The following is a 72,089-nucleotide window of genomic DNA, read 5'->3' on the forward strand; positions in this document are numbered from 1 at the left end:
AATCAAACTTGATGTTGCAGCGAACAAAAAAAGTATGACCGAGAATACACGGGAAATAGAAACAATCAAAACTAATGTTGCAACGAACAAGAATAATATAGACGCGAATTTGCGGAGAATAGAAATAATCAAAACTGATGTTGAAGCGATTAAAGACGGACTACCGAGAATAACAGAGCAACTCGAAACTAATATTGAAGCGAACAAAAAAAATGTAGACGCGTATGGAGGGGAAATAAAAACAATCAAAACTGATGTTGAAGCGATTAAGGACAGACTACCTAGAATGACAGAGCAACTCGAAAAAATGAAAACACCTCATGGGATCATCGGCAGTGGCGTATACACGGTTCAATACGGATCATTCGATTGGACTCCTACGCGTAATGCAATAGATGTCACCGCAATTGTTAAGGGTATTTATCGATTGACATTGATTTCGGCGATGCAGTTCAGTATATCATCGCCGAGTTCATCCGGGTTTAACAATACAATATCAACAATCATCGACAAGGATACAATCGAACGCTTTATAATTAAAGCCGTTGATAGCAGTCTATTTAGGGCAAACATCACATGGTATGCGGAATTTGTAGTGGATCTAAGTAATTAAAAACACTAGCTCTTTTAAAATAAAAATGACCACCAAGGTAATTGAATCAGAGGTATCACCGACGTCACATCAATATCGATTCGATACCGCAAAAGAATTCTCCGCGAACTTAAAAACGCTTTCCGAACAATACCGTGCAAAAATAAAAAAATACCGTCGTAAAATAACCGCCATCGACGCGATCGTGTACTCGGTGACAGGTATAGTAGCTGGCACCGGTGTTATTTTATCCACGGTAACCACGATAGCCCCGATCGCTGTTCCAATCGCTATCTCCGCGATGACAACAATTGCTGGAGTCGCCAACGCAATCACTAAAAAGATATCATCGTGTTTTCAGAAAAAACTCAACGAGTATACAGTAAAACATCAAATAGTATCCGACGCGTACTCGAAATTATCCGGGTTGATCTCATTATCGATTGATAATTTGTTCGTATCCGATGTTGAATTCTCCGCGATGGTCCAGTTATATAGCTCCGCGATGTCAAAAATCGAGGATTTTTAACTGGAAGCCGGAACCACCTGGTTGTTGAAATTAGACACTAAAAACAACGAATAATAATAATGTCGCTGAACCCCGAAGGGTTTCAATTACTTCAGCGGATCGCGGAGAATACCACTCCGGTACAAACAAATATGATATCGATAACGTCAACGAAACCCGAATTCAGTGTGAACTTCCCGTCGCCGGTTCCAGTGAAGGAAATAGCGCTGGCAAAATTGCGAATATATCACAGTTGGCCTAATATTCGAGCGGACGCATTTAACGGACAACAACCTAATAACTCGCTGGTTTTTGCGTGGACAAATAAGCCCGATGGGACCCCAGACTGGAATGAGGTTACAATACCAACTGGATCATACCAAATAGAACAAATCAATGGAGAATTTCAGCGCAGGATAAAATCGATCACAGGAAAGGAATCAAAAATCGCTATTACGGTTCATGAACCAACGTTATCGTCGACGATTGAAATAAGCACACCGGGGTATATGGTTGATATTTATAACAGTTCAATAAGAACCATACTAGGATGGCCTAAGAATCCACCTCATGAAATCCCCGCGGGCAAGCAATCGTATCATGAGATTAATCCCACTTATCGAATTGATTTGTCTATCATAAAAGGCGCGTTATTACCCAGCAGGTTTGTATTTCAAGACAGGAATAACATGCAATGGCATTTTTCGTATAAGCAAACTCCTAAATTATCCGCCGCGGCCAGAGTTAGTTTAAATGATATCACTGGTATGTTTGCCGAGATTAATCATTATTACCAATTACAACTAGAACAGCTACGGGAAACAAAAGAACGAAAACACGTTGAGGTGTTAAATCAACTTATATCAGACATGGAATATATCAATGAACGAATCGTTAAAACAATATCCGATAGCAGCGATGATAATAAACAAAAATTCCTAACCGAGTATAATATCGCAGAAGCCGATTTATCCGATTTCAAGTTTCCAGGATACAACGCGCCAGAACTAAGAAAGTCTCTTAATGATTTTCTCGGTCCATCAACTCATATCCTCAGACACGATAACGGAGATGGTGGTAGGCATATTGCTCCATACAACGTAAATATCGCATCGGTGATAGCAATTAATCTAGTGTGTGATGTTATCGAAGGGAGTTACCAGGTGCATACCAAGCAATCAAATCAGGCTCAACAGGGGTACATCCTTTATTCATTTTCACCAACAGCCCCTCCGGGATTTTTAATCGTTGAGAGTCCAATTAATCCGGTCTATATGCGATGCCATAATCGGTTTTTAACAAGAATTAATTTCAGACTTATCGATCAGTCAAATAACCTAATTGATCTGCAAGAGGAGGAGTTAGTGATCACTCTGTTTGTAAGATCATAGCAGCAGGGGGGGGGGCGATGACATCGACGCGGTCGTCGATGTGCTTACCGGACGCTGACGACGCTGGGATCGGCGCGCAGAAGGTATTAATTAAACCAAATGACGTTCCGGACAATTGTCGATTTGGCCCCTCGACGATGACAACGACGACGACGTCGTTTTTTTTTTACCAGGCGCTGACGACACCGGATCCGCTGAGTGCAGAAAGTACTAATTAAGCCAAATGACGTTTGGACAAAATGTCGGATTCGCCCCCCCTGCTGCTACTTGGGCCAATCTGATCTATAAATTGGCAACAACAATTGCCATCTTGAGAATCTAATTACTGCTACTTCTCCTTGATGGCTTCTAACATCAACCTTAGGCTTTCACCAGACAACATCTAATGATGTTTTTCGGTCCTAATTGGAATGGTATGGTTACGAAAATATGTCTTGAAAATCTATCTGTTGCCACTGACACATCAAAAGATTCCTAATATCTGCTTGGTCTGAAATGAAAATGGTGCCAATCTGCCATCTAGCTCCCATTCCACAGCAGGTAATTGTTTTTTTATCGCTTTGAATATCAGCATTGGGATCAGATATAAATTTGTTCATTAAGTAATAATAGTAATAACAGTTATAAAATAAATAATAAGAATAGAACTTAGTACAGCACCAAATCTTTAGGAATTCTAAGTGATCTAAAATATTAGGTATAATATGAAACATTTACAACGATGATTACAAAAACAAAATTTATAAAAGAAAGTTCTCGGACATACCATAACATCATTTGCACTATCATAAAGCACATTTGTGTGCAATGGATATATTCCATATGGTGTTCACATATTGCCAGGATGTACGACAGCTGCAAGTATGTTGGAATTAGTGAAATAGACTTTTTTATCCACTGGTGGCTGCGATATTGTCAGCATCAAAGTTTTGTGTTAAAGCTTTTGCTAATTAACTACTGGGTGATACATTATTCTATGTACCAGGTCCTTCCTAGACTTGTATTTTAGGCCAAAGTGACCTCTTTTTTATCCCTGATAAATAAGATGTTGGTGGGAATGCAGGGAGTGGTGAGTATAGAGCGGTCAGGATTTATAGTGCTCAAACGTGTCATCTAAAACGTTTTCCTTAATCTTTGAGACCAATAAAAGAACACATATATTAACCTTTATGAAGCTGTTACGATTTGTTTAAGCTTAATTAATTAGCAGAATTTGTGTATGAATTTGTTTATGCAAGAGACAGCAACATCAAAAATAGGTAAGTATTGAAAATGTGTGACATGTTGAGGTATTAATTGTTAAATGTGTCTGGATGCTTTTATAACAAATCAATATAAGAATTTAGGGACACAGTAGTTTATTTGGACTGGCAATAAGTCTAAAATACAGAATATGTTGTATACCTTGACTGGTTGGGCTACAGATGCATGTAATTTCTCTTTCCTTCATGCTTCATTTAGAATTGTATGCCACAGAAATAATCAGAGGCATATGCGCATTACCTTTAGACTGTTTACATTGATATATGAACAAAACAAATACACAAGTGTTGATATGGTATTAGGACTATAAAGGTATTATGTTGCCAATGGGGAATAGGTTGTGAAGACATCAGCTCAAAGAAGAATTAAGACAGCATTGTTTTCTCTGGACCCTTTGTGAATGCCTGTGTCTACAAATCTGTTTATTCCAACAGCTTGAACAAAAAATAGGCTATTATGACTAGGTTAAACTCCAGTAGAGTCAGTAGGCAATAATAATAGCATACCTGTTTTCTTGTCTAGCATTGCTTGCATCTGTTCTCTAATAAATGGGCATAACTAAACTAGGCCATTGAGACTAGAACATAATGGAATATTATAATAAATTCATTTGCTATCAGGGTTTCTCTCACTTTTATTTTTAACTCATTATTTATGCCTTTATTTCATTGGTTTCATCTTTCATTGGAAACACTCTTCTGAATAGAAATGTTAAGTCTTAAGTGCCAGGTGTTAGTGGAGTTGTACTTTAAAAAAGTATGTTACCTCGTTCAGGTTGTTAGTTTGTTTCCTTGTGCATATGATAGAATCTGATTTGTCCACGTTTTTCTATCTCATATAACAACCAACATTTAAGACAAAGTGTATGTCATGGTATAAAATTATATGGGTTGTGTTGAATATGAATATTTATAAAATCGTATTAATCACTGCATCATCTGATAAGTCAGAATGAATGTTACAGCTGCATAAATTGTCATGATCAAGGAATGAATGAACAAAAATTGGAATCTTTGTTGTTTTAATAATCCTTAAAACCAAACATTGCCTACACATAGCTATATGATGTTGCATACAATGTGCTGGTGTCATGACTGCTTAGCATGATGAACCATATCATAATCAATATATTTACAGTTATGCATTAAACCATATTGAAATTAATATAGTTACAATCATGCAGTAAACCTCGTCAGAGCTGATAATACAAATAATTTTTTAATATTTATAAGAAATATATGATGTGTATTTTTGGACATATTAATAAAAAATTAAACAACTCTTATCTTTACAGTTTCTTAACAGGAATTATATCTCGTGATTTTGACACCAATGAGATTTACAGTGATGCAGTTCTGATGATCATTCATTTGATGCAACATCGTACTTCCATGTTAAACAGTAGGTCAGGACAAATATAAGGATCAGAGAGAGAGAGAGAGAGAGAGAGAGAGAGAGAGAGAGAGAAATCTCCTGCATTATTATAATAACATGGCTTTCTGAAAAGTTTCTGTACTGGTTATATTTTTATGATTACTGTTGTATTTATTTAGAAGTTAGCTATCAAAGTTAGAGTATTCCATGAATACAACCCAGGTTATCCACCGCCCAGTAAGATTTGTTTTTAATATTTGGTAAAATATATTAACAGATATGTTTGCAGAAAGACGATTATAGAGATCACATATTATATGCCATTTGTTATGGCATACGTTTTGACATTTACAGAAAGAGTTGTATCAATTTCAGCATGAAGCTATGTGATATTTGAAAGTGTTTGCTGTTATTCCCAGAGATATTTAGTTATTAAAATTGCCCTAAATTTTCATAGCAAGAGTTTTTCTTAAAATATGTTGGATGACCCAAGAAGTGGAACACAGTTTAAATGTTTTACTCGTCTAAATCTGTTATATGCCCAATTAAAAAAATTGTTTGTGTTATTGAGATAACTATTACAAGAAAAACTAATGCAGTTTTTATCGTATTCATTTGTAATGAATGCGCATTTGTTTGTAAACATAAATGATTTTTTCTTTCCTCTTTCAAATAAAGTTTACATGGTAGTGTTAATATCAGTGCAGATATAATGTATACAGCCACTGTTATTGTTAAACTTGACTCTATTCTTGGAAGTGTTTATAAAAACATTAACAGAAAGTTCAGATCATGGTTTTCAATAGATGAAAACTTTCAGTTTACCTGAACCTTATCTACGTTAATACGACTTTGTAATTTTTAAAGTGTTTGAAATAAGGGTATGAAAAGTGGAGGAAGACATTTTATTTATATATTTTATTATACAATTACTCTGAATTACACTAAATTATACAAATAATGCTGTGTGGAATTTATTGTGGATGTTGATGGCTATATTTTAGCAAATAATTGGTGAACCACATATTCAAATAACCATATGTTTGAATTGGTTAGAACCAATGATGTCATCAATGGTATAATTATGATGAATGTTAAAATAATTAATAGGCATGAAAGTATATTTCTCACATAAAACTATTATTTTACAAATAGTATTTGAACAAAGATGATCATGTATATTGATGATTGCTAATGTTCTTAAAATTTTCTTCTGTACATGTACTGTCAACTTGTTGGCATCGTGAAAGGTTCTGTCGATGCTGCCAATATTTCATCATTTGCAGGATCAGGTAGTTGTAAATATATAGAATGTGACAAAATAAAAAAGACTACAAAAAACAAGGTGATGTTATATTAAAAAATTATATGTGTTTAGTGACAGTAAAAAGAAAATAATTACAGGAAACTATGATAGGTTACTATAGTTACTATATTATACATATCGGCAGAAACAGGCTCTATATTTCTGAGTGGCAACAGTGGTAAATAACGGAGAAGGTAGATATGGTGGCTCTGTGCTCAACATGATGAATTCTCAACCAAATTACATAGGGTTTCAATCCTTACCATCAAGACCAGCCCAAAGTGGTTAATGTGGTGTTTCAAAGTAAACATTACTCAAACACATGATTGTGCATTGTCGGATCTATGTTAATTTATTAAAAGAATTTTTATTTGAATTTCATTTTTTATTTGACATATGTTTTGAGGAGTTTCAATGAATTTATTTGGCAAAAATCTCAAAGTTTTCTACTTGCTTTGAATAAAAATTCTGCTTGCAGATTAGAAGAGCTGTGAACTGATTCTATGTATCCATGTCAACTAAGCACAGACATCTGCATGCACGATACAAATGTACAAGTTGTAACCAGAAATTAAAGGAATGGTGAGCAATTAGAGATTAGTGGAATGGTGAGTAAAGGAAACTAGAGAAATGGTGAGCATTTGGAAACTAGAGGAATGATGAGTAAATTGAAACTAGAAGAATTATGAGCAATTTTCTCAATGTTAGAGATAAATCTGTAATTATAATTAAACACAAACAAACAAGCAAATTTAAAATAGTTGTGGAGATAGTGTGAGCAGAATGATTGGCCAGCAGGCATATCTGATGACGACAGACATAAAATGTTCTACATTTCACAGCAATCTTCTAAAAACTACAATAATAGCAGCTGCATTCACAGAATTCTTTGCATCAAGGTCAAAAGGGCAATATCAGAAAATTCAATCTGCCAAATACATTTCTCAGTATGTGAATCATGCACAAGGTTTTAGAGCAGTCAGTTAAAAGCTACAAGGCAAAATGAATTTGCATGATTCTGTCCTAACCTACATTCAGCCGCAAAAGACAGTAATCTGACACATTGGGAGAAGAGTGATTCCCCATAACATGTACAAAGTGTCGAGGCAATCAGTTGAAACTATCTAGATGTGTTCACAATTTTTGTACTCTGTATCAGGTTCCAAGGCAAACAAAACACTAACAAAATAGGAGCACAAATATTAGGCAATATGAACACTTTTGCAGGATAGCTATAACATTGCCCATCAATTTTACATTTTTTGCATTTGTTTTTTCAACTTCATCTTCGTATGTTTTATCAAACATAACTCTACAAAATGTCAGGTCCATGAAGATCTCATTATGCTGACTTAAAATGGATAACAGAATTATATATATAATAATAATAATGAGGACTTTGTATAGCGCCTAATCTTTAGAAGCTCTAAGCGCTTTACATTATTAGACAACACCTATAAGACAAAAAAAACATAATAATATTATTACAAAAACAAACACCATAAAATTAGAAAATCATTAAAAAATAAAAAAAAAACATGCTGAGAATATTTCAGGTAGGAAACATTATTAGGTCTTTAAGTTTGTTCTTGCAGTCGAAATAAGTGAGTTTTGAGAGCCCTCTTGAATGTGATCACTGTGTCTTTGTGTCTAAGTTCAGTGGGCAATTCATTCCACGTTTCTGGGCCCTGGTATGCAAAAGAATGCTGTCCATATGACTTTGTTTTCATAGTGAGAATAATGAGTATATGATTCTCAGAAGAGGAGTGTAAGTATCTTGCTGGTGTGTACAAATGGGTGAGATCGAATCGATATGTTGGACTAGAGTCCGACAGTGAAATGTAGCACAGAGAACTAATTTTGTGTTTGATTCTGGATCGAATGGATAGCTAGTGTAGGGAGGGTAAAGAGCAGCGCGGAGGTGTGCTCTGATCGTGGTAATTTAAGTATGATCCGAGCAGCTGTGTTTTGAACTGTTTGAAGTTTCTTGAGTAGATATTGACATGAACCAGACAGAATTGAGTTACAATAGTCCAGTCTTGAAAATACTAATGAACACACAAGTGTTTTAATGGCATAAAGTGAAAGATATTTGCGAATATGTTTAACTTATGAACAACATTTTCAAAATTTTTATCCTTGCAGGCAGGTTACTTTGGAACAAAGATGTTCCTGTTTGAAAGAAATACTCGATTGCAACTATGATAAATAAAACTATCCTGTATCCTAAGTTACTTTATTAATTGGCGCTAATTTATAGAAAGAAATATGGGCGTTGTTTATCGCAAAATCGCCGTTGGTGCTGTGGCTTCTTAAATAGTTTTCTGTTGCCCGACATGAGGATGATAGTATATGTCAAGATGCCTCTTCTCATCTAGATGTTCAACCGTCTTTGCCATGGTGCTTTTAGCACTTCTCATACTGCGCTGTAATGTCTGCATGCCACTGGGTTGACCATTAAGAGAAGATTGGGATGACTTATCGTTTACACTGTACTTGTCAGAAAAAAATTTTTCCAGTTTTTCTAAAATGGTTACTTCCGACTTGACATCTGTTACATCATCTTCGAGGACATCCATTCTCATCAGATGCCTTTTCATGATCCTATACTTATTTCTAGACCTGTCGTATGTACTAACTTCAACCTCCCTGGATACCCTTTTGGCATACTGGTGGGTACACTTGTTCGGTAAAAGCCCCTCAAAGAAAAGGATGACCGCTAGTTGCTGTAGATGGAGGTGCATGTCAGGAGTAAAGTTTTGAAGAAGGTCTGTACACGTGGAGGAAAGAATGGCGATTAGTGCATTAAGCATGAGAATGGTAGTCATAATTATGAAAGCAACAAACACTATTGAGAGCCACACAGGCTGACTGGAATCGGAAATTGGAATATCAGCAACGCCTAGAAAACTTTTAAAGGTCAGCATAAGCATTCCCTCCCAGCTGCTATAACTATCAGTAGTCTGACTGTTAGGGTTATGAAGGAGCATAAACATTGCTGTCGAAAAGGCCACTATTTGGAGAGCTATAATAAGTGCAAAGCGTGTCATATCTTGTAACAATATTCTTTGAATCAAGGAGGTGAAAAAGCAGAAAAAGCTGTTGGCTCGAAGAAAGAAAAGCAACAGATACCAGCCCAAAACCACTGCAGTAATCAAAAGCATATTGTTATAATGAGTAGACCATGTTGCGCCAAAGTCAGATATAATGCAAAGTGCAAATAGAAAGAAAAGAGCGTGAAAGATTGCATTTGCATATGGGTTTAAAAATGGTTTGTGAGTAAATTCAAATTGTCCCCTGCAAATCTGCACAATCCTAAAGCACCCTACCCATAGGTACAGAGGCGAAATTATTATCATGATGATGGCATATATAGCAGGGAACCATGCACCCATGCCTTGATTGATGGTTACCGTTCCCTGACTCTTCACCCTCTCCACAGCTGCAGCAGTTAATAAACCTATTAATGCAAGGTGGATCAGCAAACCAATGTAGAGGAATTTACGATAGAGTCTCCATTTCCTGATGATCATCCACTGTATTGGTCGTATCTGCATGAATCTCAGTGATGTTTTATATGAATGATGAAAAATCAAATCAAAAACCGATGGGGCACTAATTTTCTTTTGAGTAGGTGGTGCTTTTATAGCGCTGTCTTTCAAATGCTCATTTATTTTTTCGTTATCTTTTTGCCTGTCGTGTTCGTTCAGCTGATGATCTATATCCGTCATGTCGTAAAGCTTCACGTCAAAAAGCCCTGACGAGTCATCCGAAGTGCAATATCCCTGTAGAAAAGAAGATTAATGTATTTTAGAGCAAAGTTGGCAGAAATGTCGGGATGAGAAAAGCATGAGTGGATCTGTCGAATCACTCATTATAGCACGAGTGAGCGGATTTATATATGTTTGTGTGTGTATGTGTGTGTGTGTGTAACATTTAAAACAATTATTTTCACATATTAGGTTGCATATTTCTTTCAGTTTGTCAAATTTATATTATGTTACAAAAAGTTTACCTATTTATTTTAAACTCTCAATGAACAAGATATCATATAAGGTTCAACAATCCCCATCTATTCTCATGACTGAAGTACTATCCTTAAGTGGTAGTAGCGGAAACACAAAGGTAAGCAATTTTTATAGTGGTTTTTGTTGTTGTTGTTGTTGTTGTTGTTGTTGAATGATTGCATAAGTAGCACGTGCAGAGAAAAAATACTTGTCTCTGTACTCTTTACATATAGGAAACAATATATTACAAAAATTACAAAAGGCTGTATGTTATGACAATATATGTATATATATACTGTAGCTAATGTGTTATTCGGCAGTTTCTTGTTTGTGTTTAAATTAAGTTACTTAGATGGCAAGAAAATTACTCAGACTATGTGGGATTTTTATTTTTACCTCGTCCATAATGTACTCGAAAAGTTCAACCTGTCCATTTTTAGCAGCAAGTATAAGCGGTGTTTCTTTATTTTCATTCACCATCAATAGCAACCTTTTGCAGCAGTCTTTCTTCTCTTCGTTGATGAATTTCATCATTTCTATTGCATTGTCTTCGTGATCAGGAAATATGTTAACGTAATTCAGAAGAGAATGACAAAGATTGTCACCAACACTGTTTTGTTGGTAAACGTCAGTTTCCTTCTGTTCAAGTAATAATTTCACTATATCCTTGTTGTCAGTTAATACTGCAATCGACAGAGGTAATTGACCCATCATAACATTGTTCTTGAAACACAAACCTGTGGCGTTTTGCGAAAATAGTTCTTTGACACCTCTTGCATCTGGCATGTCATTACTTGCAGCATTGAGTAACATTTCCACTAGCAATTTGTTTTCCTTAGCGATGGCCATGTGAAGTGGTGTTTGGCCACAAAAGTTTGGAGAATTATCCCTGTTGCAATATATTAACTTGGGGTATGTTGTTATTATATAGTGAAGAACTCGCTCCTGAGCACACCCCTGAGCCCAATCCTGAGCAAGCTCATGACCACGCTCCTGAGCACACCTGTTATTGTCATTCTGCTTCCCTTTGCTTAATTTAAACATGGTGATCGCTTTATGCAAAACTGTCACATAATCATGATTCTTGCTTCCTTCTTTAAAAGATGGACACTTTGCAAGTATACCCAGTTTCCTTTTAAACTTTGATTCATCTTTTTCTGTTACGTCTTCTCCTTCTGGAACTTTTCCCAGTCTGTTAATGTATTCAAAAATGGTTTCATAGAGTTTAACTTCTCTGTCTTTACTTATTGGAAAGCTGTGGGACATCGTGCTAAAGTGGTATCTTTTCTTCTACTTTGGCACTTTCTGCAAAATATCATGTTATAGATACACGAGAACATAAACAATGTATCGTAAATATCGGCTGGACAGTGTTCGAATAATTTTGGCTTATTATGAATTCGTAAACATGTAACCAATTTAATCAAGGACTTCGAGATTATTTTCCCTTGCAGATAAAGTTCATGTAGCTAGCATTCTAATCGGTAAATAATAATTTAGTGATTTTCGTTGTAACAATAATATTTGTTACCCCAAATCAATAAATTTTCTTAGTTTTTGATCATATGGGTGACTTCATTTTAAATATGTACGAACATAATTGAATGGATGTAAGGTTTCCAAATATGGAAGATTGCACCTACATACTGTAGACCCATTTAGAAACCTGAAACTGTTAGACAAGGTAGGTTAGAAAAATACATAAAAATGCTGCATAGAAATATTAACCCCGCAAAAATGTAAACAAAGAAGCATGGACATGATTTGGGGATCGAATAGAACTTTTGGCAACGATATATGGAAAAAGATTTGAACAACAAGTTTGCTTCAACAAGTTTGTTGATATTTTTCTACTTAATATGTCTTGATAATTAATTAAATGTATATATATATATATATATATATATATATATATATATATATATATATATATATATATATATATATATATATATAGTCAATTCTGTCGTAATGGTAACCTGAGTTCAGCAGTCACTTGGTGAAAACATTAACAAATTTCCCATATAAACGTCATGCAATCAGCGGTCGCCTGTCATCCGCGGTCAGCGACGATGTGATTCTTCTCAAAGCAGTGTCTTCCATGGTCAATGGAGCATTTTAGCAATGTATGCAAATTGAACTTATTTTGTTTGATGAGCAATGGATTGGATATGTTAAGGTATTTTACCTGAATCAATGCCTAAACGTTACATTTTGATTTTAATTCTTTCTGCAGTGAATCTAAAAGGTGCCAACATGTCGGATTCGAAAGCAAGGTGGTTTTAACCCTACAGGAGGTATAATGCACTATGGATACCCCTCACGGTTTAGTAGTCCGAGTCTCCTCTGACCCTTCCCACCCCATCTGTGATATTGGGGTGTGGGGTCTGAGTCAAATGCATATAAAAACAAATTGAATTTACCACCAAAGTGAGCTCGATGAATAAGGTAGCTGATTACCTGCAGGCTTGACAGACTTAATCGTTGTTACATAGAGTCACATCTGCCTGAAATCAATAGGAAACTGAGTTAGTTTAAGACAAATTGCAAGTATTGTAATCGTTATGTCTTCAAACCGCTTACACTCTGGAGAAACCTCAGCGTTGATCTAATTTGACCAAGTACTTGTCATTTGCACTACTAGACACATCACTTAACAAATCTCACAACATGCATCCATGTATTAACGTGATAGCAACAATAAAACCAATTACAATGTTCCTATACAAAAAGTCTTAATATTAATTGAAAGTCACATACTGTTTGTGAAAGAATGAAATGACACATACTTATCAACATCTGTATTACAAGTACAACCATCAGACACCTGTCGCAGTCGCAGCAATTTGGAGAAAGTCCGATTCATCAAGAATGGAGCAGATGTCAACGATGTATTACGCGACTTCTACGTTGATATGAGTTTTCTGTCTGATGAATCAGGCTTTGTGTTGGTGAATTCCAACTTCTTATATGCAATAGACTGTGATCCTTCACCTCAACATTATTGTCTGAATATAACATATTGGGTGAAGAAGGCCAGAGGAAAGTCGAATTAAAGTTCCAGGTGATACAAACAATAACACCGGGAAGCTCCATTTCATTCACTAATCACAGAAGATCGCAAACAAAAGTCGAATGTCTTCTGATTTCTGTGAGTTTGAGCAACCGATTAATCCATCAATTGATAATTACAAGAAGGCTTCAACTGAGTAATTATATGTAGGAGCCGTTTCTGTGATGCAAGATTTTGCGAGCGAGAGAGAGAGAGAAAGAGGAGAGAGAGAGGTGCGCATGTGTACAGTTGTAGATTTTTATTGATTGCTGCTAAATAGCGAAATGCTAAATAAAATATTGTGTATTGGTAGCATACTCCTACTGCTAATAATAATACATGTCAAATAATGCTAAATATTATACTATTCAGTTCATAGTACACTATATATCAGAGGCATACCTACTTGGCACCCGGGCCGGATCCTTCCTTTGGCAGCCCCACACATAAATTTAAAATGTAAAAACACAGAAAAATATATTATGTTTGCAAGCACATTTGAAAACATTACAGCAATGTTATAAACAAATAAAAATAATTTTACTTTGGCAAATTTTTCATTTGCTTTGGAAACTTGTGTTGCTATTTCAAATCTTCCTGATAGCACCCTCCTCCGCAACTGTCTATCACGCTCATTGATGTTATTTAAGATTACATAATACGTTTCAGGTACGTATGTAGTTGTCAACAATGTCTGGAAGGAAATCTAATTGTCGGTTATTATTACCGCTGGTGAATCTTTCCCACATGTGATTTTTGAAAATTATGTTAAATATTTCTTCGACATAGTTTCTTGAGAGGATAATGAGTGCTATACAAGGTGCTGGGTTTTTTAAGCCACTCTGAAACGGTTTTGTTATAAAATACACTTCTGTGATCTGCTCAGAGTTTATGAGGCTTTCATGTAGCTATGATTTTATACAATACAGTGTTTCTACAATGGAAATTCCTTTATTGAGAGGAATAACTCAAGCATATTTACTAAAGATGTCGATGACTGTCATGACATATGGAAACGTGTGTTGTACACGATATAGTCTCACACCAACGAGATCTTCTGACCATATCTTGTCTACGTCCACGTCGATTACTCTACGTTGTGGAAACCTTTTGCCTGTTGATTTATGCAGATCTTCTGCTTCCTTTACACCTATTCCCAACTTATGTTTAGAGCCAATGATGCCTCTGACGAGAGCTCGGTCTGCATGTTCTCTGAAATGCTTTGGCTTGAGTGTTTATACGTCCCTCAGCGTGACCCAATCGCATTTTTCTTTAGTGCTGGGATGATCTCGGTAATAGATATCGCGATGCAATTGACATCGTTGCAGAATTGCTGACCTGGCAGCAGCTGATCGTGTTCATCAAGTTGTTTTAAGGGTTTCCATGGCCCTGTATATTTATGTCTTGGCAACGTCCTTCCACCACGAGGTCTAGGAAGTTTTCCGATGACAGCAATGACATCCATAGTGCTTCCGAGAATTTGCTGATGTCCACATACTTTACAGTCTTCCTCGCACATGTTTCGATCTCGCAGTGCCTGTAATGGTGCATGTCGTATACAAATCCATGGCACTGAGCTTTACCGGTGATGATGTGTTCTTTTTTGTTTTGAAGCACACATGCTACAACTCGACTTGATCACGTGTCTATTATTTTTGGTGACAATCTCGAAAGGGTCGACACCCTCCGTTTTGGCTTTACACTTGATACACCACACGATCATGATGACTATATGAGGAGTGGATATTATTTTGAAATTTGAAAAACAACTTTAACGGGAGGTTGTCCCTCCTGTCTTGTTGGATTTAATCAACGCAGTACCATACACAGGCTGATCTTTAGAAGAGACCCCACATAAAGAAGGAGAGGCTAAGAGATGTTCTCAATCGAACTTGTTGAAGACCTATTTTTCTTATGTCTTTGCCTCTGGTGGTGCCTGGCAGTTCGATTCCTTTCCTGATGCCAATCAATCCTGGCAGGAAGTTGCAGCGATGTCTGTGAGCAGAGGTGTGATAAATTCTCCCCGTGTGGACAATTGTACCGCGGATTAGTCCAGAATGTATCCTTTCCGAGCTGTTTTATGTTTAGCCACGGAAGTTGATTGCCGCTTGGTCAGCATCAGCAGACCAAATCCGAGGAATGCTGAGACTTTCAAGCGGATAGAAGCAGGTTTTTTTATGATTGGCAGCGACAGCGATACTTTTTTATGCTGTGGAGACAGCGTTACTTCGACTGGAACGTACGACATGATGACATTATATGAACAGTAATCATTTTTTCGTTTTCTCTTATTGTTGTAACCTAGGGCGGAGTATACGATAGCTCGTTTTCGACGAACACCGTTTCCAAGGGTAGCTTTTTGAGTAGCTCCGGTGATAAATGCCGTGGCTTCAGCCAGTCCTAAGGGTCCAGGATGTTAGAGTATAAGTCAATAGCAATGGTTTTGATGGAGGGAACAATAGCGGTGGCAAATAAATCATCTTCGTTTCGGTGAGATGGCTTTTGTCCTGGGCATGGTTGTCTATACAAGGATATTCATTTTTCTATTGGGCAAGTCCAGAGAATGTGCATCGGGAAGGGTGTGATTTTAGGCATTCACAAGGACAACCACATCATGTTGAATTGTCCATCCTCGATTCCCATTGAGTTGTGCACGTATTGAGCGGGTAAGTCTCTTTCAGCAGCAGCGTTTGTTTGACATATTTGATCTTGATACGAATATCTCGACATACGAGGAAGATTCTGAAGAGAGAATGCAGAATTCAAATGTCTTGAAAATCTCCTGACTGGCATCGGTTAGAGTTCGTTGAGCTGCGAATCCCACGTTTTAGGTAGAGTTTCGTGCTTGTACCAGCGTAGAGAAGATATAATTTCTCAACACAGCAGATCCTGCAGCGTTGGCTGTCATGTCACCTAAAAGATACGCATCTGCTCATGCAACGGCTTGTCTGTGTATGATAACGTTAGCAGCCTATGCCTCTGTCCGTGCAGAGGCATTCACTGGAATTGCACCCGTGCAAAAGTCTTTGTTGACTGATGATCCCTTGGTGGTATCTCTGAACCATCACATGTTAATAGCGCACGATAACATGTAGTCATCGCTGTATATGATAAAGTACAGGATGGTACTGACTTCGGGTAGCCAACGATTTCTTCCTTTGTCTTATTGTTCAGTTGGTACTGCAAATACTTGAATAACGTCCACCTGTTATTTTGGAGCGTGACCCGTACATTGGCCACACAACACGCTAGTAGTTTTGTTAGTTTGTAATATACGTGGATTTCCAGAAAAGCCTTATGGGAAAGAAGGTGCGTCTGGGTACTCGATGCTGGAATCATCCACGGGGGTATCAGAGTTTAAACGACGATACTCTGGGTTTAATCTCGAATACACGATGATATGATATATTACTGTTATAAAAAATTACCATAATCTTTTGAAGCCATACCAGGATATAATGACACGCAAAGGTGAACTCAATGTACTTTGCACACCATTCTTTCGAGGTCCTGTACAATTTTTCCAATCTATCGCTGCTGATCCACGCTGTTTTCTTAAAGAACCTGTTAAGCCTACCTGAACATATATGCGGTCATTGCTGACGACGTCGATTACTGAGTGGTCACCGGGATGTGTTTGCTGGCTATTTTTCATCCTACTTCCCTCACCGCCGTAGAGGTAACTCCGGTGGGTACAACTTCGGTTGACCTTTAATGGTACGTGAGCGGCATTTGTGGCAGTCCCTGGAAGAGCTGCTTGTACGGAAAAAACAGCGTTGATAAAATTCAACCGACCTTATTTCCGCCGATGTACAAGTGAATGTCTCATAGTATATTTAATCTGCTATCACTTTTAAGGCATTTCTGCGTCTCACATGTAGATAATAGGCTATTGTTTCGTTATTGTCATCGACAGTATTTCCGGATTGATGTTTTAGACACATGGTGTTTTCTGAGATCGTGTAAGTGTTGGTGATGGGATAGTAAAAGAAAGGATTCGGACGAAGATTCAAGAATGAGCCTGGAGGCACGTTAATCGATGTGGAATAAATCATAGTGGAGGCTGAGCCTACGGAAGAAAATGGTCCCTGCGCAATCGAGATGTTGGTGATGAGGTTGTTGTCATCGGCGATATTGACGGGCAGATTTCCTTCGTACACCCATTTTGAGTCAAGAGTCGGCCCCGCACTAACACCCATGACGCGAGTCAGTAGGGTAAAGTAATTAGGTTTGAGTTTAATGTTGGCCATGACGTCTCATTTGGAGGTTATATGCCGAGATCTTCACGTCGATGTCGGTGATATTGTACCCGCCGGGAGAGATCGGGATTGTTTTTTATTTAAGCGCGGCAACCCATGGTAACCGATACATTTTTGAGGACATCCTCGCTATGACACGTGGTGATCTTTTCAAACGAATTAGTTATACGAATCGGGCAGGTAAAATTCGTCAAAGCCTTAGCGAGGGCAAGCCGGAACGGCATGAAAAGTCTTAAAATCCTCTTTGGAGTTCCACTTTGCTGCGGTTTAGCAGTCCTTGAATTGGGAGGCAGAGATGCCACAGAAATGGTCTCTAGCGATGGCGTCGACGTCTCGATTATCCAGCCCTGAAAGCAAGACATATCATCCCGTGTAGGATGTATTTTGGCACAACTTAGTACGATTGAGTCAGATAAATATTATTTGTGCATTTGTGCTGCGAATGTGGGAGTGCACAGCAAGCTTAATACGAGAGCAACTATGGCCTTTCATTTTGGCACTTTCGATCGTTCTATCTGACTTGGTCGAGATGATAGTGGCATTTGCAATTCAAACTGTACATTGATTTCTCATCAATAACTACATTTGCTATCATCTGATGAATGTCAACGGTAGTCAAATTGTTCGCTACCGAACTGCCACGATGCAAAACCAACAGTTATATGGACTTTCCACCACTAGTAACAACACCGAGAAGACGCATAGGATTTTTAATGGCCAGTTCAACTCTTTGGGAAACACTTTCTCTTTCTTTTTGCCGGCATCCGTCCGTCTTCGGGAGTCGATGGAGGCGCTTCCGGTTGTTTGGTCTATCTGCACCTTCGCGAGAGACTGAAGAGTCCGACTCTACAGTGACAGTCTCTGTTGTACGTTCTGTAGGTGCTTGTTGAGGCTGTTTCCTCTCTTTGCAGCCAGGCTTGTGTTTCTCACTTCTCTGATTTCTGAACGCAATGTTTGACAGCTAGGCGCCAGTTGGAAATGTCGTCAGTACAGATTCCCCAGTCACTGACGTTGATATTTGCCGCCTTCATGTCTTAGTGCAGATATTGTAACGCAGATGAGGCCGTCCAATCAGTCGTGCACCTTCTGCTAGCCATATAGCAGGTCCTTGGGAAAGCGCCATGGGTACATTCTCTTGACGTAGTCGTGCCAGCCAAGGCGAGTTCCAGAACTTCTGTGTTGAGCACTTGACCTGCCATTGGATGTGCAGAATGTTTCGCAGGCATCGCAGGTGGAAGCTGAGTTTGGTCGATAAATCACTGATGTAGAGGAGTGTATTTAGTACACAGGCTTGACAGACTCTCAGTGTGGTCCCCTCATTGAGGTTGGGGTTGTTACAAACCCTGTTGTTCAGTCGTGCCATAACTGCCGATGAGTTGGCAATCATGCCGTTCTCCTCAAAATCAATGGAGAGCGAGCTGGTGATGGTGGACCAGATGTATGTTAAATTCTCAACAAATTTCAGGTCGTACCCATCGATTCTGCGTCCTCCGTCATGACGGTTGTCTTCTTCAGATTGATGATCAGACCATACACCTTACAGGCGTGGGAGAGGCGGCATACCAGCTGTTGTATACCATCTTCCGTATGTGATATCAAGGCGACGATGAGAACCTCTGTGACTTTAGTCTTAGGAAGGAGAAGGGCGTCAGCCCTGGTATGGATGTATATTCCCTCGCTGAAGTCCTTGAAGGCGTACTGGAAGGGCATAGAGAAGAAGATGGCAAATAACAACGACGCAAGGATGCAGCCTTGCTTCACTCCGCTGATGACTGGGAAGGCCTCAGATATTGTGCCATTGAAGCACACTGTACTGTGCATGTTCTCCTGGAACTAAGTGACGAAAGCGAACAGTCGTGTGGGGCAGCACATATTTTGCTGGAGCACGAAGAATGCGCTCCAACTGACAGGGTCAAACGCCTTGGTCAGGTCTGTAAAGGCGATGTAGAGGGGTGGATGCTACTCACGACACTTCCTCTGCAGCTGTCGTAGCGATATGACCATGTCTACAGCTGACGGACCGACACGAAAGCCATTGGGAATCAGGCAAGGTTATGCAAGTGTGCCAATGCGAGCAAAAGACTTTCCGACGCTGCTTGTCGAAGGATGGCTTTTCTGGGGTCTTCCAGGGTAGGCGGTGTCTATTTTTCCTCCACGTCTAACACGTATGGGATGGCGTCCAGGGCAGTTCGGTGACAACGTTTTGGGTTGCATACAACTCGAAATAATGCTCAACTCGTCGCTTCATCTGTTTCCCATGGTTTGTGATGACTTTGCCCGTTTTGGACTTGAAGGGAACGGTCTTTGAGGGGGTGGATGGGTCGCCTTCTTACCCTCGTACATGCTTTTGCATTCCCGGTGTTGGCAACTGCCTGTATACTGGTGAAGATGTTCAGTCAGTAGGTGTTGCCGCAGTGGCGCGCGGTATGCTGAGTGTTGTTCCTTGAAGTCCTTAGGGTTTGTAGAATACTAAGATTACGTGCAGCCTTCAATGCCAGGAGGAGTTTCCTCTTCGCCTCAATCACGAGCTTCATATCCTCCCAGTTTTCCTATTACAGGTCGACAGTTTTGTGCTCCTTCTTCCCCGTTAGCAGTGGGGGATGAATTGTACATAACGTAAGTGAAGGTGGGGCCTCTTGGAGTCTATGGTGTCATGAGGTGTCACTTTGGTGAAAGCCTCCTACAGTTTAGTGCTGAATTGCTGTGTTTTTATGGGTTGCTTGCACATCAGGTCTCCAGTGGTCCGTGTTGTAGTCGGCACAGTGCTAGCTGAGAAAGAGATGGGCACTGGCCAGTCCCGCACACCTGGTGCTGACGAGATATAGCTGGTCCCATTGGTGGGAACGTGGGTGTCTCCATGACACTTGATGGATCTCCTTGCATTTGAAGAAAGTGTTTGTCATACATAGGCTGTGGGAGCGGCACATCTCAAGCAGTTCCTGATCATTCTCGTTCATCTTACCCATTTTATGAGAGCCGAGACAGGTCGACCAATCCTCTTGTCAGTTCTCACTCTAGCATTGAAATTTCCTAGTAGGTAGACGCAATCAGTGTTGGGGATACTGGATATTACTTGACCCAGAGCCCCATAGATCTTTCTTTCCACGTGGGTGGAGCAGAGGTTTGGGGCGTACATGCTTAAGATATTTGATGGGCCTGAGGATGTTGACAGTCGGAGGGTAAGGATTCTCTCACGGCCTGATTACAGAGGCTCACTGAAGGAATCTATCGTGTTCTTTACAGCAAAGCAGACACCTTGCTGCCTAAGTTCGTCGGAGCGCTTCCATTGCCAAAAGAAGGCTTAGTTGGTCTCTCTGATGGTTTCGCGGTCGTCCAGTCGGGTCGCATGAAGGCGCTCAGTCGGGAAAGTTATCTGTAAATGACGACAGTTTCAACTTGCAAAACAAAGAACTTGAGTCTTCCTTTTTCTTGTCTGAGTCTTGCCTGGTGCAGAGTCTATAGCCCACTTGTCGAGATGGTTCTGCCATGGTTGGGCAGCACCTTAATGAATGTGGGCTGGACAGCTTGAGGCGGGTGGTAGCTGTCAAGTGAGACATGGTGATCTCTTCCACCGTCGGAAGCAACCCATGACGCTAAGCTCAACACCAATTGAGTTTCTAATTAGAACATGTAAAACTAATGCTTTCCTTGTTATGCCGTACCCTTACAACGACGCTGAATTGTCCTCTTCAATAGATTCACGAGGCCTAGGCAAGTTGGTATAGAGACGCAGCTGTTGCCCATTCAGCAGAATCCCCCACATCACGCAGCTGGTTGACCAAAGGGAACTAAGAGGACCGATACAACTTGGCACCTACGGTGGAGTTGCCGGAAAGACGTTGAAACCTATGTCAGACTGCCTAAGGGACTCCGACTCCGTAATTTCTGTCGGAGTTTGCCCCCTTAGTCTTTCCCGTGACTGGGTATAACCGCAAGGCAGCGCAAGGTAGCGATGGTGTGGAATCGGTGTTTAACTTTCCCTAGATGAGCTACCATCCAGAGTTCCATCTACCCAAAGCGAATCCTTTTACGGCGCCAGTGGCCCGCCGTCACCTCTTCTTCTGTTAGTAGAAATATGGTTCGCCAGACTTAGAAGCTAAGCCACTCGTGAAGGCCAGGAGCTGAATTTTAGTTGACAGAAGCGATCAGAGGAGCAAGCCGTATACGGTATTTCTGTAGGTGTGGGGAGCCTGACGCCCACACAGACCCCGGCAATTTCAACCTTGGAAACGCTATGTTATCCGCAAGATGTTGAATCCTAACAGGGACGATCACTATAGTTGAGGCAGCTAAGGTGGTTGTGACGGATTGTCCACCCACAGCCAACTACCAAGTCACAATACCGTATGAAGAAACAATGTGGGATATGTTCCAAATCTCTGAACAGACAGATAATCACTCAGGCATCTTCGTTTCAGCGTCGTCTGAATACTTGTCAAGGCTTATCTGATATTTTCGACAAATCTTGTGGTGGCCCGTGGAATTGGTAGCGATTTGACATTCAACGGCGTTGCTTCTAATTTTAGATACAACTTACCGAAGCTGTTGGGATCTGAAAATATAAGGTGCCAGGACGAAATAGTGGCAGCGAAAGAATACTGACGTGGAGACTCGACGCTTTAAAACCTGATGATGCCTCGAATGCCTTATATACCGGTACAGCCAAGACAGGGTCTATAGTGCTCGAATTTTTCATTGCAGTCTCAAGTACGTACATGAAATTTTCTGTAATTATTTTACGGCACTCACAGAAGACACCCCACCCCCCAATCTTGGCTTGAGGTATTTTAAGAATTTTGCTCTGGATGATCTTGTATCGATCATGGCCGAAATCGTACGCATCGCTATGGAGCTGTACCAGTTGTCGACGATGCTTATAGAGAGACTGCGTCGTACGCTTACAACAAACGGCACGTGTTTAATCAGGCCAAGAGAGTGAATGCGGAGTTGAATGAGGTGAGGAACACGGATAATCATCGTTGGAAGAGTCTTTTGTAACGATAGAGAGTCAGCTCAGTTAGTCAAAACTATCGAAGTCATGGTGCACGATATCATACACGAATTACACCCAAGCCTCGTAGATGCCATCGTGAGAACGGGCTATGTCAAATGACGACGATTTGTTCACAATGAAGGCGACGAGGCTCATAAAAGTGATTACGACTATATGGACAATTTGGTCACCCGAACACACTTATGAGGAGACTGAGCCCTGCGTAGGTCTGTCAACATGCGTACGTTTTCAGCAGGTCGGATTGGAGTACGAGGACACGGTGATTGTGCTAGACGACGACTCTGAAGGAGGTAACGCTACCAATGAGGCACTCGTGTTTAAAAACAGAAAGCCAGCGAGGCGCTTTTTTAAAAACGTGATCATATTTATCGTATATCGGAAGATCGAACCCTCTTATGAAAATTTAGAACATTTGTAGCCAGAGGAAAAATAACAAAAGTTGAGTGCCGTGTTTACGAAAGGAAGAGTTCTTCCACGAGATACTTTGTTTCTGTTCCAAAGGCCTTTCATGAATTGTTTGGTAAGATCAAGGAGAGAAAAAATGTCGAAGCAAATACTGGAGTCTATGGATTCACATAGATAGAGATTTTAAATTTTCAGCGATCATATAATTTGAAGCGTACACCTGTATCTTTAATACATTTCTATATGTGCTTAGGTACATATATGGAAGTCAGCCATATGCATTTTTATAATTTGCAAAGTATGTATTTTTCACTCTCAACAGTGCCCCCAATAACAAAAAGCTACGCATTTAATTCAATACACACAGTATGACTGTGAAATAAAATCGAATTGCTCAGACTTATTTTATCACTTCTATTCTATGTCCACAGTCTATGAGGTATGAGTAGGGGTACTAATATTAGGACTATTCAATTCTATGTCTGCAGTGTATGAACCACAATTTACAGTGCAGCATGTTTTCAATTAGGTCACAGTGTTGTCGGTATACTTTGATGTCATTACGAATTTCATATTTGATACCTCACCCACAGTAATTGTCAAATTATATAATTAAATTTCATAAAGTCTGGAAATCCAATATATAATAAATGAAAAAGGTCAATATTTTTTTCAATGCCAAATTATTGTTTTCTATATATAATGAAGGGACTATCAGATAGCATAAATTACTTCAGACTCCTTATAATGAATAAACGTAAGTAACAGAGAACAAAAAGACCTTATTAAGAAACATTATGAAGAATATAATTCAGAAATTTCGCTTTGAAAGTTTGGAACTCTTACGTCCCAGATAAAAAACTTTTTACTGCATTTGCTAAGTACATTTTGAATGGACTATTTATTTCTCACACTTTCCAAGCAATTTTCTTGTACTGACACAGATTTGTCTAGCTGACTGGGTTTCGCTTGGGCCCTTAATGGGTTAAATTTTTTCTTCGATCTTGGGTGGGTTGAGAATTTTGGCAACACTCAGCGGCATTTGCGTTAATGTTTATGTATTTACGAAACTCAGCAATGTATTTATCGCCAGTTCGTTTTATAATATCACTCTCGGGAATATTATGTTTATACACAGATGTAGCACGCGTTTTCTTCTCGCTATGTTCGTTATTTCGTCTGTCAATCGTGTATTTGGGGCAAATAAATAAAAGAACATAGTTTGTTAGTGCCGACAACACAAACGTCTCCCTTCCATCAGCAACTAGTTAAATGAGCCATCGTTGTCGAGGGACCTCCTATTCTATTTATACACTATGCGATTCCATTTCCCCATTTGTAGGGGCAAATATCCTATGCCACAAGTCAGCACAATGTCCTCGGTAATAGGATTCCATTAAATTCGTCGTAGTTCCCAATTTGATCAGAACAAGTTATAAGTTCTTTGCACTCCAAATCATCATGTTCATCTGCATCGTGTATGCCGAATAATTTGCAGTTGTAGAACATTACAGCGTCATTCACGGCCTTTTCTCCTAAACGATAAGAAACGTGACGAAAAGAGGTCGTCGTCTTGCAAGGAAACGTCTGCACTAGCCACTGTGTATTGTGGCACACAAGTGCTGAAGATTTCGATGACCAACGATTACAATACCGTGAGTAAATTATTCTGAGTAGCTGCTAGCACGTAATCAGTTCCACGACGCAACAATTATTTGAAGGAATAAAACAATACTCTGCAAAAGGCACAACTGGGGTATAATTTTGATGTAGTGGAGTGGAAAGCTGATGTTTAACGAATATAATAGATCGATTGTACAGAACTCTCTTATGATAGAGTGGAGGACTTAAAGGGTATTCACCACAAAATAAAAAACCCCAACATAAAGACAAAACAACCAAAAAACAACCCACCCACACCAAAACATCCCACCGAGAAGAATCTGTATAATCGATATATAAATATAACTAGCGGAAGAATAGAATATAACAGTAAGATAGAAATATAGAAGTGTATACAAATAAATATATTATGGAATCGGCACACCTTCTTCTGTGTTACGTATTTGTTCAATGTATTTGCAACACTGAACACTTCGAGTTGATCCTGCTTTTGTATATGTGTGTGTAATTAGGATTGTTAACGTAGCTTTAATAATATTTCAGCCATATTGCTACGATGTCTGCAATGTGGCAGTTTATAGTGATGTCATCAACCTGCAGACATGTGACATTATGTCCCCCACAGTAACATTATCCTGACACCAGGCCGACCAGTCCTAACACTAACCCCTTAATGCTGAGGGTCTAGCGAGGCAGCTGTTAGTACCAATTTTATAAGTCTTTTGTATGACTCGGTCGGGGTGCGAACCCTAGGTTGACGCTATAAGCACTAGGCCACCGGAGCGTCGCCTTATTTTGGAAACTACCTACAGCAAATATACATGCGAAAAACGAAAGAAGAACTCGCTAAATTTTGTTACATGTTTATTATATGCTGCCTTTCTAGAAATTCACTGATCACTATTACCAGGCCGTATATACCGTTTATGGACACTGGGGTACGTAACACCCTGGCCTCTCCTACTTCTTGTTCAAACTAAATTTTCCTCTTATAAAATTTTTAAAGTTTTGTTCGGCCAAGACCCCCTTACTTGCCCGAGCCCCGGGGATATATCCTCGGTCGCCCCATCCCCCTCTTGTCGGCTCTGACTATTACTCGAGCTAACGTATGTTATTTCGTTAAAACACATACGAGACGTACATACTAGCTTTGATGTCTATGTATGTATGTGCGTTTCTAGGCCTATTGGCGCTTTATATCGACTCATTTCGGGGATAGATCTTTAATCTGTGAATATGCAGTATAAAGAATCCCAAACTAAGCCACATTAGGACAGGAAAAATGCAAGATAGCTGTAAACTATAAATAAATACATACATTTTGGAATAAGCAGGCCTTCTTGTCAGACATTGACACAGATACTTATATGTGCAGACATGAACCCATCGGATGGACCATACTAATAAAACTCTCAAAAACAAACATGAAGTTTCAGTAACACACACACATGTTATATATATATATATATATATATATATATATATATATATATATATATATATATATATATATATATATATACGGACACCCACCCACAAAAAGCCATTTTTCATCTCATCCTCTGTGTACATATTTATAACATTCTTCATCTTCAAAATATACACTTACCCTAAAACACGTTCCGAAATTTAGAATTGAAAAGAAGAAGAAAGAAAAGTCAAACCACTCACACCTATACAAAATAACTTTTGTTCCACACGCCTCCTGTATGCCGGTATGATTCAGGTGGTAGGTAATGCCACGCCTCCTGTATGCCGCTATAATTCAGGTGGTAGGTAATGCCACGCCACCTGTGTGTGGGTATAATTCAGGTGGTAGATAATGCCACGCCTCATGTATGCCACGACTCTGGTATACTGGCATAATTCAGGTGGTAGGTAATGCCTTGCCTCCTGTATGCCAGTATAATTCAGGCGGTAGATAATGTCACGCCTTCTGTATGCCTGTATAATTCAGGCGGTAGGTAACGCCACGCCTCCTGTATCACGGCATAATTCATGCGGTAGGTAATGTCACGTCGATACATACCAAATCTTTAGAGCCATACACACACACATACACACACACATTCGTAAGGTCTAACATTTGCAGGAACCAGGGAACTTTAAACAATATAAATATTGCAACGATTATCATGCAGGTAACTAATATTGGATTAATTTTGTTTCGACAAAATTTTTCATGCTAGTTTCTTATTAACACAATTTATCCAGTCTTTGATAGTTTAGTCATGTGTCTATTCTGTGGATAGAAACTATTAGTAGGTACCAGTTGAGGAGTATCAATTTTCTTAAAATATATTTTAGTGTCAAGATTATATCCCTTTGAATAAGTTATTTCCCTTGCATTTTTTACATCTAAAAGGAATAGACTTTCTTTGCCAAGTCTACTTTTAATCTTAATTCATGAAGGGTGACTATTTTAAACTCTTTAATTTCTTCTTTAGAGTGAATTAAAATGAAGAAAATGTCATCAATAAATCTTGCTTAGAACATCGTAGATTGACGGTCTTAGCAAATATTGTATTTCTCCCATTCAGCTATATAAACGTCTATATATGAAGGGAAAAAACTTCTTCCAATATGCTCAAGAAACATTTTCATTAAATTTACAATTTCATTATCTAATCTTTGCGTTCAGCGTGGATAAATGTAAGTTTTAGAATATATGTTATTGCTTCGTTCTACTTCTCATTATTGAACTTCTGCTTTTACATTGCTCATGTCACTCAAACACGAAACACTCCTAGCTTTCTCATTTTCTTGTTCCATTGTTGATTTCATCAAGATAGCATTGAAACCTTGACATAGGAATGCACATGATGTTTTAGAAAATAACGCTGTTTTAAAGACATTTCTTTGCCTTTCCAGAGCATATCAAGTTTGCCTGTCGTTGAGACTCGTAATTATTTAAAAACAACCATGGGCAGGGAATTCAACACGGATAAGTCAGCCATTTCACAATACATGGGTACAAACTGACATAAACTGGATTGGTATTGAAACCATGTACAAACTGTAACTGATCAGTATATGTTCGTTATTGGATACGTTTAGAACTCATTTCTATCGATTTAAAAGAGAGATAATGATAATAATAATAAAGAGACGATAAAAACTGTACACAGTCGATTTAGCCTTCTGTTTGCAATTTTTAATGGAAGTCATATCAGTTTCACACTGCAAGGAATTAAAATCGTAATAACAGTTCAGAAGAATTATAGACTATTAGTAAAGGGTCAGGTAGGAACCAAACATATTTTGACACAAAATGTACTGCTCTATTTTTATTTGTTTAGTAGATTTTAGGTTTAGTAAAGCCCAAATCTGCTCTCCGTCAAGTAGAGATATAATCTGGATTAACAGAAATACGCGTCTTTGATATCTAAAGTAACGACTTTAACATGGGAACAAGAGTATTCGATCTTTAGAAAACCGATAAGGCAACAAGGAGATGATGACAAGCTTTGTCCGATCTTTTGGTATTTGCAGGATTACATTTTATAGCTTATCCTTAACTGCTTAAGCGTATAATTCCATACCAATTTGTGACTATAAAAAAGTTCAATGCACTTTCATGCATTTCGCAAGAGTCTCCAGCCAATAAAATCACACTGAAAAGATTACATTTTCATTTAAGATACTGTTAAAGCGTTCACATTCGGAGGTGTTGACATAAAATGTACTGCTCTTTTTCTATTTGTTTGACAGGATCCAACTATGTTGGTTATATTGGAAAATAAACATTACTTTAAAACTAAATATTTTCTTTTTTCAAATATGAATACAATTATACTTGTACGTCTTTAAAAACGATTGGATTGAAATAATAAAGTAAATAATACAACAACGGGTAAGCAGTAAGAGAGAAGGTCTTATAAAGCGTAAAGTCAGACTGAACTTAAACAATGGCAATTCTTTGCGAGCATTAGCTACGGAAGTGTCAACTTTGACATAACCTAGTTTGACATAAATCCAGAACGATTATTGCGTTTAAAAAAAGATAGACGTAATCGCTTTAATTGCTTTAAAGAAAGATAACTGTCGTAGACGGCCATCCGGCTGAATTGTGGATAATACATAAAGACACCGTATCAATCAGAAAGTATCTTTTAGCTGTTTACATAAAGGTTTATGTCATCGCAATAAACACCATCTAAACTATGCTTTCAAAGCTGAATAATTCCTTATCCATAATTTAATCAGTTTCGGAAGAACATAAACATGATACGAATAAAATAAAATACAAGGAATTGAAAGAATGGTAAACTCTGCAATTTGTTAACATATTACACAAGCAAGCTATTCAAATGTCCACTAAAAATTAGTTTATTCAGACACGTGGAAAACCACTGACGCACATGTCTGGTATACATGCATCTGCACCACACTATATTATCATCTGTACTGCTAATACGTAATCAAACCGCGACATCGTCATGACAACCACCACTATGATAGCACAACTGCAATAGTTGATTTCTGTAAAATTTACTATGATGCTTACCCAGTACTCAATAAGAGTTAGAATCCACGCATGCCCACAATTTTCCCTTCTCTTCCCAGATTAAAACCCCAAATTTCAAAGCAAAAAAAAAAGAAAACATGATTTACAAAAAGCATTTTAAAAAATATAAAAACAAGTAAATTTTATTAAGTTGTTAAAGGTGTCACATCTTTAAATGTTTCTTTTCAGTACCTCTTTGTATGTCATGCAATGAGTTCCGACTATATAAGGGATCAAAATAGAATATGTGATTTCCAAATTGAAACTTGTAACAGTTCAACATGTGCAAAGAAAGCACGTGATATCAATACTGTTCACAGTTATTCACGCCAATTTCAATAATGTTACCTTATTTTACAAAATGGTTTAAGGAGGCAAACCGAAACTAGTTACCTGGTCTTTGTAACAATTCGGCTTTAAAATTCACAAAATAAGTAATACTTGAATGACTTATAATAAAGCCCGCATAGACGGGTAAAGTTGTTTTGATAAATAATAATCATTTTGTTTCTTTAAAAAATCATACTTCATGCCTATGCAATGATTTATAATGAAGGCTTTGTAATACTTTATATATATATATATATATATATATATATATATATATATATATATATATATATATATATATATATATATATACTTCTAAAACGTGAATACATTCGAAAATAACGTTATAATTTACCAATAACCTGTTTGTTGGAAACACAGAAAAATATTGCATGCATTAACGTGTGCTACTATTCCGCCCCGTGATATCATAACTATACCCTATACGGTCTTGTCATTAATGTTATGTGTGTTTAAGTGAATAGTCAAATACGAACTGATTCAATTCAATATTAAGATTGATTTGAGAGAAAGAAATATAGAGATAATTGCGAAGTTAATATTATAAGAGAGTGACCGTCCATGAATGCTTTCATTCGTGTATGCTGCGTTTGGGTAAATGTTCCTTCATTTGACGGTTAGACGCTTAGATATTGAGATTATCAGGATATAATAAGATATACGTATTTCAGAGGCAAATACAAAATATACATAAAATACATGGAAGCGACGAAGAGAATAAAAAAATAAAACATTAATTTGCAAAGTACTGATGCCAGATAGCAATAGAATATAAATAATCAATTTATGAAATTAATAAAGGTACAAAATAATTAAGAAGAAATAATTAAAAAAATAGGAATGTTTGAAATATTCCCAGTTTTAACGATGCATGATCGGATTGGTAGATTTAAAAAAGATAAGGCGGACGGAAAAAGGAACACAAACAGAAAGCAAGTAGAGGGAAAATAAATAAAAAGGAAAAACGTAACATCATAATTGTCACCTACCGTTTACATCCAATGCTTTCTTAAATCTTGCTCGAGAATGGTGGAAAATTGGAGTCTCCCGTAACCGTGAACGTCCGTTGGTAGAATGCAAGTGGTAGGTAGTGCCCCAGGTAATAAATAGCAATTCATTTTAGCCAATAGCATTATCGTTTAACCGAGTAGTTATTGTTCAGTTCTCGGAATAATCGACCCACTCTATTATATAACTTTCAAAATGAAAATAGTACTAGAAATATATTTTTGTAAAGGACTATATTACGAACTTCAAATTCGTGTGGCTCTATTATTATAATTGCACCCTTTCAATATTACACACACACAACAATAAATCCAAATGACATTCGTAAGATCAAACACTAACCACATATTAAACGTGAAAAGAATCGGATATACTGAAACTGTACTGTTCCTATTTACTAGCAGCCTTCGGTGGATTCTGGCTTACCGATACCGGTGATACGTTACACGAATTCACTAATGCAATAACTTAATTTTGAAGTAACGTTCGATATATAAATTCATAATCTCCAATAACGTAATATGAAGTTCGTAGTTTATATATTTCTCCTTATTTCTCTGTGTTGTCGACAAGGTGCATAATACTAGTTTCTTCGAAGCAGAGTTTATACCGTTTCTCACGAGGCTAACGGTCAGCAGCCGTGTCCAAAGCATAATATATATATATATATATATATATATATATATATATATATATATATATATATATATATATATATATATATATATATATATATATATTACAGGGGTCACTCCGAGTTTTCTAAAGCGCTCACCGTTCCGGATCGCTGCCATCTCACCTCTGTCTTCGTGGGTTCGAGTCCAAGGCATAGTTAGCGTGGGTACGTGGGAAAGCCTGCCAGTAGCTTTTCGTGGGTCGGTGGTTCTTCCCTGGGTCTTCCAGGGTTCTTCCTGCACCTGCTATACTGGCCGCCATGTATAGCCTACCATGTGCTGAAAAAATTGCGTTAAACCCTACAGCAACAACAAAATATATGTTATTGAGTGTGTTATAATGCAGGCAAGACCAGACATTTTTTTAAGAACGCTCCGGCGGCCCAGTGGTTAGACCGTCTGCATCGGAAGCGGTATGTCGTGGATTCGAACTCCGGCAGAGTCATACCAAAGATGTTACTAACAGCTTCCTCACTAGGCGCTCAGCATTAAGAGTTAGTGTTAAGACTGGTTGGCCTGGTGTCAGGATACACTGTCACACTGCAGACATCGTAACAATCTGATTGAAAAATTGTTAAAGCTACGTTAAAAGTCCAAATCACACACACACACACACACACACACACACACACACCAGATATTTTTTAAATCGGTCACTTGTTTTTAATGGAACTTTGGTCTACGTGTTACGATACCAATAGCATAGTACAATCGTGTCCCAACAAGATACATTATCCTGAAACAAGGCCGTCATGTCGTAACAATAACCTCTTAGTGCTGAGCGCCTAGCAAGGAAGCTCCTAGTACCATTTCTGTAAGTCGTTAGTATGAATCAGCCACAGTTCACACCAGCGACTTCCCATATCCAGGGCGGACGCTTTAACCACGTAGGACCGGAGCGGCCAAACAGAACAACGGAAAAATGCGAATAAATTAATTTTCTATAATGCATACTCGCTTACAAAGGCAGTCAATTTTACAGTGATGCCCGTTTCGTCTGGGTTCTCTTGTACACAGACCCAGTTGCTAGCTTAACTGCTCTTTTCTCTTCAGCTATACTAATATTGAATGCTTATAGATTGAATTTAATATTATAGCAATTAGCGTCTAGCATAATCATGTGACTGGTTGGTGATTTTGTTCGTTGTTATGCTGCATCAACGAATTTTCGTATCGGATCAGTACAAAACGTTTTAAAGCAATTAGCCAACTCTTCTGGTTTGCGACATGACTTAAAATCTCAGTGAGATAATTTGTATGCCGCCCCGTTCTGCATGTATCATTTTATCAGCTAAATGTTTCAAAATACATTTAAGTAGGATGACCTTGAAACTGTGAGCAAGTTATGAATTAAATTCAGGTCTTGAAGTAATACTTTTCTCTCCAGAATATGTAAATATTGCATAACGCTGTTACACCGACATCCGTTTCCATACACGAAGGCCCAATAATAATGCAAATCACATTATTGTTACCGCTCAAGATGAGAAATGCAAGTTAAAATATTTTCATTTTTTTCAAAGAACATACCGTTGTTGAAACGATTTAGCATATACCCGTTTAGACAAGGCTAAGGCTACGCCCTTCAGCCCAGGTAAGCCTGTGAATGAGCTGTATTTACCCACAAAATGTCATCAATTCAACGCGTGTTTACACATATTAGATTGTACCATCTGCATTAAAAGACAAGTTTAGACCTAATATTATGAGGATTGACGTTAATAGTTCCTTGGGACGATTGTGGGTCTTTCAGGAATTAACATTACAACTTAGGTAAGCACGCGAGGGGGCGTTATGTGGAAAATGGGAAATGCTATATTCAAATATTCTATAGACTTACAGGCAAAAGACTATATAGGGAAAAGGGAAAATCCTTTGTTAAAATGATTCAAAAGTTTATCATTGGAATGCTATAGGTACAGTAGTGTTTAAAATGAATGAAAAGAGTTTATATGTATGAAAGTGTTTATAAATAGTGTTAAAATATATAATCAATGGAAAATGTAATGCTAAAATTTTGGTCTATGATTTAGCACATATCTCTACGATCCAAACACAATATAAATGTCTACAGTCAAAGGTAAGAAATGTTTATAGACTCAATATTATTCCCTTACATATAAACATGCTATCCATCAGAAGAGAGAAAGTGTGAAAGGGAATTTAAAGTTTAAGTTGTCAACGATATAGACATATGCAAAGAATCATGCACAAACACATACATATACACATGCACAAACATGAAAATTAAAAGGGCCGTTGTGGCCTGATAGAGTGGCCCTAGATTTCAACGTGTAGGAGGAAGGTCAAGTCTCAGCATAAGCCTCACCACATCACAAGGGTGTATCTTTTCTGCATAAAAACGAGACATCGCACGTTTCCGTTTTGCAATCCACCTATTAGCCTCCTTCTTGATGATGGTGCTTATGATTTTACTGATGTTGCCACTGCAATACTCCCTGTTTCGCCTTATCTTTCTCCTTGATGATTGCTCAGCTAAGGATACCTTCTACTAAACCCTGCACAACTGGTACGAAATTGCGTTCTTCCTGCCTTTGGTCTTCCGGGTCATGTGCTGATTGACTCTGTATCTGTTAACCTTGGTGTCACTAAACTGGTGTCCTTCGAAGATGGTTTACTGGATGATGACTCCACGATGGGTTACCAGAAACTGTTTGTCTTCGATTGAAGTCCGATACTGCTGTTAGGTGGTTAATGTACGCTCAGCTCAATACTTAATTTCCCGTCGATGGGTAGCTTGTCAGTAACCTTGACAATTTAATGCATTACTGCTTAGTCTTTAACTTGCAAGCCAGGAAAGTGGAAAAGAAGAATGGGTAAGAAATGTCTGCGTCCTGATGTCATTGGATATTCCATGTTGTTGCCGTTTCAAAGAGTTTTCAGAACGAATGAAGTCTTGAACCTATATTTGAAATAGTATTTGTACTACAGGCAAGAACATTATTTAAGCTTAGTAATGCTTATAAAACGGATAGACTGTGTATCGGATTCTGCCTGGAATTAAAGCCTATTTTTTAAATTTTGCAAGCAGCAATCATGTATGTCTAGTTATAGTGGAGGCTTTAAATTAGTGCAAGCAGTGCCTCCTTGCAGCAATTATCCCATGTCACTATCATGATAAAGATGAAGGATATTTTGTTTGAGAGAGAGAGAGAGAGAGCGAGCCAGAGAGAGAGTGGGTGAAGCACTTGTTTAATCCAATATGTTGTTATCGTGATTGTTCTGGAGCAGGTGTGTCGGGGTCGTTCCACCCTGGGCTTGAGAATGGTACATTCGTCGAGAATCCTGTCCCTTAGTTGGAAGATCGTTTCAGTTCCATTCCCGAGTTATTCCCCCTCCCATGACATATGAACTTTCCCAGTGTTAATGCTAATGATTATATAAGGTTAAGTTTTAATTTGGAGCACATGTTTCTCTTTTTTGTGTGTAGGGCGGATGACATGTTGAGTATATTCAAGGGGTTACACTTATCTTCTTGAACCAATCGCAGAAAGGTACTCCAGGATCTTAGTATGTAGCATGTTGTTAGTGTTTGTTCCGGGTTGGAATTCTGTGTAGTTGATAGTGCTTTGAGTTTGATCTGTTTCACCTGCACTGATTGCCTCTGTTCTGTGTATTTCGGCATTTCTGGAATGGGGTAGTAAAGACAATTAATGCCCGCTAGGTTGACACTGGGTAAGAACCTACCAAAGATGCAGACAAAAAGGGGTTTTCCGTTTCAGTATAGTAATGACTTTGAAAACTTGTTGGTTCACCAGTATTTTCGGGCTCTAACATTTATACGAATTTGTAGATGATACAGCTTGCGACCTGTTGTGGCTATTGTCCTACTCGCTTTGCCATTTACTGTCAATTCTTTTGTCAAATTGTACTATACTTTAACTGTATGTGAATGCAAAGAGTTTGTCACAGGGCTAGATAAGACTGTTTTTGACATCTACATCGGGCCTTTTATTTCGAGGCATGGCAATGTGGCACGACACCGACAAGGAGTATTTCAACATAATGTCTCTTGTATACGATTCCAGTGATCGCAACACGCATATGGAGTCACTAATTATACTTGCGTATAATCGATGGGTTAATGTTTTCCTATCTATTAAATTTCCTGATTTATAGCTCAGAATTCGTCTGTATAAATGGAGCATTTATCGGGTAGACATGGCCCCACCGCTATTACCTCGCTTGGGTACATTTGTGAATGTACCACATTGTATGGATAAAAAGCAGACGTGAAGGATCGTATCCCTCCTTTTAGGTATGTGGATGTTAAGGAATAAATGAACACGACCAACGGATAGAAGTATGAGGGAACACGTCAGTACGACTTTTCAACAAATAGAAACAAGAAAACATTAAATTGTTTTAGAGTCACTAAGAAACCTAAAAAAACAGCTATGTACACGAGCTTTACAGACACCGTGGCAGGCATTTTTCATAGATCACGTCAATCAGATAGCTGCCAAGATGATGATGAATATATTTCCAGGAAATAGCCACACATATCTGAATCCACAAAACAGACTCTTTAGTGTAATCTGTAATCTGGCCATTCAGTGTATGGTTGACGATTCTGTCGTATGAAATTCACGATGCGAACAATTTGTTGCTTTAGGTGTTTATCCAATTGGTGGGTGGAATTGAAAAATAATATAGCACGAAACGCAGCTATATTCCTCACATTTTTTAAAGAATAAACCACTAAAATTGTAAATCAATAAACATATATAACACTGGTCAACAGTGAAATCATTACTGACTTGAAAAGGCCCTAATCTGTAGTATTTTGGTGTGCCGAACACGAATATAACCGTGAAAAATTTGTATTGGCTCTCGTTTTGAAGATATTCATATACCTCATTTTCTATGTTTCACTGTGTAAATTTCTCCAGTAGGACTGCAGCAACATCCGGAATAATGATGTAACATTGCATAATACCATCATGCTCACATCATCCACAGTTGATTGCATCATTTTCTGATGCAATGCAATACTAATGCCATGCGGCTGCTGAAGTAAGTTGACGTCAGCAGTGTACTATACATGTGTAGGCCTATTATACTAATGCCAGGCGGCTGCTGAAGCTGACGTAAGCAGTGTACTATATAAAGCCCAATCAGATAGGTTCAGCATTTAAAATATTTTAGACGTTGTGCGAGACAGTTCAAGCTACTGTTACATAAAACTTATTATTTTATCCATTTACGTACAATAAAGAACAGTAATGCCTCGAAAGTGTGTTAATACCGCGGACAATTTTTGCTATATTTGTGGGGAAGTGACATTTGTCAACCAGAAGAAAAGTATCAATTCTCAAGTGAAGAAGGCATATCATCTTTACTTCGGATGCAAGGTTGGTGACCAAGACAAGCCTTGGGCTCCGCATATATGCTGTGCTACATGTACAACACAGCTTTCACAGTGGTTGAATTGCAAAAGGTCATCAATGCCGTTTGCAGTCCCAATGGTGTGGAGAGAGCCAAGCAACCACCTAAATGACTGTTACTTCTGCTTGGTTCCTCCTCTTTCCGGCGGAATAACGAAGCGAAAGAAGTCGAGAATAGTCTACCCAAACATTCCGTCTGCATTGAGACCAGTTCCACATGGTGAGGGACTTCCTATTCCAGAACCTCCAGCAGAATATTCTCTTGATTCATCTGACGAAGACAAAGGTGAGTCGACCTGTTCTTCTCCTGGTCCATCAGCATGCAGTGATCCAGATTTTCACTGTGGTGCATCATCAACCCCACACAGAATAACACAGGAAGAACTAAATGACCTGATTCGTGATTTGGACTTATCAAAGAACAAGGCAGAATTGCTAGGATCAAGACTCCAACAATGGAATCTTCTAGAAGAAGATGTCACAATTACTGCATATCGAAAGCGCCACCAGCAATTGGAGCCTTTCTTCAGAAAGGAAAGTAATCTGATATTCTGTTCCGATATTGAGGGCCTCATGAATGCTTTAAAAATCACTCATGACCCACAAGAATGGAGACTATTTGTGGACTCTTCGAAACTGAGTCTCAAGGCTGTGCTTTTGCACAATGGAAACATTCTTCCATCTATTCCAGTAGCGTATGCTGTCCACATGAAAGAGACATACGATAACTTAAGGCAGCTACTGAATTCCATTGAGTATAACAAGTACAGCTGGCACCTCTGTGGTGATTTGAAGGTAGTTGCCCTTTTAATGGGACTGCAGCAAGGATATACAAAATACATGTGTTTCTTATGCGAGTGGGATAGCCGAGCAAGGGAAATGCACTACATGAGGAAGGAATGGACTCACAGGCAGAATGTAGCCATTGGAGAGAAGAATATCCAACACCCAGCTCTGGTTGAGGCTCAGAAAATCTTGCTACCACCCCTTCACATCAAACTAGGTTTGATGAAGAACTTCGTGAAAGCCATTGACCGGACTTTGCCAGCATTCCGATACCTGCATGAAAAATTCCCTCGACTCAGCGAAGCCAAGATTAAAGAGGGAGTTTTTGTGGGTCCTCAGATTCGAGAGCTTTTCAAAGATGACCGGTTCAACAACTTACTGGAAGGTGACGCGAAACAAGCATGGAATGCTTTTCGCCTATTTTCTACAAACTTCCTCGGAAATGTTAGGGCAGAAAACTATAAGGAACTAGTAGAAGACATGTTGATGAAGTATAAGAAACTTGGCTGCAATATGTCTCTAAAGATTCACTTCCTTCATTCCCATTTGGATTTCTTTCCTAGCAACTGTGGTATTGTTAGTGATGAACACGGCGAACGTTTTCATCAAGATATCGCAACAATGGAACAAAGATACCAGGGAAAATGGTCCACTACAATGCTGGCTGACTACTGCTGGACACTCCTCAGAGATGCTCCCGAACAGCTGTACAAGAGACAGGCGAAGAAATCTAAGATGTAGTCAATGACTTGATTTTTTATAGGTAGGCTATTACAGTTGACCTTTTACTATTGGAATGCATTTCGTTATGTAAACATTAATTTCTTGCAGATTACAAAAAAACTAGAGCCAATTTTGCAATTTGACTGTCATATTCGTGTTCAGCACATAAAAATTGATAAGAATTGACTAATTTTATTTCAGTAACATGACTTTTGTAAAAATTTGTTGTCCAGTGTAATCAAAGTCGAATTGTAGAACTGTAATCGAAATGAACTTGATGTTTGATATTTTAAATATCAAGCTTAGATGGTTGTCCCATTTTTGTCTTGCCGTAATATGTACATATTTGTGTGAATATGAACGTACCTCAGTTTCCATGCGTAAATAAAGCGAATAAAGCAAATCACAACTTATTTTGCAGGATAAAGCGAGAAATACAGTTTATCACTATTTCCAACTACTCCAGTTGATTAAATGTCGGTTCAACACGCGGGCATTTACACAAGTAAACTCCAGGTAAAGTAGTTATGGGTTACAATAACTCCAATTCATGCAGCATGTGTTCAAACTCTTTAGCTTCTACCAGTTTAAATGATAAATACATATTCATTAAATGACACTTTGAGATCACATATCTATTTATTTGAAGGCTACACGTTAATATTAATATTAACATTATAACTTCAACCACTGCTATTAATTTTATTACTACTGGCAATACTAATAAAACACCCGCATCTACAAAATACATCAGATCAATATTGAAGATAGTAACACATTTCAATTCTTGTCTAAGCCAGGCACGTTACCTAATGATATGAGTTCCATCTAATATCTGCCACGTAATTTCATTATAGCCACCTCCAACACCTACCACATTCTCCAACATGGCAATTTTTAAATGTGTTTCTATGCACTAAGTTTGACTTAACCATTATTGCACGACTACTATTTTGGTTTTAATTTTTGTCTTAATGAATTGTATTTCTGACCCACGCAAACGTATATACACTTTCTGCTAGTCGTTCCCACTTTATTTGTACATATTTCTGTATTTGGAGAAAGACTGTTGCCAAGTTGCGAGAACTTGTAGCCTGATCCCATATGCTATAAATGTGGCCATCAAATATGTTTATCCAAATAATAATAGCTAACAATTACAGTGAAAGGAATTTGAAATTGCCATATGTTCGATGTTTACCTCAATTCATATTGTTCGATCATGCTCGGGGTTCAAATTCGAATCTATTTGGGAATCATTATAGAATGACTGTTACTTGATACAAATGATGGGTAAAGTAAAATCCAGATATTTTAGTCACTGATTGTGATGTTGTTTTATATTCGTTGTCAGACACATAAAGTAGATCAAGGAACAGACTCGGCCTTAAGATTTGAAGCATCATCTTTCAAATAACGCTTACTCACACTGATAAACATGGACAAGAATGATCGACTGCAATAAACAAGAACACCAAACAGTGATAAAGACATTTTATTTTCGTGTTCTTTATATGCATATATTTTCTTTGTTATCTTTTCTTATCTTCATGTACTTTATGTTCACAACCCTTGCAAGCTCAGAAAAGGTTCGTCGCATTCTTTTGCATGTGTTAAAAGGTTCGAAACTTTCCGACATTGATCCGAAACGGAGACCGGAAGTACAACAACAGCTTGCTTTCTATGAACATGTATTTACCAATTAATGTCATATACAGATGTCACACAACATGGCTTTTCTAAAACAACTTTATACCATAATATTACGGTGGAATTATGCAGCGCAAAACAGGAAGAAATTGCCGGAAAATGGCCGAATACTCATTCACAATGTAACGTAAGATAAACAAAAGGTAACCAAACAAAAAAATGAATATGAAACCTATAGTTGCTTCAATTTGGAGTTTATTTCAAACCCAATTCGATACTTTTATTTTATTCTCAATCTCGAGTTTCGAATCAAAAACTTGACTCCAAGTATACAAATAAAAACAAGAAGTAAAACTCGAAATCGAATTCTCACTCGACTCAAACTAATATGATTTCGAAATCTCGGCCAAAGAGCTTATACCGATGTTTGGCAGTGTGATTAGCGTGCCGAACATACACCAGGACCGGGTGTTTTCAAAATCAACAAATCAGAGGAGACCGGTCCAGCTACCGTTTGCATTATTCTTCTCAGTATCAAATATCTTACTTATGTTGCAGTTAAGTGAAACATCAAATCAAACAAAAATTATTTCGAAATGTTGCTTTGCTAAATTTATTATACCTTTTTACCTTTTGTATAATTTATAGCCATTTTTTATTTTGACACTACGTAGTCCCTAACACATACATGCATTCAATAATCTGTATTTTGTTGAAAGAACAATAACTTTAGGTTTGTACATATTTCCTGATTTGTCATAGCGTGAGCAATCACATTAACTTTTGTATGTGTGTGTGTGTGTGTGTGTGTGTGTGTGTGTGTGTGCTTTGGATTTTCAGCGTAGCTTTAACAGTTTTTTCAGTCATTATGCTACGATATCTTCAGTGTGGCAGTTTATAGTGATGTCTAGCACGGGGGCATCATGCCTCAGACATGTAGCATGATGTCCCACTCAGTCATATTATCCGGACACCAGGCCGACCAGTCCTAACACTAACCTATTAATGCTGAGCGCCAAGCGAAGCAGCTGTTAGTACCATTTTTGTAAGTCTTTGGTATGATTCGGCCGGGGATCGAACCTACGACATCCCGCATCCGAGGCGGACGCTATACCCACATAGCCACAGGAGCGGTCACATTACCTTGAATCTACGCTAAAATTACAGGACATTACAACAATAGCATGTATCTACTTTTATAAAAATTAATGCTAAATTAGTTTGAACACAGATGCACCTGAACACTCAAAGACATCGAGGAAATTGTCACGAAAGAATCCATATGGCCCTATGCATATTTGCACTATGTAGTTTGTTTCATTGGCAGTTTTGTGGAAACCAGTCAGTTAGCATGGCTCTACGAAATTAAGTCATCTATGTCTTACAATCTGAAAGGGAAATGCAATTTAGAAATTGCATGTGGAAAGACCTCTCTCTCTCTATTTAAAGACAAGTTCAAGTTTTGATTGTTCCAGAAATAACAGGTTAGTGCCGCCGTTTGAAGAAAAAGTCTAAACTTCACCGTCAGTACATCAATGTCCTGATAATGGTTTTGTTAAGGAAAGTACTATGAAGGATAATGTGGTGTGTGGTGGTATCTGATGTATATTGACCAAGGATTAAGAATAATAATACAAAATTGACCAAAACAGTTGTCAGTTTTGCAAGAGAAAAACGACAGTACTCGATGGGTGATGCTCAGCTAAGAATAAATAATAAAACATATGATAACCTCAAACAACTAATTATTTAAGAAGAAGTGATAATCATTGTCTTATATTAAAATCATCGCTAGCATTCTGCGCGATATCTCTCACACAAAGGGGTGGTCTAGAAAGTGCCGGGATGCTAGCAGATATTCTAGGGGGGGTTTTTTGTCCGGTCCAGACGATAAATATTCCTGGTGCTGTTATCAAAAGTCTGCATTTTGAGGAGTTCATTATAAAGAGAATATTGTAATGTGGTTATGCGATTGAATTCATTAGATTTGGGTATCTTATCATCTCCAGTATACTTGGCTCACGCAAATTGTTGACCAGTTTTGCAAAAATGTTGATTCCATTGATTGGTTTAAATACTTGTCTTCCAGGACGTCAGTTGTCATCAGGCTCCTGACCATGCTCTTAATTACGTCTCAGAGCCTACTCTTTGGTAACCTTTAAGGCAAAGTGTTTCAGAGCCTACTGTTTGGTTACCTTTCAGGAAAGTGTATCAGAGCCTAATGTTTGGTAACCATTTAGGCAAAGTGTGTTTCAGAGCCTACTGTTTGGTTACCTTTCAGGCAAAGTGTGTCTCAGAGCCTATTGTTTGGTTACCTTTTAGGCAAAGTGTGTCTCAGAGCCAACTGTTTGGTTACCTTTCAGGCAAAGCGTGTTTCAGAGCCTACGTTTCGGTTACCTGTTAGGCAAAGTGTGTCTCAGAGCCTACTGTTTGTTACCTTTTAGGCAAAGTGTGTCTCAGAGCCTACTGTTTGGTTACATTTTAGGCAAAGTCTGTTTCAGAGCCAACTGTTTGGTTACCTTTCAAGCAAAGTGTGTCTGAGAGGCTACTGTTCGGTTATCTTTTAGGCAAAGAGTGTTTCAGAGCCTACAGTTTGGTTACCTTTCAGGCAAAGTGTGTTTCACAGCCTACTGTTTGTTACCTTTTAGGCAAAGTGTGTCTCAGAGCCTACTGTTTGGTTACATTTTAGGCAAAGTCTGTTTCAGAGCCAACTGTTTGGTTACCTTTCAAGCAAAGTGTGTCTGAGAGGCTACTGCTTGGTTACTTTTTAGGCAAAGTGTGTCTCAGGATTACCGACAGTTGTTGTAGACGGAGGTGGATTTTAGAAGCAATTTGTTTAAGGAGGTCCATTTATATATAGGAAGTACTCAAACCAGTGGATAAAGCATTAAAACGATTGCCGTGATTTTGAACGCAAAATGATATTGTCAATCGCATACGTTTAATGGCGTAAGAAACTGGCACAACTGTAAATGTCGAAAGTCAAAGAAAACAATCATAAGCCAATTGCCATAATTTTCAATAATTTGATTATTAGGGACATGAAGAAAAATATAAAATTGCTTATGGAACGGCGAAACCTTTTAGAGAAATGATATGTTCAAAGCGATATGCACTTTTTACAAGCGGAAATCCACACTCTTATAAAACACTAACTAGCAAGTACAGAAGTAACTCTAACTTTATAATGATGGCATTTTAGCAGGCAAAGCCTGCGTAAGCTCTGGTTGATGCTTGCCGTTCTCTGACTACCTGACATCCTGTCTACTGAAAGCGCAGTTAGAAACAACATAAATAAGATTATTTGTTGTTGTACGGTTTAACGCCATTTTGCAGCACACGATAGGCTATATATGGCGGCCACTATTAATGGTGGCGGAAGAATCTTGGAAAACCCCAGAAAGAACTACCTACCCTCGAGAAGCTACTGGCAACATTTCTGATATGCCCACATTGGCTGAATCCGTAACTCGAACCCACGCAGAGAGAGACATGAGATGGCAGTGATCCGTAACGGAGAGCGCATTAGACCATTAAGAATATCAAATAAATCCACACGAAAATATAATGGTACCTCCAATTATTGATGATCATCCTTTTCATCGATCATTCATTCATGAGTGTCATTGAATTTCTTGGCATGAAAGACGAAATATCAGATCAAAAATTGGATACAACACGTTGCAAGCGCCGTCATTTACATGCGATATAACCTGCTAATTATTTTCTTTCTTCCGGTATTCTTTCATCTGCTGACCTTTAGTTTTGTATGTAATACATTGTTAGGTTCAGAAGGCCACACGATTCGTCAGAGTAGATATCTGTCCAGAGAAAAATAACGTATATGTTCTAGCATTGTCGGGATTATTGAAAGTTTGGAGTTCTGAACCGATCATTAGAGCTCGCGTCGGGTGGAGTTCTGAATTGATAATTACAGCTTGAGATGAGTGGAGTTCTGAATTGATAATTACAGCTCGCGTCGAGTCGAGTCCTGAATTGATCATTGCAGCTTGAGATGAGCTGATTTATGAATTGATCATTACAGCTTGAGATGAGTGGAGTTCTGAAACGATCATTACAGCTTGAGATGAGTGGAGTTCTGAAACGAACAAAACAACTAAAAAGATTGAAGAGATTCAGGGAATATGATTTATTAACCATTCATTATTTTCTGCTTTGAGCAATTATTTCCACGATTTAGTAAATCAATTTCATTGTGTTCTCAATAGTACACTATGTCATAAGAACGTTATAAACATCACCATGAAGCTAAAGTGTGTTTGAGATTGTGCGTTTTGAATTTTTAACTTAGGCTTAATAATTTTAGTCACATCGCTAAGATGTCTGCATTGTTTCAATTTATAGCTATATCAAGCACTGGGGCAAACTAGTGTAGACATATAACATCATCTCTGACCCACTTTTATTATCCTGACACTAGGCTGACTAGACCTAATAATAACCATTTATGTTATTGTTGTTGTAGTGTTTAACTCCATTTTTCAGCAAAATATAGGTGGCCTGTATAACTGGTGGAGGAAGAACCCTGGAAATCCCCGGGATGAAACACCGACTCACGAGAAACTACTGACAAGCTTTGTCACGTACCCACGTTAGCCGAGCCTGAGACTCGAACCCACGCAGACAGAGGTCAGATAGCAGTGAACCGGCACGGTGAGCGCTCTAGACCACTAAACTACACTTGGCCCATAATATCCTTTTATGCTAATCGCCAAGCGCGGCTGCTGCTAGTACCATTTTAATAAGTTTTGGTATGACACGGCGGTGTTTGAACCCAAAACCGCCTGCATTTGAGACGGACTCTCTGACCACTAGCGTCATCGGAGCGGTAATATGTTTAAGTGGTAGTAGTGAATATATATATATATATATATATATATATATATATATATATATATATATATATATATATATATATATATATATATATATATATATATTCACTACTACCACTTAAACATATATATATCAAAGTTAAATGGTAAAAAAGGAGGTAATACTAAGGAACTGGGGGAAGCAGTTAAACAGCTCTATTTTTGTGTGTCAATAACTGTGTTACTTGCCTGAATAAATTAAATTTTAAGTGGCAAATGCAAGATAGTTGGTATAATCAAGACTATCTAATCTTTATACGTTGGAATTAATAACTGCTATAAGGCTTTTATATCGTTTTTCTTGGTTATGCTTGTTCGTGTGTTTGGTACCTGTTTGTTTGTGTGTGTATTAAGAATAACACTTCAAGCGAAATTTATTTATCATTTACTCTTCATTCTTCTTCTTCAATGCAACATACAAGTACCACTAAACGTGGATCGCAACTTTATGCATTATATCCATCCAGTTCAAAATCTTATCAGGGTGCCAAGTGACCAACCCAAATAAGTCATTCACTTTCATCGATCACTCTCATCTATTTTCTCTTAGCGTGGATTCGAGTCTCCGACTCGACAAACTGGTGCATGTATGAAAGCTCGCTACTTTCTTCCCGTGGGTGAATGTTTTATCTTGGAGAATTTTTTCGTTATCAATTATACCGTTCGCCATATATAGCCTATCATGTGCTCGAAAATGGCGTTAAACTAACAAAGATCCGCCAACGAAACAGATAAGTTGCAGCCATGGCATAAATCCCTCTCCGTGCCGACCAGTTTTCTTTTAAAGAGGCGAAATGCTCTCGCCACGTTCTCCAATATGCAAAATTCAAATATATCAATGACAAGGGGGCTTAGAGTACAATCATCGAATACAAATATATACCTTTAAATCACTGAATAGCGCCTGCTTAGCGTTGAGGAAAGTTTAGTCACTCCCAGCAAGTGCAGGCATTTGGGGAGTATTTATCATTTTAAAAGTTTAGGCTGTACTAGACGAGATTTTAATCAAGATGCTTTCGCATCAATGTCTGAGATGGATATATTTAGAATTTAGGATAGTGTGTCCAAATACCATGTAAGCAAAGCAAGTGTGTGATAGTATTATACCTATAATGAACATTGGACAGCGCATAGTCTATTATTGGAGAGAATTCCGGTTAATGCATCGTAAAGTAACGTGGTTTCAACGCAATATAAGCTTTTATGCCATATTCAATTATACTTCCACTTGTTTAACCTTCCCTTGTTTACTCGTGGTGGTGGGGTGTTGCCATACAAATTTAAAACTTCGGCAACTATTGGATAATCATTGCAAGCTTTTGATAAGAAAACAGTTCGCAAATACATAAACAGTGTTACAAAATTCATGTGTTGTGAAAAGCATTTATTGTGTATAAACACTGTGTCAAATAAACACAGTATATGTTATATGTCATCAAAGTCTATACGAGGCAATCAATTAGAGTTTTGAAAAATGTAGGCTATAATTCTAATGAGGTTTAAACTGCTAGTACATGTTCTGAAAAAGGACCCAGTTATAAGTAGGGAACATATTGTTCGAAACACATTGTATGCTACTCTTTTTAGGCTACCAGTACATCACACTGTCATTCTCAGTAAGTGGACCTGCTAACTATGCGGTAATCGACGTAACCGCCAATTGCAATATGCAATCGATATGTGGATGATAACGCATCATATCCGCAGTATAGTTGATTCGAGTCCATACAGAAAAGAATTGTGCTCGAAAAGAAGAATTATCTATTTTCAATGACAAACATAAGTAAAGAAAATACAAGTTTTTAGCGTCAGCTGGAAATCAAATATTTAAAATAAATTCATTTTTCAAAGTTACACACATTCCACAGTAGCTAAAACCGTGAGACTTGTAAAGGACTGAGTAACCTGTTTGAAAGTCATATTTAAATTGACTCAGTATAAAGCTGGTTTTAATGTCATCTGACTTTTTGAACGGATCGAGTAAGTTTTACAGAAGATTTTTTTCTTAACTGAATTAACGTTAAACCTAGACCTGCTACACACTCAATCCTTTTAGCAGAATATCGCTGTGAATTTGGTCTCCCAGACTTAACAAAGTAATATTAACTGTTATTAATTATTTTACCTCAAATTACAAATTAACCGTTATTAACTATTTACCTCATATTACTGGCCTAACAAGTTGTGCCCAGGGAACTGAAAACTGTTTACCGAAATGAAGGCTCAAATTTAAAATACACCCACTACGAAGCTGTAACTACTGATTTTGCCAATAGCATGTCGAATTATCACGTGTTAATATAGCAAAGGGATACATCTTTGTTTAATAATTGTGTTGTTGTTGTAGTTGTAGGCTTTAACGCCATTTTTCAGTACACAATTGGCTATACATGGCGGCCAGTATGGTGGAGTAACAACCCGGGAAAACCCCGGAGAGAGCCACCGACCCACGAGAAGCTAATGGCAATCTTTCTCACATACCCACATTGGGTGAATCCGAGACTCGAACCCACGCAGACAGAGGTGAGATGGCAGTGACCCGTAACGGAGAGCGCTTTAGACCATTCGGCCACTCGGGGCTCCTTATAAATAATTGTAAACAATATGCGCATGTTTCTTGTTTTCGTCAAATTTTATTTCATTGGTTTGAATAAACAAATGGTTTCTACAATGATAACATGAATCAAGAAACTCGAAAGCTCAAATTAATGTAGGAAGCATTAAAACGAAAACATATGGGTGAGTAAGACTAGGCAATCGTGACCGATTCGATCTTATCTATTTTGTCTCTCGGTGATTTTGTCGCCTCAAGCCTCGTCACATCATAAAGGTTATATCACGACAAATAAAGAAACAGATAATATGAGAAATGTGTGAACAGAAAAAAGTGGTAATGTCAACTAAAGTTAAATAGTTACATACACATGCCTACATACCTACCTAATTAATTGCATACTTATATATGTACCTACCTGTCTGCCAACCTGCCCGCATGGATACACACATGTTTACCTGCCGGCCTGCCTCCATCCATCCATCCATCAGACCACACACGCACTCACACAGGCATGCATACACACACACACACACACACACACATTCATAGATAAATGATAAAGACAGACAGGGAGACAGAAATGACATGCATGTACGCATACATACATGTATACATACATATATACGTACGTACATACATACATACATACATACATACATACATACATACATGCATTAGTTCGGCTGGTATTACTTTTCGCGGATGGACTCTATTGGGAAACTTGTTTGTGATCAGATATACATTTATATATGTTAAGCATAATCTACTTGTTTCCAGCGTGTTTGAGTAATTGAAACAAGTCAGGGATGCTGGATTTCCGGTCGATGTCCTGGTTACCCACAGGGCAGCACGCCTGTTAAAGGACTAAAACAACGATACAAAAGATTTGCTGAGTTAGACGACTAGCACAATGATTCACATATAAACCGAGATTGGAGTAGTCTTTTGTACGCTAATGCTTTTCCGGTTACTAAGTGTGCAAGGTCTCAGCTATATAGGCTTTTCAATCTGACAGCGGAATCTTTTTGTTAATCGCAAATAACTCCGATTTTAAATTGTATATGATTCTGTAACGCAGCAGCGTATTCTAACTTAACATTGCATGTTTTTTATGGCTCAATGTTTAACTGGGACGTGCAGCATACAATATTGATATGGTCATTACGTGTAAATAACAAGCCATTTATGTTCTATTATTTGAACTCTATATATTACAACATTAGGGCGATATATCCAAGAGTTTTTGAGTAACTTGAGCGTGTCAGTGACGCTGGATTACCGGTCCTTACCATTGTTACACATTGGGCAGCACTCCTCTGAAAACGTATTAAACCTGGTACAGTACCGCTCACGTGGCCTACTGGTTAGAGTCCGCCTCGTACGCCTGAGTTCGCGGGTTTGAACCCCGGGACTAGTCATACCAAAGACTTTTAAAAAAGTAGTAACAGCTGCCTCGCTCAGCGCTGAGCATGAAGAGGTTAGTGTTAGGATTGGTCGGCCTGATATCAGAGTAATGTGACTGGGTGGGACATTATGCTACATATATGCGGCATGATGGCTCGGTGTTAGATTTAACTAAAAACTGCTATATTGCAGATATCGTAGCGATATAACTGACAAATTGTTAAATCTACTTTAAAAATCCAAAATCACACACAAACACACACACAAACAAACACACACAAACACACACAAACACACTATAAATAAAGTACAGATTTGCCGAATGGGGCGAGTAGCCCGATGATGCACATACAAACTGAGATCTGTCCAATATTTAGCACGTTAATGATTCTCCGGTAACTAGTGTGCAACTTTTCAGCTATATCGACCCTTGTTTCTATCTAATATCGTATCGCAAATTGCATATGATTTCATGATCGTAGAAGCACATTTTAATTTAGTGGCTGAATATTATCTTTTATCTTTCTTTAATAGGGACATTTAACCGGCTCGTTTCGAAAGAGGCCAATATTTTAAAAACCGCTTGAGGGATTAGACTTAGATATGGTCACTACGTGTGAAAACAAGTAATTAATGTCCTGTAATTTGAATTCTCTACGTCAGTGGTGTGCAACCTGCGGCCCACGGGCTGATTTTAAATGGCCCGCAAAAGCTCCAACAGCTATATAATCGTTGCTTTTCAGCTTTCTGCTGCGGCCCTCGGCTTCAAGAGAAGCATTTTTCAGTGGCCAATGGTGTCAAAAAGGCTGGACAGCACTGCTCGTTGTGATACAATATTACAGTAAAATATTGTAATGTGTCTAGGCCCGCCCTGACATGCGCGCTTTAAAATTGCGGTAAGAAGCTCGCACCCTATTCTCAGAAGAGAAACAAAAAGTAGAGTAATCCAATTATAAGGGTTTACACTTGACATATTAGGTTTGGCGAATATTGGAACCTCGTGGGTGTAGATAAATTATTTCTTAAATGGAACAATAAGCATGGAGGATTGATATAAAAGATGAAATTGCTGCTTTTCATGCAAAATCCGCTCCTAAGCAAATCAAGAATGTAATTAAAACCAGATTAGTTATGTTATGCTTGAGACTGTGGTCAAACGTCACGTTCCAAATCCAAAGTTAAATTGTTGGGTTTTTTATATATCCTTATGCTGATGTGCCGCTCAAATTATCACTCAGGCACTCCGAAAAGACGAAGTACCAGAACGACTATTTTGCTTTGAAACATCAATCGATCTATATATACATCAATAGATCATGGCATGGTTGCAAGACGTAATTCTTCAGTAAGGTGCAAGCTAGGAGTTGACTGTTTTTTATTTATTTGAGCAAAGCAACATGTATGCACAAGACATGCTGAAACATATATTATCTTGATTTTGAAACATCAAATATAATTATTTGCTTTGTTAACTCATTGCATTGTGTAATGATACAATTTTTCATGCGCTTATAGGGGAGCCGAGTAGGCGATAGATATAGGTGATATGCTTCCAACTGTGGATTCTAAACGACCTTAGAAGTGTATGGGCACCATTGATACAATTTGCTTATCATAGCACTTTTAATATAGATCGATAAAGAAATAGTGCAGTGGAAATGTATGGCATGATTTCATTTAAAATAAAGACACATTGTAGACATGCTGTTGTTGTGGTAGACTGAGCCAATACTTTGAGAACGTATAAAAGTAGTGAAACATTAACTAGTTAGTTGTTTACATCACAAAATTTTCTCCTGACAAACAGTTACGATGGACATGCGGTGATTTTTTATATTTTGTATAAAACTATTTGCTCTTAAAATGAGAATTCCACTTTGATATACGATGCTACGCAAACGTCATCTGATAATTTTCTTTGCTAGGCGTGCTGATACGTACATTTATGTTCACATTGTTCTTTATGCTCATACATTTTGATTATCTTACCAAACTGTATCATCTGATTAGGCCATGTACCATCAAAATATAAGATAATTCAATCCGCATGTCGGTTGATCCTTTTCAATACAGTATATAAGTCGAAGACAACTAGAGTGAAAGAAGACGTATTTGTGACGAGGCACAAAAGCTAGAGAAAAAGTCCAACAGGCTGTATAGTTTAATACTGTACAAAAATGAAAATGACATGCTGAGGTTTTGTATGTTGTCTGTATCTATATTCCTGTTAGTTTTATGAATTAGATTCGTTGTCGCCTACAAGTTAGGGACATGGCCTAAACATTTTGATCGTTAAATACGATCAATCGTTTAAGACTTAAAACACGAAACTAATATATTTTTTTTAAGAAAACAGCTACATCGGTCCTTCAATATGTTACACTTTAACAGACGTGTTTTATGATTGGGTATTTCTCTTTGCAACCATAATAATTACAAACTAGAATGTCGTTGCAATACAGACGAGTCTTGCAGGGAACCTATCCACGCCACATAATCAATATTCAATATATATATATATATATATATATATATATATATATATATATATATATATATATATATATATATATATATCCTTATCCAACGTCAATTATCCAATAAATATCGTAATTTGCAAAAGGAATAGACCACACGTTCTTGAAATTGTATGCGAATGTGTAGCCCATAAATGAATCACTTAGTGCAGCCGCTACTACCCAGAGTGCAATGATTGTATGCCCTTTATGTCTTTAGTGTCTAAATGTCTTTTGTCAAAAAAACAAGTTTATATATATATTTGGGAATTATTAAGTGTTCATTATTTGTTCTTGGCCCAAATCCTTATTTTGCAAATAATGTAAATTAAGTCAACGACCTTTTCAATCATATTATTGTGATATATCCTTCGAGACTCTTGACACAACACACTTTCCAGGATACTGGAACATTATCACATATGAGACTACAGGCACATCAACAAATTCAATATTGGAATGTTTTGGAACACCACTGTAATTTGTTTGGAACTCGATATATTTTGACATATGATAGAACATTTAGGATTATTTGGGATTTAGTTCACAATACCTCAGGTTTCTTTCAGAGTCTTGCTTTTTTTCTAGAGATATAGATTATTTTGTTGAATTGTACAGAATTTTTTGGTTTTCCCGCTTTTCTAAGACTTTGTTTAAAACCACATATTTGTAAAGAATATTGGGGAATCTGGACTGTCATACAAATGTCTCTAAACTATTTAAGAAAACTTAAAATTTGCTTTTGAAATTTAAATACACTTTGTTTTGGAGTAATCTATGTCCCATGAATTATTTACGTACTTTAGAAATCCACGGTGAAACCAACACGCTTTCATACGTTATGCAAGGCAGATCATTTTATTGTAAATCCCACCCTGTAAGGGCTAGAGTCCTCGAAAAAGAATGAATTGTACCAGCTTGAAATTCAGTATTATCTTCATTATGCTAAGGATTCGTTACGTTGCAATAAATGAAACTAATTTTGCCCAATTGTTTTACGGAAAAGAATTGTCTGAAAAGAGTGCTTTATGTTTGATTAGTATGCCTAAGATGCAAATGAAAGAAGAGATTGAAAGACAGATAGAAAGAGAATAAGATGAAAGGGAAATGCAATTTAGATTAAAAGAATTAGAAATAGTAATTGGAAAAACTTCTCTCTCTATTTAAAGACAAGTTCAGGTTTTGATTTTTACAGCAATATTTGGTTAGTGCAACCATTTGAAGAAAAAGTCTAAACTTCACCGTCAGTGCATGGAGGCCCCGATCATGGTTTTGTAAAGGAAAGTGTTATGAAGGATAATTTGTACTGTGGTTGTATCTGATGTATATTGACCAAGGATTAAGAATAATAATAAAAAATTGACCAACACAGTTGTCATATCTGCAAGAGAAAAACGACAGTATTCGATGGGTTATGCTAAGAAGAATAATAAAACAGGTGATAACCTCAAACAACTAATTATTTAAAGAGTTCAAGAATTGCGTCAAAGTGGCGTCAAGAACTACTTTGAGAAACAAAAATGTGAAACTCTTGAACATTCTGCTCGTATAGCTGGCAATTATTCCTTGACTCACAAAGTTTTCTTTGTCAGTAGGTCTTCCAAACTTTCAGTTGTTTGGTCAAACCTCCTCTTAGTCTCATACGAGCCATTTTAAATCTCTGTCTAGCACAATCTTTAGGAATCAAATTTTTGGTAAGACTGATTAGCTATCCTAAGTGCACCTATTGCAATAAGAAAGAGCACACTATTTTGAGTCATATCTGTTACAAAAGGGACATAATCAAGGCAGAGCTTTTCCGAATGAGGGTCAAGGTCATGCCATGATAGCAATACATTTGCTGTGGCAAATAAGCCCTTGTCTGATTTTATTATCGAGAATTTTCAACCATTCATTCGAAAAGTTGTATTTTAATATACCTTATTGGCCTTTTGTCGAGTTGTTCCCTATTACAATTTCAGGTTTTTTATGACCAACTCAGTGTCTTTTATTACCAGGTAATTTGTCTTTGTCTGGGAAGTCTTATTCCATTGAAATTGTTCTTATTCCGGTATAGAGTGCGGCTTTGTTAACGTTCCACCCCATTGTTTGCATTAGTCCTTAATGACCCAGCTGATGACAAGATTGTTGTAAAGGTGATTCGTAAATGACAAGCATTGCTTGGATCAGAAAGTCAAACATGTTGAACCTTAAATCACTGAGTTAGTCTAGGTATGTGCAGTTACTTGATCTATGGCAAAAACTGATTTTGGGAATAATATTGATCAATAAAGTATCTCTTTAGCTGACACCGTTATTGTTCGGGCTTTTGATCAGGTTACATTTGCTTCTGCTATGATTAGTCAAGAGATACTGATCACAGTCATTCTCTTTTTACTACTCATACTATAATGAGTTTGACAAACGATAATCATTTGTTGTTAAACCGAAAATAGAAGATCCTAAGATCTCCCGTTGGAGAAGTACACGTTTGTTATTTTGTTAAAGATCAGGTCTTCACGGGAAAATGGATATTAAGATAACCTGATACTTGAATAAGATAGCATGATATTATAGCACTAACGTTTATATAACAGTACTTTATGATGATGTAAATATGTTGACATGGCCCTTGACTTAAGACAGTTCTAGAAGGTGTACCCGCTTTTGGTCCTGTTTGTAAATTATAAATAGGTTGTTTTCTGATGTCTGGCTCAAGCACAAACATTTTCTAGAAGTTAATAATATTCTACATGTGAACGCGTTTTCACATCCTATGTTAAAATTGCCAACATCCTAATTCTAATATGTTAATTCTCTTATTATTGTGTCTTAGGGTTTTATATAATGGTTGTTTATGTCAGAATTTGTAATGAATACGTTTGCATATGTTTAGTGCAATTAGTGGTTTAGTTATGTTCAGTTATAATTCGAGACGATTCGTGTATCTGAACTATTCATTTGATTTAGAAAATGATCATTGCCATGAGAACAAAATCATTATTTTGGGATTATTGTGAATTCATTCAAGGATATTCAGGATTATATCATACAAATACGTAAAGATTGTTGCCGCAGTAGCTTATTTCAGACGGCTGAAAAATCTGCAAGTTTAATACTAGACGTTAGAACATTCTATACTTTGGGCTTGTAATATAAAGTTTAGGATAATGTGGGGTTTAATTCGCAATACCATATGTTCATTTTCCTTTGGAAATAAATGCGTGGAATTTTACTAAACTTGATTGTTATTCTTTATCTGCTACTTAGGTTCAGACCATAAAGTCTGAACAGTTTTTCTGGATGTACGGTGCGTCTAGAACAGCGTGATAAAAATGCATTATAACTAAGCATGCATGTTCGTTTATTTTGCTCTTTTCCTTTAAAACTGTTACTCTTTATTTTCCTCAAAATAAAACAAAATGAACCTTATACCAAACTAGTATGTTTAGGTTTTGATTATAAAATTTGATTATGAAAAGCAAACATATTTGTTGCGAGAAAGGTTAAAAGGTCACATTTGATGAAAAGAAACTATTAGAACTATGTCATGCTGATGACGAAACTTGTTTACCACGATCTGCTTCGCTAAGGAGTGATAATAAGTGTCTTGTATTAACATCATCGCTAACGTTCTGCGCGATATCTCGCACACAAAGGGGTGGTCTAGGAAGTGCCGAGATACTAGCAGATATTCTACGGTGTTTGGCCGGTCCAGACGATGAATACTTCTGGTGCTCCTATCAAAAGTCTGCATTTTGAGGAGTTCATGATAAAGAGAATATTGTAATGTCGTTATGCGATTGAATTCATTAGATTTGTTTATTTTATCATGTCCAGTATAATTGGCACACGCACAGTTTGACCAGTTCTTCAAAATTGTTGATTCCATTGATTGTTAAAATACTTGCCTTACAGGACGTCAGTTGTCATCAGGTTCCTGACGATGCTCTTAATTATGTCTCAGAGCCTACTGTTTGGTTACCTTTTAGGCAAAGTTAGTCTCAGAGCCTACTGTTTGGTTACCTTTTAGGCAAAGTTAGTCTCAGAGCCTACTGTTTGGTTACCTTTTAGGCAAAGTGTGTCTCAGAGCCTACTGTGTGGTTACCTTTTAGGCAAAGTTAGTCTCAGAGCCTACTGTTTGGTTACCTTTTAGGCAAAGTGTGTCTCAGAGCCTACTGTGTGGTTACCTTTTAGACAAAGTGTGTCTCAGAGCCTACTGTGTGGTTACCTTTTAGGCAAAGTGTTGGTTAATCCTGTTCTTTAATAACCCTTTAAAGGATTATCGACAGTTGTTGTAGACGGAGGTGTATTTCAGAAGCAAATTGATTAAGGAGGTCCACTTATATGGAGGAAATACTCATAACCAGTGGATAAAGCATTAAAATGCTTGCCGTGATTTTGAACGCAAAATGCTATTGTCAATCGCATAAGTTTAATGGCGTAAGAAACTGTCACAACTGTAAATGTCGAAAGTCAAAGGAAACAATCATCCTCCAATTGCCATAATTTTCAATAATTTGATTTTTAGGGACATGAAGGAAATATTAAATTGCTATTTGAAAGGCGAAACGTTTCAAAAGAAATGAAATGTGCAAAGCGATTCGCACTTTTTACTAGCAGAAATCCACACTCTTAGAAACACTGACTAGCAAGTACAGAAGCAACTCTAACTTTATAATGATGGCATTTTAGCAGGCGAAGCCTGCGCAAGCTCTGGTTGATGCTTGCCGTTCTCTGACTACCCGAAACCTTGTCTACTGAAAGCGCAGTTAGAAACAATATAAACAAGATTTTTTTTTGTTGTTGTAGGGTTCAACGCCATTTTTAGCACACGATATGCGATACATGGCGGCCAGTATTAATGGTGGCGGAATAACCCGGGAAAACCCCAGAAAGAATCATCGACCCTCGAGAAGCTACTGGCAAGCTTTCTTACATACCCACATTGCCTGAATCCGACACTCGAACCCACGCAGAGGTGATATGGAAGTGATGCGTAACGGAGAGCGCTTTAAGACCATTAGGAATATCAAATAATTCCACACGAAAATATGATGGTACCTCCAATTATTGATGATCATCCTGTTTATCGATCATTCATTCATGATTGTCATTGAATTTGTTTGTAGGAATGACGAAATATCAGAACAATAATCTGTCGGGATTATTGAAAGTTTGGAGTTCTGAACTGATCAGTACAGCTCGCGTCAAGTGGAGTTCTGAAATGATCATTACAGCTTGAGATGAGTGGAGTTCTGAATTGATCATTACAGCTTGAAATGAGTGGAGTTCTGAATTAATCATTACAGCTTGAAATGAGTGGAGTTCTGAAATAATCATTACAGCTTGAAATGAGTGGAGTGCTGAATTGATCATTACAGCTTGAGATGAGTGGAGTTCTGAATTGATCATTACAGCTTGAGATGAGTTGATTTCTGAAACGATCGTTACAGATTGAGATGAATGGAGTTCTGAATTGATCATTACAGCTCAAAAGACTGAATAGATTCAGGGAAAATGATTTATTAAACTTTCATTAATGTATGCTTTGATCAATTATTTCCACGATTTAGTCTATCGATTTTGTTGTGATTCTCAATACTACGTTATGAACCTCACCAAGAAGCTTAAGTGTCTTTACGATTGTGCGTTTTGAATTTTTAACTTAGGTTTAATAATTTTAGTCATATCGCTAAGATTCTGCATTGTTTCAGTGTATAGTTATATCACGCACTGGGGTATACTCCTGCAGACATATGGCATCATGTCTGACACAGTTTTATTATCCTGACACTAAGTCGACTATACCTAATAATAACCATCTATGTTATTGTTGTTGTAGTCTTTAACTCCATTTTGCAGCACAATATATGTTATACATTTCGGCCAGTAAAACTGGCGGACGAAGAACCCTGGAAATCCGCGTGAAGAACCACCAACTCACGACAAACTACTGACAGGCTTCGTCACGTACCCACGTTAGTCGAGCCTGAGACTGGAACCCACGCAGACAGAGGTGAGATGACAGGCAGTGATCCGCCACGGTGAGCGCTCTAGACCATTAGACCACTCGGGGCCCCTAATAAACTGTTTTGCTAACCGCCAAGCGCGGCAGCTGCTAGTACCATTTTAATAGGTTTCGGTATGACACGGGTGGGTTTGAACCCAAAACCGCCTGCATTTGAGACGGACTCTCTGACTACTAACGTCATCGGAGCAGAGATAAGGAGATAATAATAAGCAAATGTGGGGAAGCAGTTAAACGGATATGTTAATGTGTCAGTTACTGTGTTACTTGCCTGAATAAATTAAATTTTAAGTGGCATATGCAACCGATAGTTGGTACAATCAAGACTATGTAGTCTATATACGATGGAATTAATATCTGCTATAAGAATTTTATATCATTTACGTTTGTTCGTTAGTTTGGTACCTGTTTGTTTGTTTGTATATTAAGAAGAAAATAGTACGTGATATTTATTTATTATTGTCTCTTGAATACAACACACATGTACCACTTAACGTGGATCGCAACTTTATTCGTTCTATCAATCCAGTTCAAAATTGTATCAGGGTGCCAAGTGACCAACCCATATGTCACTCACCTTTATAGATCACTCCCATCTCTCTTCTCTTGGTATGGATTCGAGTCTCAGACTTGACAAACTGGTGCATCATATAAAGCCCGCTTCCTGCTTCCCGTGGATAAATGTTTTGTCTTGGCGAATGTTTCCGTTATCAATTATACCGTTCGCCATATATAGCCTATCACGTGCTGGAAAATGGCGTTAAACTAACAAAGATTCCCAAACGAAACAAATAGGTTCCAGACATGGCATAAATCCCGCTAGGCGCGGACTAGTTTTTTGAAAGAGGCAAAATGCTCTCGCAACGTTCTGCTATATGCACAATTCAAATAAATCAATGACCAGGGGGCTTGGAATACTGTCATCGAATACAAATCAAATATATACCTTTAAATCACTGAATAGCGTCATTTTTGCTTTGAGGAAAACTTACTCTGATATCCAAACAATTGCATATCCGTACCCAAGTCGTGCAAACGTCGCACTAGATATATAGTCTTGCTTGTGCTAATGCGACTAAGGTAGTCAGTAATTAACTGTGTATGCCAGCAATGGTATGACCCCACAAGAATACTCAAACACACCCGTGTTGACAATATAGTTAGAAAGTTTAGTCACTCCTAGCAAGTGCAGGCATTTAGGAAGTATTTATCATTCAAAAGTTTAGGCTGTACTAGACGAGATTTTAATCAAGATGCTTTCGCATCAATGTCTGAGATGGATATATTTAGAATTTAGGATAGTTTGTCCGAATACCATGTAAAAAAAGCAAGTGTGTGATAGTATTATACCTATAATGAACATTGGACAGCGCATAGTCTATTATTGGAGAGAATTCCAGTCTATTATTTTTGTCTAATGCATCGTAAACTAACGTAATGTCAACGCAATATAAGCTTTTCTACCATATCCAATTATACTTCCACTTGTTTAACCTTCTCTTATCCACTAGTGGTGGTGGGGTGCTGCCATACGAATTTAAAACTTCGACAACTATTAGATAATCATTTTAATCTTATGGTAAGAAAACAGTTCGCAAATATATAAACAGTGTGACAAAATTCATGTGTTGTGAAAAGCGTTTATTGTGTATATGCATTGTGTCAAACAAAAACAATATGTGTTATATGTCATCAAAGTCTATACGAGGCAATCAATTAGAGTTTTAGAGACTCAGTTATAAGTAGGGAACAGATTGTTCCAAAGACATTGTATGCTATTCTTTTTAGGCTAATCAGTACATCACACTGTCACTCACAGTAAGTGGGCGTGTTAGCTACGCGGTAATCGTCCTAACCGCCAATTGCAATATGCAATCGATATGTGGATGATACGCATCATATTCGCAGTATAGTTGATTTCTAGTCCATACAGAAAAGAATCGTGCTCGAGAAGAAGAATTATCTATTTTCAATGACAAATATAAGTGAAGAAAATATAAGTTTTAAGCGTCAGCTGGAAATCAAACATTTAAAATAAATTCATTAGTCAAAGTTACACACATTCCACAGTAGCTAGAACCATGAGAGTTTTAAAGGACTGAGTAACCTATTTGAAGGTCATATTTAACTTGACGCAATATAAAGCTGGTTTTAATGTCATCTGACTTTTTGAACGGATCGAGTAAGTTTTACAGAAGATAGATTTTTTCTTTAACTGAATTGAACGTAAAACCTTGAATTGCTACACACTCAATCCTTTTAGCAGAATATGGCTGTGAATTTGGTCTACCAGACTTTACAAAGTAATATTAACTGTTATTAACTATTTTACCTAAAATTACAAATTAAGCGTTATTAACTATTTTACCTCAAATTGCAAATTAACCGTTATTAACTATTTTACCTCAAGTTGCAAAGTAACCGTTATTAACTATTTTACCGCAAATTACAAACTGACCGTTATTAACTATTTTACCTCAAATTACAAATTAACTGTTATTAACTATTTACCTCAAATGACTGGCCTAACAAGTTGAGCCAAGGGAACTGAAAACTGTTTACCGAAATGAAGGCTCAAATTTAAAATACAACCAATAGTAGACTGGGCCAATACTTTGAGAACGTATAAAAGTAGTGAAACGTTGACTTGTTAATGGTTTACATCGCTAATTTTTATCCTGACAAACAGTTACGATGGACATGCGGTGATTTTGTATATTTTGTATAGAACTATTTGCTCTTAAAATGAGAATTCCACTTCGATATACGATGCTACGCAAACGCCATCTGACAATTTTCTTTGCTAGGCGTGCTGATACTTACATTTATGTTCACATTGCTCTTTGCTCTCATACATTTTACGTTTGATTATCTTACCAAACTGTATCATCTGATTAGGCCATGTACCATCAAAATATGAGATTATTCAATCCACATGTAGGTTTATCCTTTTCAATACAGTATATAAGTCGAACACAACTAGACTGAAAGAAGACATATTTGTGACGAGGCACAACAGCTAAAGAAAAAGTTCAACAGGCTCTGTAGTTTAATACTGTACAAAATGAAAATAACATGCTGATGTTTTGTATGTTAGTTTTATGAATTAGATTCGTCGTCGCCTACAAGTTAGGGACATGGCCTAAACATTTTGATCATTAAATACGATCAATCGTTTAAGACTTAAAACATGAAACTAATATATTTTTTAACAAAACAGCTACGTCGGTTCTTCAATATGTTATGCTTTAACATACGCGTTTGTGTTTTATGACTGGGTATTTCTCTTTGAGTCCATAATAATTACAAACTAGAATGTCGTTGCAATACAGACGAGTCTTGTAGCGATGCTGTCCACGTCACATAATTAATGTTTAGCTCCAGTGGTATGCAAAAACTGAAAATATATTTTATACTGTTAAAGGTTCTATGTAATATACTTGTTATGTACACTGGACATTTCATGAAGGTTTCCAAATGTTATGGACGGGTATACCTATATCGTAATAACGCCATGGTATTGGGTATAGTATGGCCTATTTCAAGTTAATCAGTTTTATAGCTGTTTATTAGATAAGTTGAATTCAATTTTATGTTGCATGCATTAAATTATGAATTATATTCGAGTTCCTGTATTCAAGTGCGATCATTCTTGACAAACATATTTCTGTAATCAATTGCGAACATTCTTTACAAAACTATTCCTGCACGAACGTGTCGCATAATGCTAATGGGGAAAGAAATTCGTTCATATGTACGCATGTGTAATACATACCATTATGTAAGTACATAAACATGTCTTCTTTATTACAAGGCTTAGTCGTTCTTCTTTAGTTTTTTTCAGGCAAGGCATCGAACTGTGTGGTTTGTGCAACTCGAACTGCTGAAGTAAATGATGAGTGACTTTGGTTCGAAGTTTTGATCAGGTACATTTAATCCCGTAACTCGAAGCGAGTTAAGAATTTCCATTGTGTGGGAAAAACGTTGTTAAACTCTGTTGAAAGTTCAAACTATATGCTTTTTATTTGCGGAGGCCATTAACCCAACAATATGCATCAGAGGAGAAAGACTGATTTATTATCTTCACATTGTATATTACTCTTGTATTATAAATTAGCAATTGCACCATTCTTGTCATCAATGTTTGCTTTGAGGCTCCAGACATAAGATATAGAATCGAACATACATAGTTAAGCAAGTATGATAGACGCTAACAATAGGCACGAAAGAGAAGTAGTTGACCGATGGTCTGTTATCGTGTAAATGTTTTAATGTCTCAGTGTATGTAACATAAGTAACGCAAACCAGTACTTAAATTATTTGTTATTTACCTATGCGATAATATACTTTATAATCTCAACCTGTTCTCGGTTAGCAGCAAGAATAAGAGCGGTTTCGTTATCTTCGTTCACCATCTATAACAACTATTTGCAACAGCCTTTCTTCTTTTCTTTTATAAACATCATCATTTGTATTATCATGCTTCTGTCTTAGGAAGATGTGAATGTGCTTCGTGTATGTGCGCTTGTGTGTTATTAGCATCTTTAAAGTAGCTTTAACAATGTTTCAGTCATATCGCTACGATATCTGCAGTGTGGGAGTTTATAGCGATGTCCAGCACTGGGGCATCATGCTCCAAATATGTAGCATGATGTTCCAACCAGTCATATTATCCTGACCACTAGGCCGTCAAGTTCTAACACTAACCTCTTAATGCCTGGCGCCAAGCGAGGCAGCTCTTAGTACCATTTTTGTAAGTCTTTGGTACGACTCGGCCGGGGATCGAACCCGCGACATCCCGTATCCTATGCGGACTCTCTAACCACTAGGCTACTTGAACGGGGCTTCAGGAACATGTGACAAAAATTGTCCTGGCCACTGCTTTGCTTCTAATGTCTATGTATTCCTGTTAAGAACGTTGCCAGCCCATACGACGACCGATAGTCTAAATAGACCCACCCTAACATTCATTGCTTTGATCATCAAGCTGGTGGCGTTCTGAGAACGTATTACATCAAGACAGCTTGGTTCGTAATGGTCGATTCAGTCATTGGTTTTCCTCACAACATTGCCAAATTATTCATTCAGTTAAACTAATGGGTTTCTTCCATCTGTTTCACATTATATGTGTTCGTCTCCTCGAGCTGTGGTCAGATTATATGCTCATTTACGTTTCAGGAATAATTATTAATAGTATGATTATAATATTCTTCGGTTAATCTAAGCTTCCACTACAATACATTACCAAATCCCACCACCTAAAACGTGTACAGAAACATATGGTATGATTATTCATTTAGATTACGGAAAAAACGTAAAGCTACTTTGAATAGATTGGTATTGACCAGTTAAGATAAACACGTAATTTGACGTATGATTTACATTTCCATATTTGGTTACTTGCGATGAACATGATGAAGGAGAATCACATGCTCTAGAGATGGGTGGTCTTCTATGGCGTATCCCTGTCTTTTACGACAGCTGGAGTCTATAAGACTTTATTCTGTTTATAATACAGAGCAGGACGTTCTTTTTTTAACTCATGAACCCCTGGCACCGCGTTTACGCGTCAGGAGGTAGTTACCTACTGCCCAGCTCTGTAGCGTCAAGGTCATGTATGAGAAACTAAAGTGGGTGATACAGTATAAAAGTAGACAGATGTAGCTCTACAATGATACCACATAATCGGAACGTTATTGTTGCACTACAAAATACAGAGGGAAAGTCCTAAATTTCTGGATCCGATTTATTTCTACCAGAAATTCTCCCGTGGGCTTTATTTCTACCCGAAATTCGCCCGTGAGATTTATTTCTACCCGAAATTCGCTCGTGGTCGGAATCCAAAATTGTGTCAGGAGTTTAGATCTTTTGGCCTCAGATCTAAAGCAAACCGGTCTAAGCTGCATTCTACGAACTTCTGCAAAAATTAGGATACGATGGGCATTTGGAATAAAGAGTGGTCTTGATACGAAAATGATGGGCCCGTTAGGCAAAAAAAAACTTCAACTTTTACCCATCTGCTCATGCACGAGTGAAATAACCACTGAAAACAATTTCTCTAACACAACTAAGTATTAGGTTAACGTTACATCTCTTGGAAGTCGATGTATTATGATGTATTCAGAAATCCCCCCCCCGCTCCGCCCGAAAGTGTTTCCTACTAACATTTCAGGCGAACACGACAAAAACCTCCATGGGTGATGAATTAACTGAAATATTTGTTGTCATTCTCATACACTTATTTGTATCATTCTCATACACTTATTGTTATCATTCTCATACACTTATTTGTATCATTCTCATACACTTATTGTTGTCATTCTCATAGACTTATTTGTATCTTTCTCATACACTTATTGTAATCATTCTCATACACTTATTGTAATCATTCTCTTACACTTATTGTTATCATTCTCATACACTTATTTGTAATCATTCTCATATACTTATTTGTATCATTCTCATACACTTATTGTTGTCATTCTCATAGACTTATTTGTATCTTTCTCATACACTTATTGTAATCATTCTCATACACTTATTGTAATCATTCTCATACACTTATTGTTGTCATTCTCATGCACTTATTTGTATCATTCTCATACACTTATTGTAATCATTCTCATAGACTTATTTGTATCTTTCTCATACACGTATTGTAATCATTCTCATACACTTATTGTAATCATTCTCTTACACTTATTGTTATCATTCTCATACACTTATTTGTAATCATTCTCATATACTTATTTGTATCATTCTCATACACTTATTGTTGTCATTCTCATAGACTTATTTGTATCTTTCTCATACACTTATTGTAATCATTCTCATACACTTATTGTAATCATTCTCATACACTTATTGTTGTCATTCTCATGCACTTATTTGTATCATTCTCATACACTTATTGTTGTCATTCTCATAGACTTATTTGTATCTTTCTCATACACGTATTGTAATCATTCTCATACACTTATTGTAATCATTCTCTTACACTTATTGTTATCATTCTCATACACTTATTTGTAATCATTCTCATATACTTATTTGTATCATTCTCATACACTTATTGTTATCTTTCTCATACACTTATTGTAATCATTCTCATACACTTATTGTAATCATTCTCATACACTTATTTGTAATCATTCTCATACACTTATTTGTATCATTCTCATACACTTATTGTAATCATTCTCATACACTTATTGTAATCATTCTCTTACACTTATTGTTATCATTCTCATACACTTATTGTAATCATTCTCATATACTTATTTGTATCATTCTCATACACTTATTGTTATCATTCTCATACACTAATTGTAATCATTCTCATACACTTATTGTAATCATTCTCATATACTTATTTGTATCATTCTCATACACTTATTTGTATCATTCTCATACACTTATTGTAATCATTCTCATACACTTATTGTAATCATTCTCATACACTTATTGTTATCATTCTCATAGACGTATTGTTATCATTCTCAGACTCTTATTTTTACTCATGCGGAAATTTTACTGAGATTGCTTTTGAACAAAGAATGTTGTAGCTGTTACTTTATTATCAGCTTTTCTGGAGTATCTTTTACTATTTTTTGCGACTTGTACGTTAATGATAGACTAGTAACTTATCAACAAGGTTAGAGAAATGTCTAGCACAACGTTATGAATTTTGTAATACAATATCATTAAAAATTACTTTATGTCTGTTGTTTATTCACAAGTATATCGACACGTTACTGAAGTGATTTCAAAGAGGCCTTTTTTGGCAGAGATATAATTACCCTCGACACACACAAACACACAAACACACACAAGCACACACACACATGCAGATAGAGAGAGAGCGTGTATTCTAAATCGAACAGACATTTCGTAAGGTTTAACACTAAGCATATACTAGAAAGTGAAATGAAAGACACACTGTAACAATTCTGTTACAAGTAGTTAGAATCCTTGGGCTTATTCGAGCTTTAAGAATTCATTAATAATGCAGGATTTTCATTTGGACGTATTATTCGAATTATATCGTCTTAATCTGCAATAATGAAATATGAAGTTTGCAAATTTATAGATTTCTCCTTTTCCTGTGTTGTCAAAATAATGCATAGATGCAGAGTGGATACAGTTTCTCACCAGGTCAATGGTCGGCAGCTGCGTCCATAGCACAATATTATGTGATTTGATGAATTAATCAAATGTCTTCTATGACATTTGATAACAAATATAATCTATACAAGAGAGAGAGAGAGAGAGACAAAGAGAGACAGAGAGAGAGGAGAGACAGAGAGAGAGAGAGAGGATGTTGTATTTCAGACCAGATCCGGTTTAGTTCTACACTTACTGTTTATCGAACCTTGGTCTGAGGATTACGATACCTTTACATGCAATTTCTAATTCGGATTAAAAGACTGACGTGACTCTCGGACCGTCGGTGAAGTTTAAGAAAGGGTTTAATTGAAAATGATATAAAATACATGGCAATATTTTCTAACTGTATACACTTTCGCTTATATATATATATATATATATATATATATATATATATATATATATATATATATATATATATATATATATATATGTGTGTGTGTGTGTGTGTGTGTGTGTGTGTGTGTTTCTGTATTGTAATGGTGAACAGCGGTATTTTTACCTTATCTTTCGTTTTTGATTGTTAGTAATATCTAACATATATACGTATTATCCATCAACCAACGTGTGAATATATATCAACCAACGTGTGAATATATATATATATATATATATATATATATATATATATATATAATATATATATATATATATATACATTACTATTTTATAAATATAAATCTTTCATCTATTATTTCAACTGACATATAGCCTAATACTTGGTTGCTTTATATTGTACTATTTATTGCGAGTAATTTACAAAGATATCTCTGCATTGGAATATCGTACCGTTATTTCTCCCGTGCATGCTACAGTGTTACTTCATATGTGATCCGCTTTATAAATACATAGAGACTCAGAATCTAATAGCTGGGTGTCATGTGATCCACTTTATAAATACAAAGAGATTCAGAATCTAATAGCTGGGTGTCATGAAAGAGCTGCTGCACCTTGTCATAAAACTTCAGAAGTGAGCACTTTTGAAATGTCATGTTCTAAAGAATATAATTATAGGCTTCAGTATATATGAAAAGCACATTTTTAAGAATGAACACCACATTCTGTACAAAAATAAATCAAGTTTAAAATCAAATGAAAAAAGGGAAAGTAAAATGCATAATGTTTCCATATGTTACATAATACTGAGGCAGTGCAAATGTATAGGCAAGTGCTGGGTCAGATACATGGAGCGGATTCAGGATTGGAGTATGTAATTATTCACGTGTATCAACATTAACTACGCAGATATTGCCTTCATACCAAATGCAATCACAGTCAAAAAAACTAAATGAACAGTGTATGTGTGTATGTGTGTGTGTGTGATTTGGATTTTTAACTAATCTTTAATAATATTTTTCAGTCATACCACTATGACGTAAGCATTCTGTCCATTTATAGTGATGCCTATCACTGAGGCATCATGCAGGCATCATCATGTACCACCTGGTCACGTTATCCTGACACCAAGAGCTACCAATCCTAACACTAACCTCATAATGCTAAGCAACTAGCTAGGCGCTGCAAATACCATTTATATAATACATTGGGGTGGTGCGGCTAGAGTTCGAGCCCGCGACTTCCCAAAACTGAGGAGGACGCACTGACCACATAGGCCAACACTGCGGTCAACTATATGAACTGAAAGATGCGAGTTAATGACTACTATATAATATACACTCGCTTACAACGACAGGCAGATTTACATAGATGCCAGTTTCGTCTTCGTATTCAGTTACAGTTTAAATTACTAGGCTAACTGATTCTTTTGTTTTAAACTATACTCCTTTAAATCATGTTTAGTGCTGAATGTCTCAAGATTAAACTTTATATTATCAATTAGCATTAGCGGCTTACATAATCATCCGACTGGCAACATTGACAGTTAGAATGTTGCATGTACGAGTTGGAGTATCGGGTCACTATAAGACTTAAGATTTCCAGAGATATTTAAATCTAATAATTACCCTAAATATGCACAACAATAGGCTTTATAAACAAATATGTCGGATGTAGTGTTCTCAGAAAGATAAACATAGTCTAGCTAAGTTATGTTTTATTCGTCTAAATCTGATATTTCGAACTAAAAAGGATTCTAGCTCTACATTGGAGATTATTATTATAAGAAAAATCTAAAAAAATTATTATTATCCTAGTCATTTGTGTCAGATGCATATGCCTTTGTATGTATAAATAAGTGTATTTTGTCTTTCTTCTTTCAAATAAAGTGTACATTCTAATGTGAATATCAGTGCAGAGATAATGTTTATAGCCGCTGACTCTTTGAAATGTTTGTTCGTATTCAATGCAAAAAATAGCATAAATAGTATAGAATGGTTATGATAGATGAAAAAGCCAGTTTACTTCGACATTATCTATGATGATGCGACTTTGCCGAAACTGCAGGAATTTCTAAAGAGTTTGAAATAGGGTAAGGAAAGAGGAGAAGGACATTATATTTATACATTTTATTATACATTTACTCTGAATTACACTAAATTATGCAAATAATGCCCTGTAGAATTTATTGTTGGTGTTGATGGATATATTTTAACAAATAACATGTAAACCACATATTCAACTAACTATATTGTTGAATTGATTGGAACCAGCTATGTCATCGATGGCATAATTATTGTAAATGTAAAATTATTAATAGGCATGATAACATTTTTCACATAAAAGTATTGTTTAACAAATAGTATTGGAGCAACGATGATAATGTATTAAACAGATTGATGATTGATACTTTTTAAACAATTTCCTTACAAGTACTCTCAACTCCTTGTCAACTTTGTGGAAGGTTCTGTAGATGCTGCCAATATTTCATTACTTGCATGATCAAGACATTCGGATTTTATAGACTGTGACAAATAAAAAAGTCTACAAAAGCAAAGAAGGTGATGTTATATTGAAAGTTGTTAAGCTCGTTAGTACACTAAGAGTAAAAAGAAAAACAATTACTGTAAACTGTTTCATGTGTATATACATATCAGAAGAAACAGAATCTATATACTTTATAAGAGGTAACTAACGGAGAAGGTTTATGCGTTGGCTCTGTGCTCAAAATGATGAATTGTCAACCAATTTGGCTAGGGTTTTAATCCTTATCATCAGGGTCAGCCAGGAGTTGTTAATATGGTGTTTCAAAGTAAATATTATTCAAACACATGGTTTCGTTTTGTCAGGTTTTAATAAATTCTTTATGAAAAGATTGGTGCATTTCATTTGTTATTTGTAATACTTTAAGAGGCGTTCCCGTGAATTTATTTGGCAAAAACCCAATTTTTTCCATATGCTTTAAAATAAATCATAGTAGTTGATTAGAAGAGCTAAGAACCTACTCCTCGTATAATCAACCCTTAAGCACTGACAGCCGCATACGCGATAAATAATGTACACGTTGCAACCTAAAGATAGTGGAATGGTGAGTAAAGGAAATTAGTTTCAATTTCTCATCATTCCTCTAGTTTCAATTTCTCATCATTACTGTAGTTTAAATTTTCTCATCCTTCCTCTAGTTTCAAATTCTTCACAAGTTATCTCGTTTCAGTTTCATCATCATTCCTCGAGGTCACATTATTCACCACCTATCTAGTTTCCTTTACTCTATATTAGACTTAATTGAGACATACTAACATTAAATGTTTTGATTAAGTACATTAGTTTCAATACAGTATGTCTTGGACTGGAATGTGAGATCTCTATATTGTCTACATTTCCATCTGTTTCAAATGAAACAAATGTTTTAGTAATACTAATCTTTATAGCAAAACTTAAAATGGCGCCTATGACGTAGTGTCTCAGTAACTAAGTGGATATAGATGTTTCCATTCGTTTTCTGTCGGTTGTGCTAGGTCACGTGAATATGCTGAATTCGATGTAAAATCAATAGTATTTGCTGTCACGTGGGCTCTATCGAAAAGTATAGTCGCAATATACGGTGTATATTATGGGAAACTTAAGCAGTCAAATTCATTCCGAATTTTGTCATTCATTACTACTTATTGTTTTCCTATTGTAATCTGTAGACCTATTTTATGCTGTGCTCAAACATTATTAGAGAGGGAAAAAAATTGTGTGGACCGTCCAGTGGAAATAAAAAGTCTTCAATATCTGGACTATAAATAGATGATACTAAACATTATATCTGGACTATAAATAGATGATACTAAACATTATAGGAATGATCCTAGGCTTGTTTTCACGAGATGAAAAAAAATTCGTTTATCTAATCATGTGTTGGTTGTTGCGATCAAGTGGCTGTCGTTAACTTGGCAGGGATTGGTATATCTTCGTTAGCCTAGTTTCATGTGTGTTAATCTTATACACGCCTTGGTAGACCGTAGCTTCGAGATCAATCAAATATTTCTACATGCATGAAGCGGTAAGTTGCCGCATCCAATTAAAATGAAGCTTTTCAAATTTAAACGCTGTTCCTACGAGATTGAGACAAGAGAACCACAAAACTGGAATGGACTGATAAATAAGTTCTTCCACTACCGGTCCACGTTTATACTAATACATCCTATCCATCAGATATGCCTGTGATGGCTTTTGTCAAGCACGTAGTCATACTTTCGATGTTAAAACTTACAAAGTACGCTTCTGAAGTCAATTACGTCCAGTTTTTGGTCGATGTAAAGAGTACCGTTGATACACACTACTGGCTATTTGACATTACATAAAAGGGTAACAACTCATGAAATCCAATAGATGCTACTAGGACAAAGCACTGAAATACCTGATCGATTCGGCAAAGTATGGAAAGCTTTAAACACTTGGCCAGAGAGATGGGGTTCATAATATTAGAGATATACATGGCAAAGAGGTTCGTATCATCAAATTGTACCTAGCTGCAATTGTTGCCGGTCCCCTACATTATAAGAGTTGATTTTTTATATATTATAATAGTTGATTTTTTTAATTTTTTTTAAATTTACATAGACGATATTGCCATATGTAATACCAGTTTGATACATTGTTTTCTACATCTTAACAGACAACGAACTGTCACGAAATGACAGTGACCGGTAAAGGCAAGCATTGTGTATATATAGTAAATTAAAATGATAAATTGAGTACCGTATTTATTTCCTCTTAACAAATTCAATTTGAAAAGCTGTGTTGATGTTACATCTTGTAATTGGATTCTAGGTGGAAGACTTCAAAAGGGCATAGTTTAAATAATAAGGGGCTTAATCAATGAACAAATATGAAACAGCATTAGCTGGCATTTAAATACACTAATGAAAACTGAACGTATTTTAGCCGAATATGAACACAAAGGAAGATACAGTGAAGCCAAATTTACATTATAAAAAGAATGTTTGAAACACGAATTAAAAATTTTTATTTAGGATTTAGGAGATTTTTGTCTGTTTTCTTTGTCTTCTTTTATTATTGTTGTTGTTGTTTTGTTGCTATTATTGTTTCTTTTTGTTATTTTGTTGTTTTTGAGAGGGGTGTCTTTAGAATACTGTTATATATTACTCTGATTGCACTGTTAATATAGATGACTGTGATGTAAGCTTCTGCTGTAGAATTAAACACTGTAGAACTACTTTTTATATTTTATTGGTACTACTACAGTTAACTTTTAAAGAATGACTAAAACATTATAGAACTTAAGAGTACATGTAGGATCAAGTAAATATTCCGCATGTTTGAACGGTTTAGACAAAAGTATATCCGTAAAAACATATCAGCGCCTATCGGACATAGAACAATTAGGTATAAAGTGTAATATTATACTGGCTTGCAAAACCTGTTAATAAAAGAGAGAGACAGACAGAGAGAGAGACAAAGAGAGAGACAACAAAAAAGAAAGAGAGAGACAAAGAGAAAGACAAAGAGAAGACAAAGAGAAAGACAAAGATAGAGACAAAGAGAGAGACAAAGAAAGAAAAAGAGAAAGATAAAGAGAGAGATAAAGAGAAAGACAGAGAGAGAGACAGAGAGAGAGAGAGAGAGAGAAAGAAAGAAAGAAAATTAGTATTTAATGGTTGGTAGTTTTCTTAAGTTAAATCAGTAGTTAATTAAAGGTGACTTAGGTCAGCTTTAAATTCTCCTGAGGAAAGAACACTCCCAGAGAGAGACTTGTACGAAGGTGGGAGAAGATATAATCTGGAAAATAGAAGGCTTCTATTTATAAGAAAGATCTCATCCGAATATTTGTGCTGATTGGTGATGCTTAGTATTTAATAAAATAGTTAATGTAAGAAATGAATATTTTATTAGGATGTGGAATATAACATATTGTAGAATATTTGTGTTGATTTGTAGATACAAAAGTTTAACTGATTGTGTATTATAATGTATATCTAGTTTATTAGGACATACCTCATGGTGTATAACTGAATCTATTAGAAAATTGAATTGTGATGTGTCTTTGCCTTTAGCAGAATGTATACTAAGAAATATGTGAAGAAGAAAGTGTGGATCCGTATGAATATTTTGTTCATCATTCTAATTTTCGCAGGACGCAATCAATGTGAGCGACAACCGTAAAAACGGTATATTTCTGTTTCAAAATGTAACATGTAGGCGGTCTGCGTTTGTTACGGAACTTCGTAAGTACTATGATTTGAATGTAAAGAAAGACGTTTAGGAATGAGTGACTTTAGTGTGTGAATAGTGCCTA

The 72,089-nt window shown here is 36.9% G+C and overlaps 1 protein-coding gene across 2 annotated transcripts; it reads right to left on the bottom strand.

Annotated features, from left to right (window-relative positions):
• Window positions 1–4,379: 4,379 nt before the first annotated feature.
• Window positions 4,380–30,746, bottom strand: LOC149792012 (transient receptor potential cation channel subfamily V member 3-like). 2 transcript variants are annotated; one of them, XM_089970505.1, is made up of 4 exons: window positions 30,642–30,746; window positions 12,902–12,948; window positions 10,838–11,746; window positions 4,380–10,219 (listed from the first exon to the last, which is right to left on the bottom strand). In XM_089970505.1, exons 3-4 carry the CDS (start codon window positions 11,705–11,707, stop codon window positions 8,747–8,749), a joined length of 2,343 nt encoding a protein of 780 aa, XP_089826631.1. In that variant the 5' UTR covers window positions 11,708–11,746; window positions 12,902–12,948; window positions 30,642–30,746; the 3' UTR covers window positions 4,380–8,746. The 2 variants fall into 2 exon arrangements, with proteins under 2 accessions (XP_089826631.1, XP_089826632.1); XM_089970506.1 differs by having other exon boundaries at window positions 12,865–12,948.
• Window positions 30,747–72,089: the final 41,343 nt, after the last annotated feature.

Source organism: Sinohyriopsis cumingii, chromosome 9 (assembly GCF_028554795.1).
Source record: "Sinohyriopsis cumingii isolate HCF-2022 chromosome 9, ASM2855479v2, whole genome shotgun sequence".
Lineage (NCBI taxonomy): Eukaryota > Metazoa > Mollusca > Bivalvia > Unionida > Unionidae > Sinohyriopsis > Sinohyriopsis cumingii.

What these genes read in the sequence shown, in the direction of transcription:
- LOC149792012 (XM_089970505.1), bottom strand. Translation starts at nt 11,707, where the DNA reads ATGTCCCACAGCTTTCCAATAAGTAAAGACAGAGAAGTTAAACTCTAT. An exon ending in TCGAGTACATTATGGACGAG is followed by an intron (nt 10,220 to 10,837) that starts GTAAAAATAAAA and finishes TCTTTTCTACAG; the next exon opens with GGATATTGCACTTCGGATGA.